Raw genomic sequence first — 72,089 nt, forward strand, 5'->3', positions numbered from 1 at the left:
ATACTTTAGTGTCTGAAATGTTAAGCAAAAATTCAATTTTTTTCAACAGTATGCGTGAGAAAATAGATGAATATATGACCATATACTGTGTGTGTTTCTACTTACTGTAATTTTCTTTTTCCTTGTCATAGGCCATGGCAGCACACCAATGGGTAGCTGCTTCCTATCCCTAATTAGACAGGAACCTAATTAAAACAAAAGGTATAATTAACCCCTCCTATCCCTTCCACCCTCAGTCTTGTTTACAGCAATATCCAAGGGTGGAAACTTTGTGCTGCCATGGCCAATGACCAGAAAAAGAAAATTATGGTAAGTAGGAATACTTTATCCAGGTCATATCCATGGCAGCACAACAATTGGTAACCGGGGGAGGGGAGGGGGTGGGCAGTATGTGTAAGATACACAAGACTTCCAAATTGTAAATGCAAAGTGACACACACAGCATAAGGACATTTGAAATTTAAAAACTGCCTACTATTGCCACATTATCCAATTGGCCAACTCAAATATACCCCCAAAAAAAAAAGTTTTTGAGAAAAGTATTTGAGGACCAAGTAGCCATTTTACCTATAAGTTCTGGGGAAAACTTGACCACTGACGCTCAGGAGGGGGCTAACAGACCTTAAGGTACTGTAACCACTAGGGATGAAGACTAAGACTGTTGTTGTAGAAGTAGTATTATTACTACTGTTGGTTCATTAAGAAACTTAGAGTATTAGAACAAAGCTAGATAGCAGATCTATAGAAATAGGTACTAGGACATGAGGAGAAAGTTTAATTTCTGAGTCTTCATTCTAATCAATAGGTGTATATGGAGCTGGAAGAATTGTTTCTTCATTAATAGGGAGTCACTTTATAACTATATTCAGAAACTGATTTGATGATTATTCTATATTGGTGATTATTACAGAGCCCTTCAAAACAAAACAAAATCAAGGAAGAATTCCATGGGGAGCAATGGTTAATTGAGGGATCATATGAATACAGCTGACAGATATTTACATACCTCAATATCAAAGCCCCTTTACGAAACGAGATCATAGTGTCGAGACATGTACCTCAGAGGTGTTGTGGCTAAGTCTTAGATGAGTCCTGGATTGAAGCACTTTTGAACCTCCTTGAATGATCACCTAATTAGAAACAGACCAGGAAGAGAGGCATCCCAACTCTGTAAAGATAGCTGGAGATATGTTTTACCTGGCCTTCGGAAGGGTATTGATTACTTCAGCTGGAATAAAAACTTCTATTTAAGACCAATATGGAATGGTCAGGATAATTGATATTGGCTCTTACAACCTATGCAGAAGAGAGGTGTTGGATATTAAGGATGTCCCTTTCCTGAACTAATTAGATTTTGGAGAAAAAGTTCCTCAACCACAGTGGATAGTTATCACTGTCCAAGGAATTTCTATTTGAAAATTTAACCTCCTCCCTTGTGCCCATCTTATTAGACCTATGGTGGATGACCTGGATCAAAATTCTCTGCTAAGGTTATATAACAGTCAATATCCTTTACATACTTGATCAGTCTACTGCGTTCTATGAAGAAAGCTGTACCATGCCTTGGACTATGTCGAACCATGTTCCCAGCTACACCCTAAACTGGGAGGGAGCAAGGTGACTTCAGCAGACATTTATCTTTCACTGTGAAGATGTAAAAATTAAAGTGTTTTTCTACTGCAATCTGACAAACCTCTTGTGATGTGGGGCAATGGGTACATGAAAAATGAGCATCCTGCAAATTTATAGACACCCAATGTTCTAGCAATACTGCCTTTATGATGAATGTCCAAGAATCCTGTAACTTAAGTAGATCTAAAATTGATCTCCATCTGCCTGTTACCCTCTTTCTGGTGTGAAATACCTGGGTCCTGGAAGGAAGGGAATGAGAGTCCTTGGTGTGAAAGGGTCTCCTGAACCATAGGTCTTGAAGTAGAGACGCTTTCCTGCCCTCTCATGGTCAATTCATCTAGGACAGGCTTCCCCAAACTCCGGCCCTCCAGATGTTGCTGAACTACAACTCACGTGATTCTATAAATGAAATAGGTTGAGAATCATGGGAGTTGTAGGTCAGCAACATCTGGAGGGCCGGAGTTGGGTGAAGCCTGATCTAGGAGGATGCATCTGCGGACTAGATACTGAGCCAAAGAGCCGACTAGTAGACACAAACAGAGTCATATTTCTGGCTAGAGTATATCACAACCTACGGAGGCATCTGAGCTGAAGACTGTCTTAATGCTTAATGACTTGTAAACTGTCAACATACAAAATGAAGATTACCTCCAATATGCTCCTCCCAAATTATCCATACCAGATCCTTAGAGACCAAGATAAGATCTTACAGTAGGATGAAAGTCTGTGCCAATTGCCACATACAGGTGATACTCCAAAAATTAAAATATCATGCAAAAGTGAATTTATTTCAGTAATGCAACGTAAAAGGGAAACCAATATATGAGGGCCCAAACCAAGTACTAAGTCCATATGCATGCTTATACTTTTCAGAGGGCCGATATTGTTCTATGTACAGAGGGCCGATATTGTTTTATTGATTGCATGTAATATTCTAATTTACTGAGATTGTGGATTTGGGGTTTTCATGAGCTGTAAGCCATAATCATCGCACTTATGACAAATCACGGCTTGAACTATCTTGCTTTGCATGTAATGCGTCTATCTCATATATTAGTTTCCCCTTTTACGTTGCATTACTGAAATAAATGAACTTTTGCACGATATTCTAATTTTTCGAGTATCACCTGTATGCTTTTAGAGAGCATCAAGACCATCTATACTCCATGGAGTCTGAGAGAGATCCCGCATTGTTTACAGGCAGAGTGGATCGTTTTGTCAGTACTACATAGTCCATTTAGGAGTCCCAGGTACTAGTGTCTAAAATCCCAATGGATCAATATTGCAAGATGCTCCCTTGTGTTGAAAACGTATCTCAGTGTAGAACCATTCCTCCATAATACGTATCTTAACCTCCCTGGCGGTATTCCTGAGCGTGACTCGGGGTTAGTTTTCACTGCCAGAAGCGGTAACCCCGAGTCACGCTCGGGGTAGATAAGATGTACTTACCTCCGCCGCGATCCGCTTCGGGACGACTGCCTCACAGCCCAGGCAGCCCTCCCACGGCAAATCAGGCCCCCGGGGGCCATGTGATCGCTCTCAAAGAGCGATCACATGGCCCTCTATAGCTGGCTGTGGATCTGCCAGCAGGGGGACTGTTTGAAATATCAGACAGTCCCCCTGCTGGTGGGAAGTATAAAAAAAATAAATGAAATATATTTTTATATATATATAATATGTATATATATTATATAATAATATATATACATATTATATATATGTAACGTCATACAAAGTGTATTTTAATATTAATATAAGTATATATATTAATATTAATATACACTTAGAATGACGTTACATATATATAATATGTATATATATTATATATATATAATAGATGTACATATATATATTATATATAAATACGTATAATTAAAATAAATAAATAAAATAATAAAATAAATAAAATATTGAAACAAAATGTAATTTAAATTATATATGCATATGTAATTTCATTCTAACTGTATTTTGTTATTAATATATATATATCGGTAACAAAATACACTTAGAATGACATTCTATATATATCTATCTATATATAAAATACAAATAACCGCAAATATATATATAGATAAATACATATAATTACATTAGTATAGACATAGAATTTAAATACCTATAAATGCATATATATTAAAATTCTACATGTATATTTAAATAATCTTTTAACGTAATTATGTGATTTGCTTAATTAAAATTTGATTGACATGCCTGACATGGGGGCGGAACTGGGCGGGTAATTCAAATGCAAAAAAATGGTACCGCTTTTGGTACAAAATTCCTGACATAATCATACCGCCAGGGAGGTTAATAGTACCGGGAACTATAAAAGATGCTCTGTACCTTCTGACATCCAAAAAGAAAGACTAGAGGTAAAAGGCTCGACCTTAGAATATTACAGGTATTAGGACCTGCAGACTATGTATATCAAATGGTCCACTTGAGTTGATTCATCGGGAAGTACAAGATAGCAGAGTTGTACATTAAACCTTTCAATGATGGCATGTTAGTCAGTCTCACAATAACTCTTTCAGGGATGGAATGTTAGTCAACATCATATTAATCCTTGCAATCGATAACCTCTGTATGTGCATGCCCAGCCTGCTACCCCCTGGGTCACTGCTGGAAATAAGGTGACAAGAATGATCTTGCTACTCCTATGGTCACAGCAAGTAAACCCTAGTTACTAAAAGGGTATCTTCAGGGGGACACCTTTCCACAGAGCTGTGTACTGAAAACTTCCCAAAGAAGAGATGCTGAACTCCCTTGAGGCAGAAAATTCTCTAGTCTTACAATGACTGTGTGTGTCTTAGGGATTGGACAGGAACAAAAAGACTGAGGATAGGAGAGGTAACATACTTTTTGTTTTAATTAGGTTCCTGTCTAATTAAGCAGCTATCCATTGTTGTGATGCCATGGATATGGCCAGGTCACTCACTAGCTCCAAATTGTCTTTTAAGCCAAAATTAAACAAAATTTGTAATAACCCCCAAAGGCATCCCAATCAGTACAGCTTACCGAAAATGGTAACAGAATGTAAAATTAATGTCTGCATTGATTAGAATACAATTAAATTAGATATTTGTAAAATAAAGTTATTTAAAACTGCTATAGCAATCAGTGTCAATCTTTGGACAGCTAATATAATGCTGAAAGTGAAGGGGGGTGGCGGAGGGTCCATTCACTCCTCCCCTCAACCTGACTGTAGGAATGATATGCCCTACAGAAACGTCCTGTACTTTGGAAGCAGTTAATGAGCTTACATTTCCACAACCATAATGCAGGCGTTAAATAGTGACAAGTTGCTTCTGGCAGAGAAATTCTTTCCCCCTACATGCTTGTAATCATAACTAGAGTATAAATGAGCATGAGAAAGGCTTTGTGGACTAAATTTCATAATGCAAAATACATGTAAATAACACAGTTTATACTCTATTTGGATATTCAAGGTGTTACAAGTGGTTGTCACTAAATATAAACTTTACTATACTATGCTTCTATATAGCTCCATGTGTCTGTATATACTTTTATTCCTGAGTGCTCAGCTTTTGGTACAATACATGAAGACAGGTAGGGAATAATTGTCCTTATTTTTCGCGGTTAAGTTGACAAAACTTGACTGTGGGCGTGGCTTAGAGCAAGCGCCTGCTTCGGTTGTCAATCTGATTTCCACCTGATCCATCAGAGGGCAAACAGCAGACATCACGGAGCAGAGGAAAATAAAATGGCTGCGGCCAGATATTGAGATCTGGCATAAGAAACAAAAGATCATACATGTAAATAAAAGCCAGTAACAAAGGAAGGTGTCAAATAATCAAGATGCAAGGGTTATAAGAAAATGAAAGGTCCAATTTAACCTTTTCTCCATGAAAGAGGCCTTTTTTGGCATTTTTAGCCTTTGTTCCTGTAATTTAACAGTTTACCTTTAAGTACACCCATACATATATACTGTTTTTTTAAAGGACTGATAGGACTTTTTTTTTTTTAATCAGGCCCTTTATCGCTCTTATGGTTTTACTGCAAACGTTGTTGAATATTTCTGGCAGTGACTCTCCCCATATAATACATATTGAGATATATACATCTTTCTTTATAGTCAGATCAGGCGTCAGGATAATTTTTTTTCCTCAGCAGATGTTTGCGTCCTTCTAGATTGTACTTGGAGAGCAATGTCTCCACTGCCCCCTAGTTCCATCAAGTGCTGGCAGCCCTGCCTGTCAACCTGTAATAAGCTATAGAAAACAAAAACAGAACAAATACTCTGTCATTACAGGAAACTTCAGCACTTTGTCTTCCATTGACAGAAAATGGGAAATCACATTTGTATGAGAAAGGAAGCTTTTTCTACATGTGCCTGAGAGTGGCTTGTGATAAAGTAATTAACGACAAGGGCAGATCGAGTGTAGCTAGATATGTATGTATGGGTGACAATTAGTGGCTGCTAGTTGAGAGTATTGTGTGTGGCTAACTACACATGTGCAAGTGTTATATGGACACTATAGTCACTACAGCTTAATGTCCCTGTGGACATTTTTAATGTAAACACTGCCTTTGCATGGAGATGTATTGCTTTAATGCATCTCTATGAGGAGATGCTGATTGGCCAGGGTGGCATTTGGCTCTGCCCCCATCCCGTCTCCTTGGCTGAGATCATCAGAATTGACGATCTCAGCCAATCCAATGCTTTCTTCAAGCGGGGCCAGGTGTAAGAAACCCTGTGCAGCACAGGAAAAAGCTGTATAAATCACCTCTTTAACCTGAGGTAAGGGGGGTGAGCGACCACCTAAACGGTGGTGTTAAAACTATAGTGTCAGGAATATACGTTTGTGCTCCTGACACTATAGTGGACCTTTAAGTTTGGTATAGTCAATTGTTTTGTGAGCAACAGTGTGGTTTGATAAAACCATGCTAACTTGCGTAGCTGAACTTTAACATCCACAACCATGGTGGGATTCTGTCTCTAATCTCACTGATGTGGTGATAGCTACACTTGTCACCCTAACCCTTAGTCTCAGAACTATACTGCCACTAAAGGCAGGCTTACCTTTTTGGGAGTGTAATTCACAGCTCTGTAGTACTGTAAGCTTGTAATAACTGTCCTGGTTTACATTCAGCGAGTGTATATTAAAGCGGCACTGTCAGAATTTCCAAAGAACCCCGGCAGTGAAAGGTGAATTCTACTTACCTGAAACTGTCCCTCACGGTCGCCACCATCATCCTGCAGCGGTTCCTCTTCAGTGCCAGGAGAGGACATTACTGCTGTAACAGCATTGAGGTCTATGATGATCCTGCGAGAGCGCAGGATCCTCCATAGATAGAGCCAAATCCCTGAAACGGTCACTGGTGATGACCATGAGAGTTGACACTTCTAGACGGCCGTGTGTCTAAAAAAGTACTCCCTACTTTGTCTTGTGTTTTTAGTTAGAAATAGATGGAAAAAAAACAGTGACAAAGAGGAAGCGATTGGGAAAAGGTAAGCACGGCCTTTAACCCCTTAAGGACCAAACTTCTGGAATAAAAGGGAATCATGACATGTCACACACGTCATGTGTCCTTAAGGGGTTAAATTAATTGATCGACACAAGTTACAGTTCATTTTCATTGGTTTATTCAATGCCGTAAATTCTACAGAACTGAAAGTTCGCCTTTATTTTGTCATTCAAAAATGATGCCTAAACGGTGTAACTTTGTTTGGTCTTGCCACTTCATCAAACGAAGTATACAGGGTTACTTACCTAAGTGAGAATTCAAAGTGAATTTCAAATTGAAGGTTAAAATAGCCATATTGGAAAATTTCAACAAGTCAGCTGTGCTTCGAGTTTGGCTACTTTGGTCTAAAATTTGACCTTAAGGGACCACTCTAGGCACCCAGACCACTTCAGCTTAATGAAGTGGTCTGGGTGCCAGGTCCCTCTAGGATTAACCCTTTTTATTATAAACAGTTTATAATAGGGTTAATCCAGCCTCCAAATCCTCTAGTGGCTGTCTCTGACAACCGCTAGAGGCGCTTGCGTGATTTTCACTGTGAAAATCACAGTGAGAGCACGCAATCGTCCATAGGAAAGCATTGTAAATGGTTTCCTATGAGACTGGCTGAATGCGCGTGCAGCTCTTGCCGCATATGCGCATTCAGCCGAAAGGGAGGAACGGAGGAGGATCGGAGGCAGAGAGCTCCCCGCCCAGCGCTGGAAAAAGGTAAGTTTTACCCCTTTTCCCCTTTCCAGAGCCAGGCGGGAGGGGGTCCCTGAGGGTGGGGGCACCCTCAGGGCACTATAGTGCCAAACAAACTAGTATGTTTTCCTGGCACTATAGTGGTCCTTTAATAAATAACCCTAATAGTTTCATTTTTCATGCGCAGGCAAGTTGGGCACACGCAATACAAGTTCCTACCAACTCAAACGGACTCTTTCATAGTTTAGAGCTACAATCTGGTGTGTTTCTTACAGTCCCTCCCACAAAACTAGCAAAATCTACAAAGGTGGTTCAAACATAGATAGCGCTTTGCCCTTAATCGCCTTTTAATAATACAGCCCAGTGTGAACATGCAGAAATAGCACACAAAATGGAGTGAGGTATATTTATATAAAACCTTTGGATTGGGAAGGAGAATCAAATATTACATTTGTAAATAATGTCAATATTAAAGTTTATTGATCTCAAAACATATATATGTATAATTTTTTTTTTTTTTTTATTACAAAAACTATTTGAAATACTCTTAACACGCTCCCTCAACTTAATGAGGACACAGCCCATTGCTTAACATCTGTGGGGCAGTTGGGGTACTTCTGGAGAGCTTCTGTGATCTGGGTGTTATCTAGAAGTAGCTTCATGAGTCTGTATTCCTTTTGTGCGCGGACAGACAGGCCTTCCATAGGTTTAATCAGCTCCAGCTGATGCAGATGTTCAAATGCCTGAATTTAGGCAAAAACACAAGTAAATAACCAGTGATGATGAAAGTAATGCTGTACTCATCAAATACCTGTATCAGAAAGTTATCGAATAAAAGCACACACATACACACAAATGATGTGCAATACTATCCAGCAGAGGGAGCAAATCACATACTTATTGACTATAAGCATTAACTTCCAAACCCCATGAGGAAGATACTGTATATATCTACAGATGGCTAACATACAATTAGATGAAGGGTAGGGCAAAAGTAGACCTTTAGATACTGTTGAACTGCAACTCCCATGATACAATACAGACTGTTCACATCCACATGAAATCTAATGCTTTAAAATCTCAGTATAAATGATAAAGATGTAAAGAAAGATGTCTAAGCCAAAATATAAAAGTAATTTATATTATTATTTTTTTTATTATTTATATAGCACCATCAGACTCCATAGCGCTGTACAATGGGATCTGATGCTAGAACCGGTTTGAAACATTTCTAAGTTATTAGCTAGACTAAAAGGGACACTATAGGCACCCAGACGACTTCAGATCATTGAAGTGGTTTGGGTGCAATGTCCCAGGTCCCTAAACCCCGTAAAGGCAATTATTGCAGTTTTTACCAGACAGCCATTAGAGGGACTCCTGGGCTGTTAGGCAACTTTTTGAAGTGGGAAGTTATGGTGCCGGGAAAAATATAGAAAATTTTCTCCATACTTACCGTGATTTTCTTTTCCTGGCTATAATTCATGGCAGCATCACTAATGGGTTAGCTCCGCCCCTAAGAGGAACAGGACAGGAAACAATTAATCAATTAATCAACTCGACTATAGGTATAAAAGGTCCCTCCTCCTTCCAACCCACAGTCTAGTATAAAGCTAAAAAAAATTATTTGGGAGGGTTGCTGATGCTGCCATGAATTATAGCCAGGAAAAGAAAATTACGGTAAGTATGGAGAAAATTTTCTATATTCCTGGCCATTCACGGCAGCATCACTAATGGGTAATACCCAAGCTCCGTAATCAAGGGAGGGTGAATAAAAACAAGACTCCAATATTATGCTGCAAAGAGATTCACTGAGGACAAAACCCCTCTACCGAAGGATGATGAGGAAGAGACCACATCCAGTTTGTAATGTTTGATGAAGGTTATAGGTGACGACCAGGTGGCTGCCCTGCATATGTCGTCAGAAGGAACCTCTGCCCAATTAGCCCAGGAGGTGGCCAAAGCTCTCGTAGAATGGGTCTTTATCTTTTCCGGAGGAGATAGATTTTTGAGTTTATATGCCATTTTTATGGTATTTGAAACCCAACTCCTTAAAGTAGCTGTAGAGGCCGCCTCCCCTTGTCTGTATCCTGACGGGATAATAAACAATTGCTGCGATTTTCTAAATCTGTTTGAGACGTCTATATATTTCATTATACATTCTCTCACATCCAACTGATGGAGTTTAACTTCTTCCGCAGAAGAGGGGTTTTGGTAAAAAGATGGTAGAACCACTTCTTAAACCAAGTGAAAACTAGAAACCACCTTTGGTAGGAATTCCATTCTAGGTCTTAGGATAATTCTATCATGGAAAACCTGAACGTGATTAGGATCACTGGAGAAGGCTTGAATTTCAGACATTCTTTTTGCTGTAGTGATTGCCACCAAGAACAAGGTCTTGTATGTCAGATTAATAATACCCAACTCATCCAACGGAGCAAAGGGGGTTTCTGACAAAACATCCAGTACCAAAGGAAGATCCCAAGGAGGAGCATAGTTTCTAGATGGAGGTCTTATGTGTATAGCTGCCTTAAAGAACCTCGCAATGATAGGATCTAATGCCCAGGAGGTGTTACACAGGGCCGATAGAGCTGATGACTTAACTTTCAGAGTGCTCAAGCTTAGGCCTTTCTCTAGACCTTCGTTTAGAAATTCCAGAATATCTATATTCGAAGGCTGTAGGAAATTCTTGGATTTCTTTTCTGCCCATAATCAAAACAAATCCCATATCCTGTGGTAACATGCAGAGTTGGAATTTTTCTCTAAAAGTCTCTTGCTCTAAAAGTCTCTGCTTTTCAAGAGCCAAGCCGCCAATTTCCATTGGTTGGGATGCATCGCTGGAACTTGTATTAACAGATCCATTCTTGGAGGAAGAGGCCATGGAGGACCCAAGCACATTTCGTTCAGGAGTGGGAACCACGGTCTTCTCGGCCAACTCGGAAGTATAGCAATCACTGTCTTCCTTTCCTTACGAATTTTCCTCAACAATCTCTGAATCATGGGGAGGGAATGCATACCCCAGATCGTAGTCGCAAGGACGGGAAAAGGCATCTTGTCCTGCTGATTGATATTCTGCCTTTAGAGAAAAAACTTCGGGACTTGAGCATTCCGATACGAAGCCATCAAATCGACCTGGGGTGTGCCCCACCTTGACGCTATCTGCTGAAATACCTCTGGGTTTAATTGCCATTCTCCTGATAGAACTTTTGTTCTGCTCAGATAGTCTGCCAGAACATTTTCTTTCCCTGGAAGATATACTGCTTACAGGCCCTGCTTCTTTCCCTGGAAGATATACTGCTTACAGGAAATATTTCTCGTAATAGAGCCTTGCTTTTGGTTCCGCCTTGTCTGTTTACATATGAGGCCACTGCCCTGTTGTCTGTTTGGATTCTCACCCAATAATTCGTTATTGCTTGTCGAAAGCCTTGCAGGGCATATAATATTGCTCTCAGTTCTCATAGGTTTGAGTGCAACTTGCTTTCTCTCTGTGTCCATGAACCTTGAATCCAATCCGTATCCAAATGCGCACCCCAACCTTGTAGACTTGCTTCTGTAGTAACTGTTATCCATGTTGGATCCTCCAAGGGAAACCCCATGGATAGGTTCTTGGTTTTCTCCCACCAAGTCAGGTTGTCTATTGTTTTTTGAGAAATAGGAATATTTTGATCCCAGTCATCCTCTTGTGTCTTGAATTCTTTTAGAAACTGCAACTGGATGGGACACATCTTCCACTGGGCCCATTTCACCAAGCCTATAGTTGATGTAAGAGAACCTATAAGGCTCATGAATTCCCGTGCTGTAATGCATCTCTTGTAGTGATCTTCCTCTCCATTCTTTCAATTCACTTGACCGATTACCGTATTACTTTTCAGGGCAAAAATAGACCGACCGCACAGCCTGAATCTGTGGAACTGTTTTGGGCAGGGAAATGTGCTTGCGGTCGGTCATAAAGGACTTCCAGCTAACTCTTTAACCCCTGGATGGAATTAGCTAAATTTTGGATATGTTTGTAAGTAAAGTATGCAGATTATTAATATGTGGTTTTTATTAAGATTAAATGCAGAGATTTGGAGTTATAGAAAAGTATGAAAATGTATGTTTTAACTGTATGTTACAATTGGGTTACCTCTCAGGCTAAGGGGAGGTAATCTGTGGGAGGTAACCATTGTGTGATTGGGTAATGTTTAATTGGATGTGGGCGTCTCCCTGTCAGGGGAGAATTGCATAAAAGCAGAGTGTGTGTAATTAAACATCAGACTTCTTCTTGACCCTCAATACGTAGCCTTGTCTCGTTATTGGAGGGAACAGCTATATCGCACTGGGGATTGCTATGCGCTGCATACTCCCTTGAGCTTTAATCACTTGTTCTTGTTCCTGTTACGCTCTCCTTGGAGGAGAGGTCTTTCCCACACGGTCCTGAATGCTGGAGGTTCATTCAGGGTGTAAGGAAGACGGTGCAGCTCCAGTTAAGCTACAGCGGTTGTGGAGTCTGCGGTGGTTGTGGTGTTGTCTGCAGTGCGTGGAGTCCTCAGGAAGTGCTAGGAGCATCTGTCAACGGAAGGTGTCCGTTACACCGACCCCACATCATTTTAAGTTTTTAACAGCCCTGTTATTCCATTAAAGAGGTACATATACTATAATGGACCTTAACTCAGTTAGTCCTGCTCTTGCAGGCTGATCTTTATCTGGAAGGAACCCATGGTACACATGGGAAGGTTGCCTCAAAAAAAAATTATTATATGTATAATTCCTGTTTATCCTGTTAAGGACAGAAAAAAAGACTGTGGGTTGGAAGGAGGAGGGACCTTTTATACCTATAGTCTGGTTGATTAATTGTTTCCTGTCCTGTTCCTGTTAGGGGCGGAGCTAACCCATTAGTGATGCTGCCATGAATGGCCAGGAAAGTTGGTTTTCCTGGCGCTATAGTTTCCCTTTACAAGTTACTCTTTACCAAGTGCACAAAAATATTACAGCGGTCATATTGACACACGGCTAAGCTCTCTGCAGAGAAGACTACTTGCTGTGGCAGCGATGCAGGCAGCCCCTGCACACCTTCAAATACAGCACGGTCACAGGGACATAGTGGTAGGCATGGGCATGGGAAGGAGAATAAAAAGAGGGTTTAAATCTTACTAAATGCATTTTATTTACCTTACTTCCCACGTTGCGATGGTCTCGACGCAGCAGCATCAGTGGCTGAGATCATCAAGTTTGATAACCTCAGCAAATGCAATGCTTCCCCAACAGCAAAACATCATGCTGTGCCAATCAAATGCTCTCTGTGAGCAGCATTTGATTGACAACCGAGTCAGACTCTGTTCTCACAGGGGAAGTGCCTCTAGTGGCCATCAGGAATACAGACACTAGAGGTGTGTTTAACCCTGCAATGGCAACATCGCAGGTTCTATAAAACCTCATATTTTACATTAAAATATTTTAGGTTAAAATTGAAGGGACACAGCACCGAGTTCACTAAAATGTGATGAAATCTTCTGGTGACTTTAGTGGTTCTTTAAGGCACACAGGAGGACAGCAGCCCTCCAATCTCCAAGCTGTGAAAGGGTGTAAAATAGGTTTACTGGTCCTTAGATGTGGCTGTCTCAGTTACTGTGCACCTTCAGATAAGGGACCGCAAAAGAATACTTTGCAATGCACCCCCTGGTGGTTGCAACTAATCTAGCATCATTCAAATAAAACAGAGGGGAAAGAAACAGAAGCCAAACTATCCCCAGGAGAAGGTAGCCCACTGGAAAGATGCAGTTTGCTCAGCCCTGTGCTGGCACCCAGATACTATAGTTATCAGTGCAAGGTTTATATTTCATTACAAATGATATCTAAATCTTAGGATATGTTTGTCCTGCATTCTTTTGCTTTATATCTATATACAGATTTATTAAATGTAGTGTATGAAGTATGTTTTTGGCAACTTAAAGGGATAATTTAGGGCTCGGAATGCAAACTTGCATTTCTAGCACTATAGCTCCCCCAACCCCGCTGCACTGTAAGGATAAATAAACCTTTACTGTACATACCCGATTCCAGTGCCGCTGGACCTTTGTGCTGGGCCAGCACTTCGCCTCCTCTGACGTCACCTGACGCAGAGAGTGAGGATGTCCAGCGTCAGTCGACCAAAAGTCGTTTAATAAGCAGAAAGGGCCTCTAGTGTAGTGATGGCTAACCATAACACCATAAATTGTTTATGGACTACATTTCCCATGATGCTCATCTAGCTTTTAGAGTCTAAAAGTGGTCTGGGTGATGAAGTGGTCTGGGTGCCTATAGTGTCCCTTTAATGCGCATGCATAAAGAAATACAAGCTGGAGATGGCAGCATTACAGAGACAACATATGGGGGGCCAGACTAGTTTATTTGTTCACTCTATACAAAACTATTTTTACTACGGAGGATAATACGCAGGATTATTAACTAAAGGGTCAATTCAATGTGAATTTCACAATTTAGGCTGAATTAGCTGAACTGAAAGCATTGCTGATTTAGATAAGTTTCTAGTGATTCTGGCCTAAAATGTGAAATTTACTTTTAACTTTCTTTCCATCCCTGGCAATTCACATTTTAGTGAATAACCTGGATAATAAAACATGGGACTCACCTTCATTACAATAGGGGTCTCAAAATTATACACAGAATGAGCCTTTCTCTGAACGAACTTCTGAAATTCTGTAAGAACACAGAAAGCAAGAGAAGCAGTTTATTATTGGAGAGATTAGTAATCACTTTGCAATTATCAACAATGGTGATGGCTTTGGGTACTGCTCAGGTTTGTGAACTAAATTTCCCATAATGCTGAGCAATCAGTGGCCTAGACAACGGTTAGTTCAGGTATGTGTTAAATCAGAATTTATTAACAGTTAGTTCATGTTTAAAACTGCAATCACAAGACTACACTTCGGCTAGTTCCCTTACTAAGTTATTTACTAAAATGTGAACTACCAGGAATTCGAAGTGCATTTCACCTTTTAGGCCCAAGTACTTTAATATGAAAACAGATTACGGATTTAATTTTTCCTTCTTAGCTATTATTGCCTACTAATGGAATTTGACATTTTATTCCGGATAATCTCCACAGGGCTTATCCACTAAACTCTGGTAAAATTAAATCGGAATGTCAAAAGGTGGGCAACCACAGTGTATATGCAGAAATTCTACACATTACAGCTTGGCTATTTAAACCAGAATTTTGGAATTTATATTTTAATTTGCTACAATTCATTTACACTTTAATAAAACGTAGATCATTTGACACAGTCCATACTTTGCACCACAATGTTTTGTTTTCTCAATAAATCCACGATTGTTCGCTAGTCGATAAAACACAGGGCTTGATGAATAAAAAAAAAAAAAAGGATATTAATATACTCTCTGGAGGAAGATAAGATGCCTTTACCTTCATGTACAGATTTTTTTAACATTATCTAAAGACTAACATACAGATTCAATGTTTCTAACATGTAACATTATCAATATTACACGTAACACAACTAGCAGGGAAACCTGAACCGATCAATGTATACAATGGTGTTCAGTGTAATTTTTTGTCTCAAGGAAGTAAGTCCGAATGTAAAATTCACACAGTTAAACAACAATGAGAAAATAAATATATTGTACCGTTATGGACCATCTGAAAGTTAAATGGCTCTCCGTCATAAATGTCGTGCAAGTGTTTCATGGCTATAATAAGGCACAGCTCTAGGACAGACAGACCTGGAATGAGAGAGCAATATGTATGTATTTCCCATGGGATCCACATGTAGATCACAATAAACAGTAACCAGCTGTGGTTTTAAATCTCTTACACGGGATGGTTTTATGGTCACATATGTATGCAATATCCTAACATTGAAGTATTTACAATATGCCGGATAGTCCTGTGTCCGTTGAAGCAAAATGCTATCTTATCATGAATTGTGCAGAGTCACAGCCTGTTAAAAAGATGTCCCCCCCAACCGCTATTGCCTGATATCCTATGCCTCTCAAGCTTCTCCAACTACCAACACACTGAGAGAGACACCATCCAGACAATGTTACTTGATACTCACCATGCAAAAGATTTGCTTTGGAATCCATACTTCGGAGCTTAAATGCTTCAAGAAAGTCGCCAGCATTCAACTGAGGATGAGATGCATTTATGCGGCATAAGGTAAGAAGCTGTAAATAAAAGTATTCATTAAAAACTCAGTTAAAACAGAGATTTAAAAAAGGTAACTTGCATTTGCTACCTACAATACTGTCTGCAGTATAAATTTGAAACTGTATACAATATATATTTGGGACTAAGAGATCACTGGTGTTACAATTCAGACTGTAACAGTTTGGATTGAGATCTTCTGCCGCTGGACACACACGGTGGTATCCGCTGCCTTACTGGTTAGAGTTAAAGCCTGGAGCTGTAGTATTTCTCCTGCAGAGGGAATCTGCCTGGAATTTCTGAATAGCTCCTGTAGAGGGACCGGTCTGATAACTTAATGATACAGGTTTTTACTGTAAGACACAAGTGAGCTAAAACATGTTTCAGATTCCCAGTGTGAGACTGCACTGAGGACAAGCTATTAAGCTCTTTTCTATCATTAAGTGTTAAATCAACAAAGCATATAATAAGAATCACAATGCTGAGTTATTCACTAAAAAAATTACAAAATTGAGGCTAAAATCTCAAAGCCAGCACTATCGCTGAACTGGTTCTCCTAATCTACTAGGTTTGCCTAAGTTTAGCAATTTGAATTTCAGTCCTAACAAATCGCATAGTAGTGAATAACACTGAATGATGTTAAACATTGGGGCCTTCTACACACTGTGATCCACAAATTATGTCAGAAGATGCCTTGCGCTAGCTACACTAACTTACTCTAAATCAGTGACTGCTGACCATTGCACATCTGGCATTTCTGAAGTGATGCTGAGTTAGCTGTAAAACCACGACAATTTCAGTGATTTAAAGTGGTCACGGTGCCTGTATGCGCAGTATTTCACTACGAAAGCTGGACATGTCAAGTTTAACGCATTTACTCCCAGAGGAACAAGAGTTACAGGCTGGCTAATATCCATTCTGTGCAAACTGGACGTATGATGTCAGCATGTTAGTAATCGTCTTCTAATGGCAGCATGCCCCACCCTCAATGGCAGCTGGGGAAAGATCCAAGGCACCAACATAGGAAGGGTTACACTAAGCAAGACCGGTCTTTTCTTAAAACCCTGTTTTTGGAGGGAGTAACCCTTTAGAAACACACCTCCAGGATTATTTACTAAAGTGAGATTTGTTTAGAATTCATGGTGAACTCAAAATGTATTTAACATTTAAGACCAAAATATCCAAATTCAAAAATTCTGTCATTCACCTATGGTTTCAGTTCAGATACTATGGCTTTGATTAGAAATTCCTAAAATACATTAGTAAATAACTCTGTATAGGCAACACAATCACTGCAGCTTATTTTACTGGTTAAACAGTGTCATTCCAGGGACAGTTGTATTATAATCTATAGTGGTGATGGTAATTGGGAGTGTTTCTTTAAGGTTGGCTAAATGTCTTAATATGTCTTAATATATGTGTAACTACACACGCAGTCACAGGGGATGTGCACCCATTTTTGTACCTCTGGAAGTTCAGAAACTAGACAAAGGAATTGGCTATTTTATTATTTTAGCATTAGTAACTTCTTCTATTATACACATTTTAGCTGCTATGAGGACGACAAAGTGATGCTTGGCATATCTGTCACCGCTGAGTCCCTTTGAAGTTCACCTCTGATCCGCAAAATATGTGGATGACAAAAAAAAGCTTCAGGCAAGTAAAAAAAAAAAAGACCATGTTATATATTTTGCTAGCAAAATCACAGGGAGTAGCCTGCAGCCACACTTATACAATTTATCTCTGTGCTGCTTGTGAACATACCGATTATGACTGACAGGTAGAGAGAGAGTTTTAGCCATGAGTCTGTGTTTATACACTTACTAGTACTGTACAGATAAAATAACAGGGCTATTACTAAATCGTTGCACAACATGTTAATTTTTAAGACAGCACTCAAAGACCACCAATAGACCATGGTTTAGGGATTACCTAATTCCATTCACAGGGAGAAAATGTGGCCCCAAGGGGCTGGTTTGAAACTGCTGTAAATATATACCTGACCTATTATGTCATCATCAATAATAATAATAATACTAAACTTAAATAAACATCTGTCCCAGATCTGGGGAGACAGTTTCAGTTTGTCCCATCATCCCAACAGGTGACACTCTTCCACCGGATATAGGTCTGCACAAAACACAGTTATATTAAACACATTTATGGCAGTGCGAGTATGACTTCCACCATGATTTCATACCTACCAGAACGGACACATTTACTGGAGGTTTACTATAATGGCCAGGCAAGTTGTTATTAAACAGAAATAATCTCAAAAATCTACTATTTGGTTCAGTTTTGAAACTAAAACATTGACCAAAAGATACATTTTAGTTTTTAATAGTAGATGTTGGTTAAGACTCCCCAGAACACACATGTGACTTCTCCTTGGTCAATCAGGTAAAATTCAGCTTATCATTGGGTGTGAGCACGAGGTTTTGGATGCATTGAACTAAATTGAAATCATTACGAACCAGAAGCATGTGCAAGGACCGCACGTCTTTGGTAGAGTTGAACAGTTTCTGAAGAACTTCTTCCACGGTCTTGTTTCCTCTTAAGCTCTAATAGGTTGAATAGGAGAGAGGACACACAAAGCATTTTTTTTTTTTAATATATATTTTTTTCCCTCATTTACCATAAAAATAACACTGCATTTATTAGTTATATTTATGAGAGAAAACCATTTGTAAAAATATATTGGCTGTGCAATAATCAACCATTACAATTCTGCTTTGAAAATGGTTTTAATCATCTGAATACAGGGTTATTTACTAAATACCAAATCTTAGCAAATTAATCCGAATAGCAAGCTATTTGAGCTGGGACTGTAGCTGAATTGGAGAATGAGACACATCGAGGGATTATGGGAATGAGACACATGGGGGACTAGGGGAATGAGACACATGGAGAGGCAATGAGTCTGTGTTAATACACTTACTAGTACTGTACAGATAAAATAACAGGGATATTACTAAATTGTCAGACAGCACTCAAAGACCACCAATAGACCATGGTGGTGGTAGAATGAGACACAGAAGTGGGGCTGCGGGAACGAGACACAGAAGTGGGGCTGCGGCAACGAGACACAGAAGTGGGGCTGCGGCAACGAGACACAGAAGTGGGGCTGCGGCAACGAGACACAGAAGTGGGGCTGCGGCAACGAGACACAGAAGTGGGGCTGCGGCAACGAGACACAGAAGTGGGGCTGCGGCAACGAGACACAGAAGTGGGGCTGCGGCAACGAGACACAGAAGTGGGGCTGCGGCAACGAGACACAGAAGTGGGGCTGCGGCAACGAGACACAGAAGTGGGGCTGCGGCAACGAGACACAGAAGTGGGGCTGCGGCAACGAGACACAGAAGTGGGGCTGCGGCAACGAGACACAGAAGTGGGGCTGCGGCAACGAGACACAGAAGTGGGGCTGCGGCAACGAGACACAGAAGTGGGGCTGCGGCAACGAGACACAGAAGTGGGGCTGCGGCAACGAGACACAGAAGTGGGGCTGCGGCAACGAGACACAGAAGTGGGGCTGCGGCAACGAGACACAGAAGTGGGGCTGCGGCAACGAGACACAGAAGTGGGGCTGCGGCAACGAGACACAGAAGTGGGGCTGCGGCAACGAGACACAGAAGTGGGGCTGCGGCAACGAGACACAGAAGTGGGGCTGCGGCAACGAGACCCGCCTGGGGCTGCGGCAACGAGACCCGCCTGGGGCTGCGGCAACGAGACCCGCCTGGGGCTGCGGCAACGAGACCCGCCTGGGGCTGCGGCAACGAGACCCAGCTGGGGCTGCGGCAACGAGACCCGCCTGGGGCTGCGGCAACGAGACCCGCCTGGGGCTGCGGCAACGAGACCCGCCTGGGGCTGCGGCAACGAGACCCGCCTGGGGCTGCGGCAACGAGACCCGCCTGGGGCTGCGGCAACGAGACCCGCCTGGGGCTGCGGCAACGAGACCCGCCTGGGGCTGCGGCAACGAGACCCGCCTGGGGCTGCGGCAACGAGACCCGCCTGGGGCTGCGGCAACGAGACCCGCCTGGGTGTCAGGGTACCTGAAGCCTCTACCTCTGAGAGAGGTAGAGACTTAGAAGTTTATCCGTCCGGACGGCATGTCTCCTCGGCCCCTCGCGGTTCACTCGGTCTTGCTAACGCCGGCCGCGAGGGAGTCACTTCCTTTTATAGCAGGAGGACCGGAGGTCGACGTCATGACGCCAACCCGGAACATTCTGTCACTCAAATCTCGGGAGACGAATCAGGACTCGCCGGAGGCGTGTCTTCTCTCCCTAGCCAGGATACTTAACAGTGGCTCTCTCATTTACTCATTGCCCTGTCGTGGTTCTAGTCCGCCTAGTCACACAGTGCTTTGTTATTCTCTTGCCTTTTGGTTCTGATCCGGCTTTGGTATTTACTCTCCTGTCTTTCTGTTATCCTTGACCCGGCTTGTCTCTCGCTTACCTGTCTTCTCGTTCCCTCGACCTCGGCTTGTCTCTGACCATTCTATCGTAGTTATACGTTAAGTCCGGCCATTCTAAGGACCGGTATACGTATCTGCTACTCTTTGTACTCTGCGTGTTGGATCCCTGACCCGATCCTGACATTACGACAGGGCCATGGATCCTGCAGGTACAAATTGTCAGCTTGGTTCTCCTGATCCTAGGTTTGACGCCATGGATCATAGGATGGATCAGATGGCTCTAGCACTACAGGCGCTGCTATCTCGTCCTATTAATCCACCTGAGGAGATGCGTAATATGTCTGCTTCTTCTGTGGGTTCAGGGCTAGAGGTAGCTACTGTAGGTGCTTCTTCCCGAGTTACCCCACCTGTACGTTATGATCAGTATTCATTTCGAGCTACAGCCCCGTTCATACCCTACTGATAGGGCAAAAGTGGGATTTATTATTACCTTACTCATTGAGAAAGCTCTGAGATGGGCTAATCCGTTGTGGGAGAATGATAATCCATTAGTCTATAACTATAATGCCTTTGTAGCTGCTTTTAAAAGAACTTTTGATCCCCCTGGCAGGAGGGTCAATGCAGCCAGGTTACTGTTGCGCCTTAGACAAGACAACCAAACACTTGTGGATTACGCACTAGAGTTCAGGTCTTTGGCGGCAGAGGTAAAATGGAATGAACAGGCCTATATAGACGTATTTTTAAATGGATTATCCGATGTAATACTTGATGAGGTAGCGACAAGAGAGCTTCCCGAGAATCTGGAGGACTTAATTTCCTTTATCTCTCGTATTGACGAACGTCTAAGGGAGAGGCAGAATACTCGAGATAGAACCGACAAATCTTCCTTTAGACTAGCACCATCATTTCAAATTTCTGAAACCAAAACTCCACAGGTTCCAGAACCTATGCAGTTAGGTCTTACTCGTCTCTCAGAGGAGGAGAGACAGTACAGGAGAAGGGAGGGACTGTGTATGTATTGTGGGGCCAGAGGTCATGTACGTTTGAGCTGTCCCAGTCGTCCGGGAAACGCTCGCACCTAAGTTTCTCTAGAGGACAGACCTTGGGTGTTTCGATTTTGTCCTCTGCTCATAACTACAAAGAACATAGACTCCTATTACCGGTCTCTTTAACTTGGGAAAAGGGAACTTTAGAGACTATGGCATTGATAGACTCTGGCGCTGCTGAGAGTTTTATCGACCAAAAGTTTCTCACCAAACACACTATCCCATCCCAGTTAAGGAAGACACCCTTGGCTGTTGAGGCCATTGATGGTAGACCTTTAGTTGAGCCTGTGATTTTCCGGGAGACCACACCTCTTTACTTAACTACTGGTATTCTACACAAGGAGGAAATATCCCTACTACTCATTTCATCTCCTTCTGTTCCCATAGTCCTGGGATACTCCTGGCTTAAGAGACATAACCCCGTTATAGATTGGAGATCAGGGGAAATAGTTTCGTGGGGTCAGGATTGTCAAGAGAATTGTTTAAAGAAAGTGTCACCTCTTTGTAGTGTCAACTCACTTAATAACGCTACCGACTCTACCAAAGTACAGATACCGTCCTTGTATCAAGATTTAAAGGCAGTATTTGACAAAGGAAAGGCTGATACCTTACCACCACATAGGCCTTTTGATTGCAAAATTAATTTACTTTCTGGTACTATGCCCCCCAGGGGTCATGTATACCCTTTGTCTACGAATGAAAACTTAGTTCTAGAGGAGTATATTCGTGAAAACCTAGACAAGGGGTTCATTAGAAGATCCTCCTCTCCTGCTGGGGCTGGATTTTTTTTTGTTAAAAAGAAGGATGGTTCTTTAAGACCCTGCATTGACTACCGGGGTCTTAACAAGATTACCATTAGAAATGTATATCCGATTCCCTTGATCACCGAGCTTTTTGATCGATTAAAAAGTTCTAAGATTTTCACTAAGTTAGACCTTAGAGGTGCTTATAATTTGGTGAGAATTCACGACGGAGACGAGTGGAAAACTGCATTCAATACTTGATATGGGCACTATGAGTATACTGTAATGCCTTTTGGTCTCTGCAATGCCCCGGCGGTATTTCAGGACCTTATTAATGAGGTTCTTAGGGAGTTTCAAGATGACTGTGTGATTGTATACCTTGATCTCCCGTGTCTCCCGGGGGAGAGTACAATATTTGGTTGACTGGAAGGGTTATGGTCCTGAGGAGAGGAGTTGGGTACCACAAGAGGATGTTCATGCTCCTCGCCTTCGCAGGGCATTTCACTCCCGCTTTCCATCTCGCCCCGGCTCCTTCCGCCCGGTGGGCGTATCTGAGAGGGGGGGTACTGTCAGGGTACCTGAAGCCTCTACCTCTGAGAGAGGTAGAGACTTAGAAGTTTATCCGTCCGGACGGCATGTCTCCTCGGCCCCTCGCGGTTCACTCGGTCTTGCTAACGCCGGCCGCGAGGGAGTCACTTCCTTTTATAGCAGGAGGACCGGAGGTCGACGTCATGACGCCAACCCGGAACATTCTGTCACTCAAATCTCGGGAGACGAATCAGGACTCGCCGGAGGCGTGTCTTCTCTCCCTAGCCAGGATACTTAACAGTGGCTCTCTCATTTACTCATTGCCCTGTCGTGGTTCTAGTCCGCCTAGTCACACAGTGCTTTGTTATTCTCTTGCCTTTTGGTTCTGATCCGGCTTTGGTATTTACTCTCCTGTCTTTCTGTTATCCTTGACCCGGCTTGTCTCTCGCTTACCTGTCTTCTCGTTCCCTCGACCTCGGCTTGTCTCTGACCATTCTATCGTAGTTATACGTTAAGTCCGGCCATTCTAAGGACCGGTATACGTATCTGCTACTCTTTGTACTCTGCGTGTTGGATCCCTGACCCGATCCTGACACTGGGGCTGCGGCAACGAGACCCGCCTGGGGCTGCGGCAACGAGACCCGCCTGGGGCTGCGGCAACGAGACCCGCCTGGGGCTGCGGCAACGAGACCCGCCTGGGGCTGCGGCAACGAGACCCGCCTGGGGCTGCGGCAACGAGACCCGCCTGGGGCTGCGGCAACGAGACCCGCCTGGGGCTGCGGCAACGAGACCCGCCTGGGGCTGCGGCAACGAGACCCGCCTGGGGCTGCGGCAACGAGACCCGCCTGGGGCTGCGGCAACGAGACCCGCCTGGGGCTGCGGCAACGAGACCCGCCTGGGGCTGCGGCAACGAGACCCGCCTGGGGCTGCGGCAACGAGACCCGCCTGGGGCTGCGGCAACGAGACCCGCCTGGGGCTGCGGCAACGAGACCCGCCTGGGGCTGCGGCAACGAGACCCGCCTGGGGCTGCGGCAACGAGACCCGCCTGGGGCTGCGGCAACGAGACCCGCCTGGGGCTGCGGCAACGAGACCCGCCTGGGGCTGCGGCAACGAGACCCGCCTGGGGCTGCGGCAACGAGACCCGCCTGGGGCTGCGGCAACGAGACCCGCCTGGGGCTGCGGCAACGAGACCCGCCTGGGGCTGCGGCAACGAGACCCGCCTGGGGCTGCGGCAACGAGACCCGCCTGGGGCTGCGGCAACGAGACCCGCCTGGGGCTGCGGCAACGAGACCCGCCTGGGGCTGCGGCAACGAGACCCGCCTGGGGCTGCGGCAACGAGACCCGCCTGGGGCTGCGGCAACGAGACCCGCCTGGGGCTGCGGCAACGAGACCCGCCTGGGGCTGCGGCAACGAGACCCGCCTGGGGCTGCGGCAACGAGACCCGCCTGGGGCTGCGGGAACGAGACCCGCCTGGGGCTGCGGCAACGAGACCCGCCTGGGGCTGCGGCAACGAGACCCGCCTGGGGCTGCGGCAACGAGACCCGCCTGGGGCTGCGGCAACGAGACCCGCCTGGGGCTGCGGCAACGAGACCCGCCTGGGGCTGCGGCAACGAGACCCGCCTGGGGCTGCGGCAACGAGACCCGCCTGGGGCTGCGGCAACGAGACCCGCCTGGGGCTGCGGCAACGAGACCCGCCTGGGGCTGCGGCAACGAGACCCGCCTGGGGCTGCGGCAACGAGACCCGCCTGGGGCTGCGGCAACGAGACCCGCCTGGGGCTGCGGCAACGAGACCCGCCTGGGGCTGCGGCAACGAGACCCGCCTGGGGCTGCGGCAACGAGACCCGCCTGGGGCTGCGGCAACGAGACCCGCCTGGGGCTGCGGCAACGAGACCCGCCTGGGGCTGCGGCAACGAGACCCGCCTGGGGCTGCGGCAACGAGACCCGCCTGGGGCTGCGGCAACGAGACCCGCCTGGGGCTGCGGCAACGAGACCCGCCTGGGGCTGCGGCAACGAGACCCGCCTGGGGCTGCGGGAACGAGACCCGCCTGGGGCTGCGGGAACGAGACCCGCCTGGGGCTGGGGGAACGAGACCCGCCTGGGGCTGGGGGAACGAGACACGCGTGGGGCTGGGGGAACGAGACACGCGTGGGGCTGGGGGAACGAGACACGCGTGGGGCTGGGGGAACGAGACACGCGTGGGGCTGGGGGAACGAGACACGCGTGGGGCTGGGGGAACGAGACACGCGTGGGGCTGGGGGAACGAGACACGCGTGGGGCTGGGGGAACGAGACACGCGTGGGGCTGGGGGAACGAGACACGCGTGGGGCTGGGGGAACGAGACACGCGTGGGGCTGGGGGAACGAGACACGCGTGGGGCTGGGGGAACGAGACACGCGTGGGGCTGGGGGAACGAGACACGCGTGGGGCTGGGGGAACGAGACACGCGTGGGGCTGGGGGAACGAGACACGCGTGGGGCTGGGGGAACGAGACACGCGTGAGGCTGTGGGAACGAGACACTGGTGGGGCTGGGGGAACGAGACACGTGTGGGGCTGGGGGTATAAGACACATGGAGACACTGGGGAATGAGACACATGATTGGAGCTGCTGGGGGGCTAATGAGACACATGGGGGCTGGGGGAATGAGCCACATTAATGGAGGTGCTGGGGGGCCAATAAGACACATGGGGGCTGGGGGAATGAGACACATGAATGGAGGTGGTGGGGGGCCAATGAGACACTTGGGAGGCTGGGGGAATGAGACACATGAATGGAGGTACTGGAGGGAATAAGACACAATTAATAGTGTTTTGTATCATGCTTAGACATGTTTGCCTAACCTGTATATTATAATTAGGCTGTGTATGCAGTAGTATACCTCAGTACTCAAACTACTGTACTAGTGACATTTATACTTTTGATAGGACTCCTTTTTTTCTCTATTGTTTTCCACTATTATTCAAATAACAGAAATCAAGAGAACAAAATTAGTAGGTGAGAAGCAAAATCAATAAAAAAAAAAGGAGATTTTGTCAAACTTTCTTTTATTGAGGCATAGTGACAATTCCTCGATAAAAAAGATTGATGAATTTTTTTCTCACATATCAATTTTGCTCTCTTGATTTCTGTATTTTGTATAATTAATAAATCATATTAAAGGAACACTATAGTCACCTAAATTACTTTAGCTTATTTAAGCAGTTTTAGTGTATAGATCATTCCCCGCAATTTCACTGCTCAATTCACTGTCATTTAGGTGTTAAATCACTTTGTTTCTGTTTATGCAGCCCTAGCCACACCTCCCCTGGCTATGATTGACAGAGCCTGCATGAAAAAATAAAACTGGTTTCACTTTCAAACAGATGTAATTTACCTTAAATAATTGTATCTCAATCTCTAAATTGAACTTTAATCACATACAGGAGGCTCTTGCAGGGTCTAGCAAGCTATTAACATAGCAGGGGGATAAGAAAATCTTAATTAAACAGAACTTGCAATAAAGAAAGCCTAAATAGGGCTCTATTTACAGGAAGTGTTTATGGAAGGCTGTGCAAGTCACATGCAGGGAGGTGTGACTAGGGTTCATAAACAAAGGGATTTAACTCCTAAATGGCAGAGGATTGAGCAGTGAGGCTGCATGTTCTGTACACCAAAACTGCTTCATTAAGCTAAAAGTTGTTCAGGTGACTATAGTGTCCCTTTAATAAAAATTATAATTCAGATAAATAAAAAGGGAGATATAAGGTTTAAACTTTTATTGCACATTCTGTTTAATTTAGAATTTATTATCTCTTGCTTTGTTAGTAGCCAGTCAGACCTTGGAGGGGCCTTTTCTGTCTGATTAAAGTACAATTTACAGAGCAGGACTCCTAAATTGCAGAGAATTGGCTAGTGAGACTGCAAGGGCATGTAAACTGCTTCATTAGGCTAAAGTTGTTTTGATGCCTATAGTATCCCTTTAATTCGCTAAAATTCTGTGTTTAGTGAATATCCCTGTACGTGGATGAAGATGTAAAGGTTTCCTCTAACCCATTGTTTATTATATTTGCACAATGCTGTATTCAGTGACTGAGGGAATTTATCTAACATGTTACCTCAATGTTTTTATTCCACTCTGCGCCAAACCGTGAATCAGGGAAGTCAGGAGGCAGTGAAAGCTGGTTCTGAAACATCTCCAAGTACTGCGAGAAGCTAAAGGAGTTCAGTAAATGTATTTGCCGGTGCGAAAACCGAGATTTCACTCTCTTTTCAAGAAGCTCCATGACATCCTTTAAAATAAGCAGCACTTGGGTAACACATTTATTTTCACATTTGCCTTTACTTAGAATATATAAACTATACTAGGGAATAAAGGTACTGACACTGCTCATAGTACTTAAGGGGAAATAGCTGTATTTATAGGCCAATCCACCATTGTAACATGAGATAGTTCAATGGGCTACTGCTTTGTCAGAAGAATCTGTTCAACCCCTTAGGGGTCACAGGTTCAATTCACCAGTGACTCAGCCCTTTATCTCTTTGAGGTCAACAAAGTGAGTACCATTAAGTGGGGTAGAAGTAACATCCCCAGGATGCACTTGGAAACCAGAAAGAAACTGAATGTCTTTTTAAGGGAATCAACACAATAAAGGAGGAGACTATATTTAAAAGAAGAAAAACTACCACAACAAGAGGACATAATCTTAAATTAGAGGGGCAAAGGTTTAAAACTAATTTCAGGAAGTATTACTTTACTGAGAGAGTAGTGGATACATGGAATAGCCTTCCAGCTGAAGAGGTAGATGTTAACACAGTAAAGGAGTTTAAGCATGCGTGGGATAGGCATAAGGCTATTCTAGCTATAAGACAAGGTCAGGGACTAATGAAAGTATTTAGAAAATTAGGCAGACTAGATGGGCCGAATGGTTCTTATCTGCCGTCACATTCTATGTTTCTACTACACTCACTCCACCGTCCATAAGTTCTAAACAATTGTTTTGATCTCTCATAGCTTTCAAGTGTGGTTTTATAATAATGTGCAGAGAACTCACTGAAACAAACCAAGTAACCCATAAACCTATACACAGCACAAGTTAATGGGAATGTACAGCTGAAACAGTGGGAGGGTTTTCTATTTGAGATAAACATTGTTTAGCTCATATATTTAAAAATTGAGATGTCTGGAGGTCTGAGTCTCTCTGCATGACTCAGACAATAACTGCACACAGCGAGCTCCGTATGTTGCTTTCAAACAGTATAGATATTTACTGTTACTGGGGCGGCTGTCATACTTTGTATCTACATACTGTGTTACTGGAGTTACTTTTTCCTTAGGGGTTTGTGTCTATTTAATGCTTGTCACACAATGTAAAACTACTACTATTCAATCCATTTTGGACCATGTTTTTGCATTTAAATCCCTTTTGTGTAATTATAGATTTTGAAATGCTTTCAATAATACCGTTAATATAAATCCCCACTGCCTTTAAAAGGGGTAGTCATTATGGGCTGAAAAATCACTTACCAATCGGCATGTCAGACCAATGACAGCTACAGGAGTCTGCGCCGATTGCGCAATATCAAAAAGATTATAAAGCAGGGTCTGGTTTTTGTGATGAGCAAACAGGTCAAACTCATCTAATATAAACATCACCGGACAGCTACTTGTTCGGTCACCTAGAAAGAAAACAGTGCTAAATGTATATGTATAAAAGATGGTGCAACACAGTACGACATGATTCTAATTACTAATTTCTAATGCCCCTAACAAGCACTGCCCAATCTGTTGACTGGTAAGGGAGGGACCAGGGAACTTTAAAGGGCATTAAATGATAATCCATACATCTGCTAGCATTTCAGTAAGCACAAGTAGAGATGAAATGTAATGCGCCCCCCCCCCCCCCCCAAAAAAAATAAAACAAGTATTACAATTCTCAGACTACAGAAACTTTTTTTTCTGTGTTCTATGTACAGACATCGATCTGGGTAAACTTACTGGGTCTTCTGATTGTAGACAAGTATTCTCTAAATACATGACAGTTCAAAGGAGGAGGGAAACATGGAAACTACTTGAATTGCAAGATCTACTGATTAATCTTCTACCAGTGTTTGTGGTAGCTGTGATTAGACTTTTTAAGAAATAAAATTATAGGCGTCTGCAAAATGTTAGTGGGAAATGTGAAGACCAATTGAAGAATGAAAACTGTATTCTGTAAATATATAATACAATAGTTTGAGAATCTTATGTCACATCTCATTTACCTTTTTTTAAAGCTTCCAGTAGGAAAGAAAGGTTTTCTGCAAAGCTTCCCTGTAAAATAAAAGAAAAAGTTCTGCAAATGAATAGGCCTAAACATAAATTAATATTCAGCTCAGGATTCATAGTGGTTTTGGAAAGGACCCAAACGACATGGATGGCATTAGATGTGAAACCAGTTCCTCAATTGTGATTTTATATACTAACATCACTTCTGCAAAGCACTTTCAATGGAGCCTCCTCTGTGCCAAATTGATTCCCCTTATGCTGGGGTGAAAATAATTTTATTACAAACAACTGCCTGAGGTCTGGCTTTCCACCAACAGGAACCCTGAGTTACGAAACACGACCAGATAATTTCTATATATACAAATAAGTCATTTAGATCTATTTAGCATTATGCAAATAGGTTTTATGAAAACGATAAGAGAAACCTGTCCCGCATTTTTTAACAAATGATATATAATGCATTAAAAAGATTATATTGGGATTGCCGCTACCCTGAGAGGACAGAGTAAATTGAGGGATTGCAGCCTAGTCCTACTGGCGAGCTCAGAGGGCAGGAGAGGTGTCCGATCTCCTGGTCTGGTCTTCAAAATTCTGCTTGTGACTCGCCCCTTTTCCCCCCTCAACTTCGGTTTGGTGGGAGTTATGCCGTAGGCTCTTAAACTTACCTACTTTTACACTCTTCTACTAAGGTAATCTGGCTAGATGAGGCTAATTTAACTTGGCCTCCTCCCCAGCTACACTGCCCATGCCAGATTTCCCTGTGGGCTGGAAAGAACCATTCTACTTGGCATTTGACACTGTATGCGAGCGGCTTTGGCAGCATATGTCCAGACGTAGAGCCCAACTCCCCTAAATTGTCAATAAGTCGGATCCAGACAGTGTCTTTGCCCACAAACCCCGTCTGGGCTGGGAACCCAGACGGGGGTTCACCCTGTTCACAGTCCACAACACCTGAATAATCTCTACTATATGAGTCTCACGGAGGACTTTTACCCTGTCACCTGGCATGGAGGGGTCAGTGAGAGTTATGTACCAGCTCCTGTAACGGTGTGGGCCTGGAGGAGTGGAGTATGAGGGCACTATTAGGTCGAAACAAACAGCCCTCTCTGCAGCAGAAGCTTGCGAATTGCAATCCCTGACACCCCTTGGCAATTTGGCTGGCCCACAAAGAGCCTGTGGCAGGCTGTATAACACATAGTGTTGTTTATGTAAACTAATTACTTTTGTCTGATCTAGCCGTTAAACACACTTGTTCTCTCTATACTATTTAAACAATAATGAGGTAGTTGTGTAGCTATTTTGAAACGAAGTCATACTTAGATTTGTCCTGTTATATTTATCTTGAGCAAGGGAGCTTTTCTTATTAACTTCATTTCAAACCTTATTTTATATGTAATCTATTTACCTCAATAAAAAAATAATTTAAAAAAAAAAACACAACAAAAAACAGATACATTAAAAGTTCCATGCAGTTACCCTGTTTATTAATAGGTAGACACTGCTTCAACCAGAAAGAGATGCTCCAATCAGGAGTGACTCATTCTGGTATAAGAAGTCATTTTTTGCCCAAGCAGCCAAGGCTCTTATTGGTTTATAAAAAGCATGGCTCACTGTTTAGTGAACTAGATTACGTGCACTGATTGTCAGAAGTGTGTTCCGAACATGCATGGTTTTACAGCTCAGCTTTCTCTCCTAAAAAGATAACTGCCACATAAAAACAATGACAAATACTGTCAAATATTTGCACTTGACCTTCACCTGATAGGCTGCTCAGGTTCCAAACATCATGATTTGTAACTGGCGCAGAAAACAGAAAGTAGGAGATGCAGGAATAAGCAAAATACGTAAAAAGTCCCTATGCAATATAAAACACCAGTGGTTAAAAAGGGGGTAATTATACAAATAAGTTACAATATAAAATAGTAGAGGTTTAGAAGATTCCTCGGACTTTCTGAATATACATAGAGAAAAAAAAAAAACAACCTACAAAATAAAATCAGAAAGGACCACAAATGGTGCAGACCAAAAAACACCAGATAATAGCTAGTGTAAAAATGCACTCACAAGCATAAATTAAAGCAGGCAGAATATGAAAATATTGATAGAACTTCTTTCTTCCCAACTTCTGTGCTTGGTAGGAGAGAAGAAACAAAACACATAGTGCAGAACTGTATAACATGAAAAAGAACACTTTATTTCATACACTCACAAGATAATTAAAAAGTAAAAGCCCATCACAGTTTCTTTACTCAGGACCCAGAAATCTGTTGTGAAGGCAATCAGTAAAACACAGGGAAAAACGGTGTTCTTTCACCCTACGCGTTTCGTCTTTAAATAGACTTCCTCAGGGGTATTCAACGTGTGTCTGACAATTCCAGAGTTCCAGAAGGATTCACAATGAGGCATGACCCGCAAATGAGGATTATCGACATCAGGTGGACCAGCTCCATCACGATTGGCTGTGAGCAATTTGGAAGGAGCAAACCAGGCTTTTTAAACCCAGGACTTGGTAGGATTGTCAGACACGCGCGAATACCCCTGAGGAAGTCTATTTATAGACGAAACGCGTAGGGTGAAAGAACACCGTTTTTCCTGTGTTTTACTGATTGCCTTAACAACAGATTTCTGTGTCCTGGAGGTTGTATATAGAATTTCTCCTGAGAGTAAAGAAACTGTGATGGGCTTTTACTTTTTAATTATCTTGTGAGTGCATTAAATAAAGTGTTCTTTTTCATGTTATACAGTGTTGCACTATGTGTTTTGTTTCTTCTTTCCTAACAAGCACAGAAGTTGGGAAGTTGAAAAGAAACAAGTTCTACCGATATTTTCATATCCTGCCTGCTTTAATCTATGCTTGTGAGTGCATTTTTACACCAGCTATTATCTGATGGTTTTTGGTCTGCACCATTTGTGGTCCTTTCTGCTTTTATTTTGTGTTTTTCTCTATATAGAAAGTAGGAGATGGTTTAGGTTAGTTCCCTAATTCATATACTATAATGGTATCACTGCGGGTTGAATAAAAACATACTTACAAATACTCTTTCCCCAACCACATTTTCTAAATTGAGTTGCCTGGTAATTTCCTTCAGAGCAATCTTATCATTGGTTTGCAAGAGACCTAAAAAAAAAAAAAAAAAAAAATCACCATGAATATTATTGTACAATTAAAATGGACTATGATGGGCTACTACTGGGGAGAGAAAAAGAAGAATTGGTTACTACTACATGTAATATGGAGGGAAGGGGAAGAATTGATTACTACAACTATTGGCAATAAGGAGGTGAAAATGGGTACTACATCAAATACTGTCATGGGTGGGGAGGGGGAGAATGGCTATTTCTACGATTACTGGCATTGGCGTGAGGGAGAATGGCTACTACTACTGGGAATGGGAAGGAGGAGAAGGGGCCACTACAGTTAATAGCGGCAATGTGGATAGGAGGTCTGCTACTACAACTTGCAAGGAAGGGACAAGGCAGGGTGAATGTCTACTACAAATTGCAATGAAGAGACAAGGCAGGGTGAATGTCTACTACAACTTGCAATTATGAGACAAGGCAGGGTGAATGTGTACTACAATTTGCAATGATGAGACAAGGCGGGGTGAATGTTTTGGACAGACTTTTCCTTCTTTTCTTTATGTGCCCTCCCTCCCCTCCCAGTCCCATGTATATTTTGTGAATTAGTAAATATTTTTTTTCCCACGAGTGTCCATGAGTCCAGGTGTTATCTGCTATTTGAAATGAAGAGAGTGGGGAATTAGTGTCTACACACACAACCACTGAATTATCCAGCATGGTTAGAGGTATTTTCTCCCCTCTCCATTTTTGGGGATATGAGAATATTAATGTTTTAGCTTCTATATCTTTGAAACCGCTTTGTACATTTCAGAAGTATCAGCATTAAAATATAATAAGTAATTTGGATCCCTGACAAAAAAAAGTTCTAGCGGAAGTGTCACGTCTGTGGAACTGACATGTTTGTTCACTCACTTCTGTCAGTGCTATTGCAGTGTTTATCAGGGTAAACAAAGCAGTGGAGTTTAGTAAAAAAAAATGCATTTACCTCCACTGCACCTCCGCTTTGTGGAGAAACATGTGCGCTTGGGCAATCTTTCAGTAGTGCTGTACACGTGCATGTACAATGTATATGGCACTGCAGGGGCTACAATTATTTAGATGCTGTGCCAGGTGCACTTGACAGGGCATGTAAATAAAAACAGAATGATAAAAAACATTTACTAGTGAGATTTGTTATTTAAATAATAGCATAACCAATAACATTAGCAATTTAGCTATGCAAATATCTCACTAGTGACAGATTTGCTTTAAACGCCACTGTGATATGTGGATAAACACTAAAAACACATATAAATGATTACAATTAAATAATGGGGATTTATAACTTAATCAATCATCAACATAATGATGACAGATACAATGATAGAGAGAACTTACAATCTAGAATTATGTTGTTGTTAATATTTGCATAATTGTCTTTTTTTTTAATTCACGTTGGGTCAGACATGTTTAAACATACTTTCAGTTGCAGAGGCAGATCATTTGGGTGGGATCAAGTTTCTTTTTAAGAAGAAATTCTTTAAACCGTGTTATTCAACAAAGTGTGTATTGTTGGGAATTCAAAGTGAATTTAACATTGTAGACAAAAAAAGACAACATAAACATAGAGCGGGCTTGCAAAACTAAAAAAAAATGTCTATCTGGGCCTAAAATATAAAATTCATATTGCATTTGTGACAATTATTATTATTATTGCCATTTATATAGCGCCAACAGATTCCGTAGCGCTTTACAATATTTTGAGAGGGGGGGATGTAACAATAAATAAGACAATTACAAGAAAACTTACAGGAATAATAGGTTGAAGAGGACCCTGCTCAAATGAGCTTACAGTCTATAGGAGGTGGGGTATTAGAAACATTAGGATAGGAAATATCAAGTAGGAGTGAAGCAGAGCTGGAGGAGAGAGCAAAGCACTATCCCATAGGAGAGCAAGAGACAGGTATGTAAGGGAGAGATTACTCTGGGAGGCCATACGCTTTCCTGAAGAGATGGGTTTTAAGGCCCTTCTTAAATGATTGAAGACTAGGGGAGAGTCTGATGGCAGTAGGCAAGTTATTCCATAGGAGAGGAGCCGCCCTTTAGTGAATAGCTCTGGATTGTGTTTAGTCATCTGCAAATAAGTACTTGTACATTAACCTATTTTTGAGCCGACCCTGAACAAAACAACAAACTGTACCCACAAAGTAAACCCTTCAACTATCCAGTTGATTCTTCAATCTAGATCGTTTTGTAAACATACCATTAAGAAGGACTTGCAACGCATTCTCTTTTATTTGATTTATTTCCAGAACTTCTTGTAAGGCATCCTTTAACAGCTGAAAGACATGCCCATACAATGCATGAATTGGTATGTACAAGTCACTACCTGGTGAAGCAAAACAATACAAACGGCAAAAACAGACAAGACATATCACTGCGACAGAACACGTAATCTGATATTTCAAGAAGAATCTAAGACTTAAACCTTGCCTCCTCAAAACTCTCTCTAACTCAGATATTAAACGAACATAACATTTAAAGGGATACTATAGTCAACATATAAAAGCAAGAAAGACAGGTCCCCCAGCCTTCTTTCTTGCTTTTATATGAACTTGCCATAAAAAAAAAAAAAAAAAAAAATCTGAGTAAATTTTAATAATAAAACTTACCTCGGTTCCAGCACCGAGCTTCCCGCTAGGCCACGCCCCCTTTTTAGTCAAAATGACAAACTCGCAGGGCTCAATAGGACGCTTCTCCTTGAGAAGCGTCATCGTGATGTGATGCGCATGCGCAGTTTCGCGCTGCACCAATCACATTCTTCATAGAGTGGCATTGAATGCCGCCCTATGAAGAAACTCAGTGCTCAACCGCACATGTGATATATGATGTGAATGGGCTTCCTTAAGGCCACTCACCAGGACTCTGTTAAGTAATAAAGTAGATCTATCTATGCAACCTCCTGCAGAAGCAATAATAAAACCACACTAATAGAAATAATCTGAATAATAATGTAAAAAGGTTTGGATTGACTATACTGATTTACTGATTAAATAAAGAAAATTAATTACATTTGAATAATGTATGAAAATTTCACTGGTTTAACATTTGTAAAATTGTTCATTGAGTGATAGTATGCAAAAGGTGATACAAACAGCAGGTTGACTTAGTAAAACATAAAGAATTCATACCATGCTTTTTCCTGATCCCCGGGGACCAATAATCAGTGCAGAGTTACTCTCACCATGAATCACTGTTCTTTTCAGAAGCTCTACTAAGTGCCTGAAATTACAATAACAAAAGGATGAGCTTAGCTCGGAGTCTCAAAATAGCACAGAGAGCTGAAAAAAATCATCAATATAAAACAAAACAGTCATCTGAGAACAATCAGATGTTCAGTCTAGAGACAGGTAAAGGCAAATGACAACTGTCTGATGTACCCTTGGAATAAGAGAATATATTTACATAAGTGGGTGCACCTATGCTTGGATTTATAGACCTCTGATTTGAAGCTGTGATGATTTTAAGAGTAGGTTCTCTATAAAACAGATCCAGTCAGGTGTTCCGTCAATTCAATCAATCAGGAAATCCAGAAAAAAAATCTAGATAAACAGTCTGAGTGACATTCTAAGTGACTGCAACTGGAGGTGTCCCACAAATTATACAGAGGTTAAGAGGAACCACCGGCAGGCCTGGATAGTTTATTCAGGAGTGATCAGTATTGCTACCAATCTATATTACTTCCTCGAGTAGGAGAGTGGCTTTAACGTTTTAATCTAGCCATCATACTATGTCTGATTAGCAGCCACTGGAATAAAAAGTACCCGATTCCACCGTTACCCGAGTAAAAGTAATCTACCGTAAGTGGACACAAGGTTCCAACATGTATAAAACCTATCAAAAGAACATCTGCACATCTCTTCTTAGGATAAGAATACACATCATATTCAACTATTATACAGCACTGCAAAATTTGTTGGGGCTTTATAGAGAATAATAATATATTGCTTATCACCAAAACCCATGGATGTTCCATTCTTTTTTGCATGTACAGATAAATATACAAATAATTGCAGAACCTCAAGTTTTTGGGGGGGAAATAAGCAAATGACCTCATTTTCAGGATCTCCCTAACTACATAAAAATTGTTTACTTTGAGGGGGCGTGGCCTGGCAGCTCATGGACACGGACGTGTCCTCCTCTGAGGGTGAGCTTGATAACAGCAAATAGAAGAGAATACTCTGACCTACCTGCGATATAAAAACACCCCAAGCATTCTTAACCCACCATGTCTCAGCGGGCCCCGAAAAAAGGGAAATTGAGGCAATCAGAGCTGCAAATTTCCTCCCTAACACCGCCACGAAACCGCACGCAAGATGGCGCCGACGGCCCCAATTCACCCGTGGCCAATTCCGATCACAGTGATAACACTTCTATTTCAACAGGGAATACTACCCCAGCATCTGAAGACACTATGCAGAGAATGCTGCAAGACTTACAGCATACACTACAAGCTGAATTTGCTAAAATGGCGTGGGACGTCCGCGCAGACATAAAAGCAATAGGCGAACGCACTACTGTACTTGAAGATAAGGCTGAAGAGATCATTGAGGCCCACAATAACCTGACTGAGGTATTTGATGCTCTAGAATCACGCCTAACTCTCTTGGCTGCCAAAGTAGCTGATCATGAGGATCGGGATAGGAGGAATAATATACGCCTAGGGGGAATTGCTGAAAGCATTAGACCCTCAGAATTGCAGGATTACGCCGTAAGCCTGTTTAAAGCCCTATGCCCAGGCCTTACAGATGCTGACCTACGCCTTGACTGCATACACCGCCTACCAAGGCCCAGATTTCTCACGAATTGATAGATTTTTACTACACTCCTCTATGATACCTAAAGTCCAATCCACCTCTATAGGATTGATAACATGGTCCGACCATGCCCCTATCTCTATCACCTTAACTGCCCAATACCCCAATAAAGGGATAGGTTCATGGAGGCTAAATTAATCCTTATTACGCGACCCCACCATCATCGGACAAATCAAGACAGAGCTTACATCATATTTTCAAAGCAACACCACTGATTCTTCATCCATAGACATGATCTAGCAAGCTCATAAAGCAGTGCTTCGGGGCATATTCATTAAACACGCCAGCTATGCGAAAAAGAAGTGGCTACACACCTATAACACTCTGATTCAACAAATAGGAACACTTACACACACGAACAAGTTGAATCCGACAGCGAACCATTATGAACAAATAAAAACGTTGCAAGCCCGACTGCGGGAACTAGAATCGGACAAAACTGACTATATATTACAAAAATATAAACACAAATTTTTTGCCCAAGGGAACAAAGCAGGATCCCTTCTAGCGTCTAAACTAAAATCATGCATGGCAAACTCACGGATAGCATATATTTTATCCCCCACTAAAACTAAACTGATGCACCCACAAGAAATAGTGGAGGAATTTGCAAGGTCTTATAGTTCCCTGTATAACCTCAAGGATGATCCCATAACACCCACACCGTCCAAAGAACACATCGCACAATTTCTAGAAACAGTGACCCTCCCCACTTTGACACAAGAAGAAATGAACTCCATTACACAACCATTCACTGAAGACGAACTGAAACGCACAATAGCCAAACTACCCAATCACAAATCTCCAGGACCAGATGGCTTCACTAATCTTTACTATTAAACATTCTCTGACATATTGTCCCCTCACTTTACAAACCTCCTTAACCAATGTTTCACGAAAGGTATAATGCCTACATTGCAAGCCCACCTTGCCTAAACCTGGTAAACCAGACACGCTCTGCCAGAACTTCAGACCCATTTCCCTGTTAAACTGTGACACGAAAATCTATGCAAAAATTCTAGCAGACAGATTGAAACACATTTTAGCACGCATAGTCCATAATGATCAGTCAGGATTCGTGATAAATAGGCAAGGCTCAGACAACACTAGAAAAGTGTTAAATATACTAGCACACATGAAAACTCAAAATATGGAAGGCCTTCTCCTTGCGTTCGACGCAGAGAAGGCCTTTGATAGGCTAAACTGGTAATATATGGAACAGGTCCTCCTTAAATTCGGCTTCCCTGCAGTGTATCTAAAGGGAATTATGGCCTTGTACTCGAATCCTACTGCTAGGGTTACCAATGCAGGGTTCGTATCAAGCCCCTTCTCTATTACCAATGGCACACGCCAAGGTTGCCCGCTATCACCATTGCTCTTTGTTCTCTCTCTGGAGCCACTTGCATGTAGAATTTGAAACCTCCCAGATATCATGGGAATTAATATTAAATCCTCAGAATACACATTGTCAATGTTTGCCGATGATGTCCTGATCACTATGTCCCAACCTGAACACTTGCTACCACACCTAATCACCACCTTAGAAGAATATGGCACAGTGTCCTATTACAAACTGAACCAATCGAAAACCCAAGCACTACCAATACGCCTACCCTCCTTAATAGTGTCTACTTTGAAAAACAAATTTTCTTTTGACTGGAGGCACACACACCTCACCTATCTAGGTGTGAAAATCGCAGCTACATACCGTGGCATCACCACGCTAAATTTTTTTCCCCTACCACAGCTATGCAAACTCATTCTGCATAAGTGGAAAGATGTTATGTTGTCCTGGTTTGGTAAAATCAATGCTGTCAAAATGATGGTCCTCCCGAAACTGCTATATGTCTTCCGAATGCTGCCAATACCTCTATTACCCTCATTGGGCAAACACATACAAAACTTACTATCATCCTATATATGGGACAAAAATAAACCGAGGCTTCCACTAACTTTATTACAATCCCCAAGTAAGGAAGGAGGACTAGGCTTTCCTAATGTAATGAGATACCACAAAGCTGCAATCTTAGAAACGGCAGTTAAATTACATGCACCGACACTAACCTTACAGTGGGTAGACCTCGAAAGCCAATACGGAAGTGGAAGTTCTGTGGTGGATTATCTGTGGACACCCAAACACTTGAGGGACAGGGACCACGAACTCCTACCTCTAACCCACTACTCTATCCAAATCTGGGATCACCTCCACCACCCGCAGCAGAGGAGCAAAAAATGCTCACAATGGGCACCAATAACAGCGCTCCATTTGATCTCCCCATGGCTATCCCTAAATAGATGAAAAGAACTTGGAGCTAAACGCATCAAAGACATATGCTGTCAGGGGACAATAATACCCTTCCCACAACTACAAACTCTGTATGACCAAACCCCCTCCTTTATATTTCCATATCTCCAGCTAAAAAGCATAATTATAGAAAAGGTGACACGACCCACAAAGGGGACGCACTCTACTGACCTGGACTTGACCAAGCTCTATGAAAGATGCCACTCAACTCCGACCAAAAATAAAACCTTATCATTGGGGTATGCAGTACTAGGGAACCAGGCTACCATCAACGTTCTCCCACAGGGTACAATGGGAAAGAGAACTACCCCTGGCTTTCTCAGACAAACACTGGTTAGCCACCCTCATGGCCCTCAAGGGCATCACCACATGTTATTCACATATAAAAGCCCATAAAAAGCTTGTATATAGATGGTATCTCACTCCCAACAAATTGCACAGAATTTATCCTCTCACCTCAGATAGATGTTGGAGGTGTGGGATAGACAAGGGCACTATGACACACATCTGGTGGGAATGCCGAATAATCGCACCACTATGGGCAGAGACCCAAAATCTATGGACACTCCTGGGATTACCAAAATTACCACGGACACCTATGTTGGGTCTCTTTCTTTTGGTCCCTACCACTATATCACTCCCGGATAAAGACATATTGTTGATGTCAATATTAGCGACACGTAACCCTATACCGACGCATTGGAAAAACAGCACTTGCCCAACTCCCACAATGCTAGATCTTAAAATTAGACAATACCTCAAATATGAAAAGATCTCAGCCACTACGCAGAAACAGATTACTATCGCACATCACAATTGGTGCAGATGGTCCAACCTCAAACCATGACTACTTTCGAAGGAAACTGGTATATAAACAAAACGTGAGGTGAAACAGACAACTTATTTATCCCAATGTTAAGTTTGAGTTTACGATGCATTGTCGGATTGAAGCCCGACTATAAATTGAAACACAGAGGTCTTCATGAGGTAAAGGCGGCTGGCACGCACGCATGAAGAAATCAATCAATGTATGATACACATAACTTACTAATGTAGGCACAGTATGTCTTAATTAAGAGCCAAACACTGGAAATGTAATGCAATTGCTCAGTAAATGACTAGCGTATATACACAAATACAAGTAATCCTCATAGGGGAACACGACTAAGTTAATCCTATATCTGCACTAATATCTCTAGCAATAAGAACGGATACCTGTTGTATAATGTTAAGTAACTGAACTGAAATGTGACATGCCTTGATTGTTGTGAGACCCCCCATCCCTAACCCCTCCCTTCTTGCCTTTTGTATCCCAATCCCAAACAAAACTTTCAATAAAATACGAATTGAAAAAAAAAAATGGTTTACTTTATTTTCTTTGCATGCGTATTCTGTATATTTAAATGTTGATTCAAAATTACCATAACAAAACGGAATCCCTATAATATATGAAATTAAATTATATATTAAATAATTAAATATAGTCAGACTTAATAGATGTTACGAGACTATCTTCATCTTACTTGTGCTGTGATTTTACCCCAAATTTCCTTCCATGGTGACTTTGCTGCAGAAACCTTTGCCGTAGGATGGCATGGACCTATAAGAGTATATATAAGTCGTAGGACAAAGGGAAAACAGAAATAATTAACTCAAAAATCTCACAATATACATTTCTATCATACAGACCAGAGCTGAATACTTATGAAAAATATACTAGACTCCCCTGGGGCAGTCATGCAAATACAATCCCATCACATCAGATCACGGACCTTGTATTTTCCAATATTAAATGTGGAGTTACTGATTATTATATGCTAGCAAGGCGATGGCTCAGCAAAATACAAGAACACTCCAATATAAACAATGCAACAGCTTTATATTTGCAGAGAGAAGATATCAATAATTCATTTTTGCACCTTTTATATTACAGCGCCTAGATATTTTGTTGAACTTTATGCTGAAGAGGAGTCTTATCACTGCTTTCTGTCTAGATCATTATTATTTTCATTCAGTATGCAGAAATATAATTTCAGAGGCTTGCATTTGATGGGAAGCAGTTTCATGGAACAGTGAATATGGCTTATTAATAATGCTTTATGAAAATTAAATTTGTCTTGCTGTAAATTCTTTTTGCCATAAGTTGATGCAACAGTCCGCTCAAGAGTTAAATTCCTTGTTGATAAAAAAAAAAAAAAGGTTATCTTTTCTCGATTTTCACGCTAGGATAACTGAATACACTAACCCACCACAGAGCACCTACTTAGTAAAAACAAACAAAAAAAAAATCACTGCAATTTTCTATATATAAAAAAAACAACAACAAATAGACACATCACATTTAAAGAGGCAGTATAGACACCATAACCACCAGAGCCAGCTGTAGTCAAACTTGTGTTTTTTTAATGGCTTGGTACTTACCTGTGTCCCCCTGGCGTCTCTGGTCCAGCCTCCATTTCTAATATATCTGAAGTGGATGTTCTCATTTTACAATAGATATATCAGTTTGGCCCTATTTGGACAAAGCACCAACCCAATGAATTATGTCCAAAAACATGAATAACTAATGTAAATAAACGCAGAAGCAGTGATCTAAGAAGAGGTAACTGTGGCTTAACATGGTTTACTCTTGGAGGTCGGATGGGCACCATACTATGGTAGTGGTTACGGTGTCTAGAAAGCCCCTTTGGTTACTGCTAAAGACCTATGCAGCAGCCTATTCACCAAGTATTGCCTTTAGCACTTCCCTGACAATGGCTGGATGTAAAAATAACACTGCATTTATTAGTTATATTTATGAGAGAGAACCATTAAATCTTTGGAGATCTCTCTCTTTGAGAAAAGCCTTTACCAGTCATTCATACATCTACACAGCACCGGAGGTGAGTGTGTCCTGTGCATTTCAGGTTTCTCAAAGTGTACGTTAAGATCTTTATCTAACAACATGAAATATATAAACAAAATAAAAGGGAAGACAAATCTTAAAATTAAATATCTCCTGGTTTGTACATCACACCCTGCAAAAATCTCTGTAACTGGAATGGAGTAAGGGATATCATTAAACAAGAACGGATTTGTTTATAAACAATAGACTCTGAGATTCTCTCTAAAGCGGAGGAAAAGGTTTTGGCATGGGTGTGTTTTTGGATAAAGCTAAATATTCAGGGTTGTAATAACTAATATGCTGCATTTAACAATTTGTTGACCAACGGAGTCATTTGATTGCCAGTTTATAGTCTTTTTTTTTTTTTTGGATCAACAGCAGAAACAATAATGTATGAAGGGTTGAACTTGATGTTGACCGTTTCTCAACCTATGAAGTTATGTAACATGTTCAATAATAAAGTTTCTATTTAAAGTTCAATTCACGTACAATTCATTTTTAAGGGAGAACCTGAATTGTCTCAGTGTGCCAGAGTAGGAGCCAAGTTGATCCCATAAACATTAACTTACGCTATTTTAACCTATGATAAGGCTTTCTTGCTTACACTTGTGTGCAGTGCATCATATGACAAAATCCCATCGAACATTACGCACTGTAAGAGATACAAGCTAATGTGTTTCCAGGGTTGAGACACATTTTTTAGAATTTAAAAGCTTATTATAGAAGCCAGTTAGAAAAAAGCACGGACATAGAACTTTCCCAAAAAGACGAAGTATAATTCTTCAAATCCCAGTGTGATGTTTCAGTGAAAAGGCAGAAATAAGAGCAGAGACCTTTTAATATAAAATAGGACGCACTCTCACTGCTCATAGAAAAAAGCGAACAATTCAGGAGGCCCTCATTTTAAAGAGTACTGTAAATGTCTAGTCTGTCCAATATTAGTTGGAGATGGAGTGAGCTCTAGTGAATATGATGCTTGAAGAGTGAGTTTATAAATGTGCCAATTTCAATAGAAATCAGTACTTTTATAAAATGGAGCAGAAATACCTCCCTCACTGTTACCTAGAAAGCTGGGATGGTTTTCTATTAGCGACACAGAGCATGCCTGCCCTCCACCCTTCTCAATGATCTGTACTACAGCTCATTGAGAAGCATTGAAAAACTGCAATCATGTCCTCACATGTGCTCCAACTCCAGCACAGATTTCTCTCAATGAGACGCTTCCGACCGGCCATTTCCTTGGCACAGACTAAAAAAGGCTGTGAAAAAAGGGAAGACTTGCAATGGCTGCAGACAGCGGGTCTGCAGCTTTTGCAAGCTGTGTTATTATAAACCACTAAAGAAAACATGCAGGAAATATACAAACATGCTTAGCTTGGAGGTATATCTATTGAATAGTTAACAAACAATACAATGGAGTGGACTGTGACCCCTACTGATCACAGACACTACAAGACCTATACTCCAATGCTACCCTAACGGTAATCCCTTACATTGTACATTACTCCTACCTCTTAACCCTACACTACAATCTCCAACCATTCCATAAAAAAAATCATGTAATATAAAAGATAAGTGAGATACATTATTTGTAGGGAAAGTAATGCCATCCCTTCTCTCTCTGGGTTTATCGTCTCCGTACTTACTAATCATTGTTACTTTCACATACCTGGGTCTTACCTTTGTGTTTCCTAAACATGATTTATGTCACAAGTGTTACAGTTCTCAAGCATTTTAACACTGTTTGTTGTATTCTCGATGACAGCAGTTTCATTTTACAAAATCTAATTATCAGGCAGAAATGAACTATAGCACAGAAGTCCACATTTAGCCTTTCATTTTAAGGACTGTGTGGAAAAATAATTCTATACATCAACACAGATTGTATTACTAGGAACATTTTGATTTTATTTATTTTTTTCCAACTTTACTTCTCCTTTTTTTTCCAACTTTAGATGATAAAAAAAGCAAAACAAACAACAACCAATGAAGGAAACACACAGTACCTGCCCAATACATTCTCCAATAGGGAGGCTCCTGTCCTTAGTCTTTCTCTTGCTCATTGTATTAATCGTTCATAACCTTACATGAAATAAAACAAAATAATTAACTAACATTAGACGTGATGATTGTTGGTTACATGCATTTTAAAAACACAACAGTGTACAGAATATTTTATAGTGATTTTAATAGCATCTCTCTCAATAAAAGAGGACTTCACAAAATGTGTGACTAGGGGCTTTGGTAAATAAATAATTCATAATTAATTTCCAAATCAAAAGAAAAATAAATTAACATGAGTCACTTGTTGTGATTACTAATCTTTATGCAGGATGCAAGGCCGATCTAATACCTGACTGTAATTCACAAATATCTATGAGGCCAAGGTTGGATATCACCAATGTATTATTATAATGAAATGATTTAAGCCAAAGAGGCAGAATGGCAGCGTGGAGAGGGGTGAAAGGTAAGTAATACTCACCTTTCAAACCCCCTTAGTCAGGACACTACAGCGTTAAGAATACATGTTTGTGTTCCTAAAGCTAAAGTGTTCCATTAAGGTAAAGTAGAATATTAATGTTGTCCAATTTCTGTATGTGCACACGAAACTGACCTCTCTTTCCTCCTCAGTAAGAGGCGAGTCACAGATCATGGTGCACGCAAGGATCTACAGAGAAATAGTGTACTAGAGCAGTGGTTCAAGGTAATATTTCAATATTTTCCAAGGCACCCCAAGTCCAAATTTCTAGGTTGTATATCTGTACAGCGCTGCAGCATTTACTAGCGCTATAGTGTCATGTACAGTGTTGGTGTTTGAAGGGGTGCTTGTATATAGTTTTAGTGTTTTAATATAGGGGTGTGTTTGTATGTAATGTTTGTGTTTGATTGCAGAGGTGTGTTTGAATGTTATGTTCACTTTTAAATGCGGGTGTACGTTTGTGTGAAGTATTTGTGTTTGAGTGAAAGGGTGTGTTTGTATATCCTTTTGGAGTTTGAATGCAGGGTGTGTTTGTATGTAATATTTGTGTTAGATAGCAGGAGCGTGTTTGTATGTTGTGCTGGTGTATGACTGCTTGGATGTATGCACATACATACATACTTACAAAGATATACATACACACACATTCATATAGACACAGACACATACCTTAACACACGCATACACCAACAGACACACACACAAACATTGATACATACGCTGACTTAAAACACACACAATGACACACAGATGCACATACCCAGATGTATATCCTGACACACAGATGGGTGCGCACACACAGACACAGATGCACATCCTGATACACACACACACAAGTTATATTTTTTAGATCTCCAGCCACCCTCTTGCTAGCTTACCTTGTAAGACCAGGAGGGTGGCTTGAAGTCCTGCAGCTGCTGGTGGAAGTGAGGGGTCTGGAGCTCTTCGTGCTCCTCTCCGTCCCGCATGAGTCATAGATCACCCGGTTGAAGAAGCCACGCTGTTAGTGGCGAAACGCGTTCCGGATTTAGCACATTGTTGCACTTTTATTTGTTATTTTTAATTTGTGTCAATAAATCTTTTAAATCTATTCATCGTATCCTGGTTCCCAGCCTTTCACCTTTTAAAGAAGGGAGTGCAGTCCTTAAGCTGCATATTGCTCAAAAATTGAGTCATTACTTTATGACTCTGGATTTGTAAGTACCCACTTGGGATTTCTAGTTTTATTTTTGACATTGTACCCATAATACTGCGCAATTGTGTGTATTTCTACTCTCTACACAGAACGAGATTTATATCACTAATAGGGGTGGGTCGCCTAAAACGGACCCAGAAGTGATTCAAACCAGAGCTGGGTCCATAGCTCTTTGTTTGTGAGTGCATATATATTAAAATTGGGATTTAATATTTTATTTTGTATAATCTATACTATGTTTGATTATTATTTTTTATAGATACCCACGTATATTTCGATACATAAATATGGGAAAACCTCTATCTGAACCTAAACAGGTGATTTATTTATTCCATCTGTATTTGTAAAAGCGCTACATTCTTTCTTTTGTTTTGCATTTTCTGTTATGGTGTTATTGTAAGGAAACACTTGAATGTATAGCAGCTAATTGAAATTGATCATATATTGGTTTACTGAATTTGAAACAAATAAGCGCTGGTTTCTAACCATTCCTCTTTTTAAATAATTTAAAAAGAATACAAAAAAAAAATTAGTGGGCTGTGTTGTGACGCCACATATACGCCGCATTCTCTGCTGAGCGTCGAGAAATGCGGCAGCCATCTTGGACCGGTCGCTGCTCTAATGTAGCTATTGAAGAACACTTGGAAAGCCAATCTCACTAAAGGTAAGTGAAGGACTTGGGGGCACTTACAGCCCTTAATGCCCCTACCCCTACCCCATGTCATTAATGCCCCTACCCCTAATCCTTAATACCCCTACACACAGTGTTAATACCCCTATCCCAGCACACGTAGTCCTTAATACCCCTACCCCAGCACAAGGGTATTAACACTGTAGAGGTAGGGGTATTAACACCATAGGGATAGGGGTATTAACACTGTGTGCGTAGGGGTATTAAGGATTAGGGGTTAGGGCATTAATGACATGGGTAGGGGTACTAAGGAGTAGGGGCATTAAGGGCTGTAAGTGCCCCAAGTCCTTCACTTACCTTTAGTGAGATGGGCTTTCCAAGAGTTCTTCAATAGCTTCAGTAGAGCGGCGACCGGTCCAAGATGGCTGCCGCATTTCTCGACGCTCAGCAGAGAATTCCATAGACGTGCATCATCTAGGTATTCTATATCTATGGTAGCTCCTCTCTGCTCCCTTGCGCTGTCTAATGATGTCGGGAGCCGGAATATGACGTCATTCAGGCGCCGGCATCATTACACAGCGCGAGGGAGCAGAGAGGAGCTACAGGCAGATTACTGCTCCCTCGCACACAAGTAGAGTGCAGCCCCACTGGACCCTAGGAAAGGCCCTCTCAGCTCTCACAAAGGGAGGGAGGGTGAGTGGGTTTCAATGAAATCAAAAATGTGTGTGTGTGAACCTGTCAGTGTGTGTGTGTGAGAACCTGTCAGCGTGTCTGTGTGTGTGGGAGCCTGTCAGTGTCTGTATGTATGTATGTATATGTGTGCGTGCGTGCAAGCCTATCAGTGTGTGTGCATGTGTGTGAACGCCTATATGCGCGTATGTGTGTGTAAAGTCTGTCAGAGTGTGTACGTGCAAGCCTGTTGTCAGCATAGGAGTGTGTGTGAGCCTGTCAAGAGATTGTGTGTGTGCGAGCGAGTCTGTTAAGAGAGTGTGTGTGTGTGTCTGTCAAGAGTTTGTGCGTGCAAGCATGTTGTCAGCGTGAGTGTGTATGTGAGCTTCAGTAGAGCGGTGACCGGTCCAAGATGGCTGCCGCATTTCTCGCCGCTCAGCAGAGAATTCCATAGACGTGCGGCATCTAGGTAGTCTATATCTATGGTAGCTCCTCTCTGCTCCCTCGCGCTGTCTAATGATGTCGGGAGCCGGAAAATGACGTCATTCCGGCACCGGCATCATTACAGAGCGCGAGGGAGCTGAGAGGAGCTACAGGCAGATTACTGCTCCCTCGCACACAGGTAGAGTGCAGCCCCACTAGACCCTAGGAAAGGCCCTCTCAGCTCTCCCAAAGGGAGTGGGTGAGTGGGTTTCAATGAAATCAAAAATGTGTGTGTGTGAGAGAACCTGTCAGTGTGTGTGTGTGTGTGTGTGTGAACCTGTCAGTGTGTGTGTGAGAAAACCTGTCAGTGTGTGTGTGTGTGAGAAAACCTGTCAGTGTGTGTGTGTGTGAGAGAACCTGTCAGTGTGTGTGTGTGTGTGTGAGAGAACCTGTCAGTGTGTGTGTGAGAAAACCTGTCAGTGTGTGTGTGTGTGAGAGAACCTGTCAGTGTGTGTGTGAGAGAGAGAACCTGTCAGTGTGTGTGTGAGTGAGAGAACCTGTCAGTGTGTGTGTGAGAGAGAGAACCTGTCAGTGTGTGTGTGAGTGAGAGAACCTGTCAGTGTGTGTGTGAGAGAGAGAACCTGTCAGTGTGTGTGTGAGAGAGAGAACCTGTCAGTGTGTGTGTGAGAGAGAATCTGTCAGTGTGTGTATCTGAGAGAGAACCTGTCAGTGTGTGTGTGTGTGAGAGAACCTGTCAGTGTGTGTGTGTGTGAGAGAACCTGTCAGTGTGTGTGTGTGTGTGAGAGAACCTGTCAGTGTGTGTGTGTGTGTGAGAGAACCTGTCAGTGTGTGTGTGTGTGTGAGAGAACCTGTCAGTGTGTGTGTGTGAGAGAACCTGTCAGTGTGTGTGTGAGAGAGAGAACCTGTCAGTGTGTGTGTGTGTGTGAGAGAGAACCTGTCAGTGTGTGTGTGTGTGTATGTGTGAGAACATGTCAGTTTGTGTGTGTGTGTGTATGTGTGAGAACCTGTCAGTGTGTGTGTGTGAGAGGGAACCTGTCAGTGTGTGTGTGTGTGTGAGAGAGAACCTGTCAGTGTGTGTATGTGTGAGAACCTGTCAGTGTGTGTATGTGTGAGAACCTGTCAGTGTGTGTGAGAACCTGTCAGTGTGTGTGAGAACCTGTCAGTGTGTGTGTGAGAGAGAACCTGTCAGTGTGTGAGAGCCTGTCAGTGTCTGTATGTATGTATATGTGTGCGTGCGTGCAAGCCTATCAGTGTGTGCGAGTCTGTCAGAGTGTGTGCATGTGTGTGAACGCCTATATACGCGTGTGTGTGTGTAAAATCTGTCAGAGTGTGTGCGTGCAAGCCTGTTGTCAGCATAGGAGTGTGTGTGAACCTGTCAAGAGATTGTGTGTGTGCGAGCGAGTCTGTTAAGAGTGTGTGTGTGTCTGTCAAGAGTTTGTGCGTGCAAGCCTGTTGGCAGCGTGAGTGTGTATGTGAGCCTGTCAGTGTGTGTGTGATTTGGAACCTGCCACCTCCGATCATTTTTACTCTTTTTTTTCCCCCCATTTTCTCGCGCCGTGTCAGATTCCCCCATGGCTGAGATTATCAATCTTTATGATCTCAACTAAGCCAATGCTTTCCCTTAAGAAAACATTGAGAGGATTTTGTGCATGCGCAGCAAATGTACCAATCTGCATCTCCTCATATAGATGCATTAAATTAATGAATCTCTACAAGGAACATTCAGCACCTCCATGCAGAGATTGGAGATACTGAAGCAGCATTGTAAATTCTGCCTTTTCACAGAAAAGGCAGTGTTCACACTAAAATGCCCGCAGGGACAGGCTATAGACACCAGAACAACTACATCAAGCTGTAGTGGTTCTGGTGACTATAGTGTCCCTTTAAAGGAACACTATAGTCACCTAAATTACTTTAGCCAAATAAAGCAGTTTTAGTGTATAGATCATTCCCCTGCAATTTCACTGCTCAATTCACAGTCATTTATAAGTTAAAGGACCACTCTAGGCACCCAGAGCACTTCAGCTTAATGAAGTGGTCTGGGTGCCAGGTCCAGCTAGGGTTAACCCATTTTTTTTTATAAACATGTTTATGTTTACATGTTTATAAATGGGTTAAGCCTTCCCCCAAAGCCTCTAGCGGCTGTCTCATTGACAGCCGCTAGAGGCGCTTGCATGATTCTCACTGTGAAAATCACAGTGAGAGCACGCAAGCGTCCATAGGAAAGCATTGATAATGCTTTCCTATGCGACCGGCTGAATGCGCTCGCAGCTCTTGCCGCGAGTGCGCATTTAGCCGACGGTGGCGGAATGGAGGAGGATCGGAGGCAGAGAGCTCCCCGCCCAGCGCTGGAAAAAGGTAAGTTTTACCCCTTTTCCCCTTTCCAGAGGCGGGTGGGAGGGGGACCCTGAGGGTGGGAGCACCCTCAGGGCACTATAGTGCCAGGAAAATGAGTATGTTTTCCTGGCACTATAGTGGTCCTTTAAATCACTTTGTTTCTGTTTATGCAGCCCTAGCCACACCTCCCCTGGCTATGACTGACAGAACCTGCATGAAAAAATAAAACTGGTTTCACTTTCAAACAGATGTAATTTACCTTAAATAATTGTATCTCAATCTCTAAATTGAACTTTAATCACATACAGGAGGCTCTTGCAGGGTCTAGCAAGCTATTAACATAGCAGGGGATAAGAAAATCTTAATTAAACAGAACTTGCAATAAAGAAAGCCTAAATAGGGCTCTCTTTACAGGAAGTGTTTATGGAAGGCTGTGCAAGTCACATGCAGGGAGGTGTGACTAGGGTTCATAAACAAAGTGATTTAACTCCTAAATGGCAGAGGATTGAGCAGTGAGGCTGCAGGGGCATGTTCTATACACCAAAACTGCTTAATTAAGCTAAAGTTGTTCAGGCGACTATAGTGTCCCTTTAAGAATTGCATTTTCTCGTTGAAAATGACTGGCTCCTAACTTGTTTAGGTGGCTCCTAGATTTCAAACAAATTTGTCAAGCCCTGCTTTACTGAGTTTACTGCCCCTTTTTTGAATTGCTCACCATCTTTAATTCCAAACGAATATAAATTCATATATACATTTTAAATCAAGGTTAGTAGGCCCACATGATCTTCAACACATACCCTCTATCAAATACCATAAATCCATACACTTCTAAAGTAGAGAATTAAAAAAAATATATTCAATGAAACAACATGTTTAACCATAACACCTTCACTTTCGTAATACCACAGGTTTATAATCTCTGCCTGTAATACTTTCCAATGTGTACATGTTAGCAAAATAAATAAATAAAAATAAGAACTTTGTGTAGTATTATTTTAACGCCATTCCATTATACCCAATTATGCACCACCACTGTTCCTCTTTCAACCATCAAGTATACTGCATCCATTTCACTATCCATCAGGAACATTCACCTACAAACTGCTCCTCCACCACCCACTAAGAATAAATCCTCAATGTCCACTGTAATACCAACTGACCCCTCGTTAATGGACCTCTATTGTACCCACACTTTTATCATTCCATTACCCATAACCCCTAAATCACAATTCCCCTTACTACTCCATCACTCACTAGTAATGGCCCTCTACCTACCTATTATCATCCGAAATACTCCTATATCAATACCCCTCCATCACCCACCAGGAATATCTCTCTATTAATACCCCTCCATCACCCACCAGGAATATCCCTCTATTAATACCCCCTCCATCACCCACCAGGAATATCTCTCTATTAATACCCCTCCATCACCCACCAGGAATATCCCTCTATTAATACCCCCTCCATCACCCACCAGGAATATCCCTCTATTAATACCCTCCATCACCCACCAGAAATATCCCTCTATTAATACCCTCCATCACCCACCAGAAATATCCCTCTATTAATACCCCCCTCCATGACCCACCAGGAATATCCCTCTATTAATATCCTCCATCACCCACCAGGAATATCCCTCTATTAATACCCCTCCATCACCCACCAGGAATATCCCTCTATTAATACCCTCCATCACCCACCAGGAATATCCCTCTATTAATATCCTCCATCACCCACCAGGAATATCCCTCTATTAATATCCTCCATCACCCAGCAGGAATATCCCTCTATTACCGCAGCTCCAGGTCCTGCTGCTTCCACTGCCTCCTGGCCCCGCCCCCTCCGGCTGTTTCCCTGGAGACAGAATGTGACCCGGAAGTGAATTCAGGATGGTCATTTCCTGGCTGCTATCACTTCCGGGTGCCGCTGTCGCGGTGCATTGTGGGTCCCCGCCTCCCCCGTCCTGCCTGGGACATGCGCAGTAACCAAACTCCCATCTTTCTCCTAAGCAGTCAGAGAGCCAGGGGCAGCGGGGGGAGAGCCGGAGCGGGCCCGGGGCAGGACTCGCCGTGTCGGGGTACATGTGTCACAGCTTCCCTCCGGCTCCCACCTGGCTGCGGGCCGGACTGACTGGGTGAGGAGCCCGGGGGGGAGGGGAGCTAACCGGGCCTGAGGGAGAGGAACCGCAGCCTGACCGGGAGCACAGACAGGATACCTCTGACCGGCCTGGACCCCCGGGGCTGCCCTGTCCGCCTCCCAGCCGCCCACCCCGGGGGCAGGAGCCAAGGGCCCCTCAGGAGAGGGGGCAGGAGACCCATCTACAGCCAATGGGTGAGTGGGGGACAGGGGAGCCCTGACTGGGCGAGTGGGGGACAGGGGAGCCCTGACTGGGCGAGTGGGGGACAGGGGAGCCCTGACTGGGCGAGTGGGGGACAGGGGAGCCATGACTGGGCGAGTGGGGGACAGGGGAGCCGTGACTGGGCGATTGGGGGACAGGGGAGCCATGACTGGGCGAGTGGGGGACAGGGGAGCCATGACTGGGCGAGTGGGAGACAGGGGAGCCATGACTGGGCGAGTGGGAGACAGGGGAGCCCTGACTGGCCGAGTGGGGGACAGGGGAGCCATGACTGGGCGAGTGGGGTGACAGGGGAGCCCTGACTGGGCTCGTGGGGTGACAGGGGAGCCCTGACTGGGCTCGTGGGGTGACAGGGGAGCCCTGTGACTGGGCTCGTGGGGTGACAGGGGAGCCCTGTGACTGGGCTCGTGGGGTGACAGGGGAGCCCTGTGACTGGGCTCGTGGGGTGACAGGGGAGCCCTGTGACTGGGCTCGTGGGGTGACAGGGGAGCCCTGTGACTGGGCTCGTGGGGTGACAGGGGAGCCCTGTGACTGGGCTCGTGGGGTGACAGGGGAGCCCTGTGACTGGGCTCGTGGGGTGACAGGGGAGCCCTGTGACTGGGCTCGTGGGGTGACAGGGGTGCCCTGTGACTGGGCGAGTGGGGGGACAGGGGTGCCCTGTGACTGGGCGAGTGGGGGGACAGGGGAGCCCTGTGACTGGGCTCGTGGGGGGACAGGGGAGCCCTGTGACTGGGCTCGTGGGGTGACAGGGGAGCCCTGTGACTGGGCTCGTGGGGTGACAGGGGAGCCCTGTGACTGGGCTCGTGGGGTGACAGGGGAGCCCTGTGACTGGGCTCGTGGGGTGACAGGGGAGCCCTGTGACTGGGCGAGTGGGGTGACAGGGGAGCCCTGTGACTGGGCGAGTGGGGTGACAGGGGAGCCCTGTGACTGGGCGAGTGTGGTGACAGGGGAGCCCTGTGACTGGGCGAGTGGGGGGACAGGGGAGCCCTGTGACTGGGCGAGTGGGGGGACAGGGGAGCCCTGTGACTGGGCTCGTGGGGTGACAGGGGAGCCCTGTGACTGGGCTCGTGGGGTGACAGGGGAGCCCTGTGACTGGGCTCGTGGGGTGACAGGGGAGCCCTGTGACTGGGCTCGTGGGGTGACAGGGGAGCCCTGTGACTGGGCTCGTGGGGTGACAGGGGAGCCCTGTGACTGGGCTCGTGGGGTGACAGGGGAGCCCTGTGACTGGGCTCGTGGGGTGACAGGGGAGCCCTGTGACTGGGCGAGTGGGGTGACAGGGGAGCCCTGTGACTGGGCGAGTGGGGGGACAGGGGAGCCCTGTGACTGGGCGAGTGGGGGGACAGGGGAGGCCTGTGACTGGGCGAGTGGGGGGACAGGTAGAACTCACTGTGTTAAAACAGCAGCTCCTAGTAGATGCCATAATCTGTAGCAATCATACAATGAGTGCCAGCTGAATGTTTAGGGTAAGGGAAACACTAGTGTCTACCTGATGACAAAATCGCTTTTTGACAATTTACATAATCAGTCTTCTCACTCACTGAATTGCATTTTGGAATCAGTTGAGTATAAGCATTCAGTTTCTTTCTCCTATTCTGGTTGTCATTAGTTCTTGAAGGAGCATTATTTAATTTAGTGTTATATGTAGGTTATGGTATATAGTGGTTATTGGTACCTTCTTGGCAAAGTCCATTCTTAGATGAGTCGACTTATGTAATTAATTCTCCTCCATCATCAGTGAAATAATTTTCTGTTTAGAAACGCATACATGGTGATGTATCACTACGTTTTCCAGGTTTGACTTTGCTTCTGGTTCTCGGAATAAATGGTAGATTATTCATTTGTGCTTTTAGGTAATACTTACTGAAGTCACTTTCATGCTAAAGTTAGTGGATTGACTTTTTGTTATACATATTATGGGCAATTGTTTGGGTTGTGAAAGTATACTTGCAATTGGTGTTTTTAGAGCAGATTATATAAATGACAAACTTCATGAGATGATTTTAGACTGGCTGCAATAGTTACTTAGAAGAAGGACCTATAGGCATGTTTTAAGATAAACAGGTTATGTTTGGATCTTTGTCGCAGTTTTGCTTGTGACAGAATGTCATATTTGCTTCTGTGTGAGCGATATCTTTTAACCTTTTTTACCCCAAAACATTTATGTAAATAATGCACACAAAAAAATTAAAAGAACATGTCAGTAACTGACTGTGATCGAATGTGGCTGTAATGTCACCTACAGTATACGTGACATTATAACAATACTCTATAAGGTTAACTAACTTTAAAATTACAGTGCTTCATACTGGTAATTGTTTAAGAGTTTTTACATAGAGCTCTTCTACTGAGAACTTTACTACTACAAAAATGTAGCAATTGTTATCAGTATTATAAAGTGGGATATATAATTAGACACAAAGTGAGTGTAGTCTTTGATACACTACACTAATACATACTGTAGTGTGAGTGCAAATCCAGTTCACTTCATTGCTCAACTTGTTCAGGCTCTGAAACTGTCATGGGGCAGGATAATGTATAATATTTCTGCATGGGAACAGGGTTTAGTGGAAAAAGAAGCAACAACATTGGGATAATATTGAAGGCAAGTTTAATTTTATATTTTTTTATTTTCTCTTTTGCTATTATCTCGTAATTCTAGGCTTTCATATTTATGACATTAAGGGAAATTCCAGGCACTAAATGAAATCAAATCATCCACTTTTTGAAAAAGGAAAAAGCAAAAGTATTGTAGTTTCTCCATCTCTTCTTCCCATTCCATAAGGAACTTTGAAGATATGTACAGCTGTTCATTTCCTTAAAGTTTTGCACATGACTTTCCCATTCAGGTGAATGAGAAAATAAAAACTGCACATCTCTATATTATATTTAAGCAAGCCATTTGCGGCTCAGCTGTGCTACTTATTCATTCATTTCAAATATGTAATTCATTTCAACCAGCACCAACGTTATGACCTGTCATTACAACCTAACGTTGTTAATGTCTGTGCCGGATGTAATGATACATAACGTCTATATCAAGTTAATGAAGTGGTTTTGGTGCAAAGTTTGTCACTGCAGTCTCAGTGTTCTATTCTTTGTTATTTAGGAGTTAAATCACTTTTTTTATGCTACCCTAGCCACATATCCTCTGGCTGAAACTTGTTGAGCCTCTTACACATGGTCTGTAAAGAGAGATCTAATATTTAAAATTTCTTAATTGCACACAGTGTATTTAACTGTTACGTTTTTCTAATTGCCTGCAAGAGCCTCCTGTGTTTTCTTAAAGTTCAATTGGCAGAGCAGGAACTAACCTCTAATGGAAACATGTTGTGCTGTAAGATCTGATTGACAGTAAAACCATTTTTCATGTTGGCTGTGGGGGACACTGCCAGGGAGCTGTGGCTAGGGCTGCATAAACAGAAACTAGTGATTTAAAGGGATATTATAAGCACCAAAACAACTTTAGCTTAATGAAGTAGTTCAGGCATATAGATCATGACCCTGCTTTCTCACTGCTCAATTATCTGCCATTCAGGAGTAAAATCTCTGCATGTGACTTCCACAGCCTTATTTAACACTTCCTGTAAAATTAAATCTACTGTTTATACTTCCTGTATTGCACAGTTTGTTTAAATTAGAATATATTATATCCTGTACTGTTAATAGTTTGCTAGACCTTGCAGGTGCCTCCTGCGTGTGATTTAAAGTCAAATTTACAGTGCACCAGATTTAAAAACTTATGACGTAAGTTTAAGATCGGATTAAAACATTTTTTTCAAGGTGGCCGTGTGAGTCACAGCCAAGTAAGGTGTGACTTGGACTGTATAAACGTATAAAAAGATACTGCAGGGGCATGATCTATACACTAAAATGGCTTAATTTAGCTAAAGTTGTTTTGGTGCCTGTAGCATCCCTTTGATTCCTACATGGCAGAGAATTGATTGAGACTCTAGGAACATGATATATACCCCACAACTGCTTAATCAACCTAAAGTTGTTCTGGTCCTTTAGAGTACCCCTTTAACATGTTACTATAATGGGAGTGATAATTCTCCTTTTGAATTCTTTAATTTGTGACATTTAAAATTGTGTGTGTGTCATCTAAAAGGAACACTCCTCTTGAGCCAATGACCAATCCATGTGCTGCATTCACCTCCAAATGCTTCACATAGAAAAACATTTATTTGGTGCTTTTTTCATTAGTTGCCACCTCCCTTGCCAAGTTTTACGTTGTTGTAGAGGAAGCGCCCCCAGTGGCTGCCTGGAAAACAATAAATACAGGTGTGTTTAACCTATTGCAGTTTACATTAACTGAGATTAAGTGGGCTGCGTGACTTGAGTGGTTCTTTAATGTCTGATTCTCCATAGTTTGCAGAGAGTATTTGTGGCAGCTAAATCATCCCCACGACTGTAAGTACTTTTAGCACTGACATGAAGATTCTCATCTACAAAATATGTGGTTGCAAGTTCACCTTACGGTAGACTATTAGACATATAAATATATCTCCAAAGTAAGTAAACCTTGTACTCAAGCTATATTATAAACTCGTTGCTGGGTACCAGATAAGTAGCCTTTAAATATATACAATCAAAAAATGATCTGCACTTTTGCAGACTTTCCAATGAGTTTCTCCCTTTACTACTTCATTGTAAAGTTAAAACCGCATCATCAATGTCTGTGTTGACGTTTCGTTTCTGTATCAGAACCTTATACAACTGTTTGTTTGGGATACTCTCAGCTCCAAAATAGCTGCTCACTGCTACATTCTCTGCCATTTAGGATCTGTTGTTATTATTGGCATTTATATAGGGCCAACTTGTTTAACAGTGTTTTGCAATTATATAAAGGGGGGATTTAACAATAAATGAGACAAACTATTGCAGAATTTGACAGGAACAGGTTGTTGAGGACCCTGCTTGAATGAGCTTTCACTTTGCGTAAACAGTCCTAACCACACCTAACATTAGGACGTTCTGTGTTGGTCTTCACAGAGTGGGCTTTCACACCAGAGTTTTGGTGTAAGAAGGGTTAAATATCTGCTTACACCGGGGAGTACCAGGTATTAATTGACGCCCCCTTATCAGCTGGCACTATATATAATGACCTCAGACTAAAAGATGAACTGCATACAGCGATCAAAATTAGCGCTTCATACAGCCTTTTAAATAGATTGTAACGCTTACACCAGGAAGACCCAGATATCAAATGGTTTGATTTCTTACCTGAGGCATGCCCGGCATCACTCCCCTCCTCCTTTACCATGGAGAAATGGAGGTTCCTTAACATGAACTTCAGTTGACTCATTGTTGAGACCAATCAGCTGACACTCACTCAATGAGCTAAGCTCTCACTGCATAGCTTAGTTCAGGAGAGCTAACAGATGTTCCTACTGAGCAGCTTTCATGTCTTTGGCCATGAATTGGAGGTAGTGACTAATTATAATGGGACAGGGGCACCAGGGCACTCTTGGAGTGTGCGTTTATTTTTGCTGAAAAATATGAGCATTTCAGTGGACATTTGTGTTCTCTACTATTGCATTGCTGGAAGTTTTGGGATTGTGCTTGTTTTTTGTTTTGGTTTTTCCCCCCAGTTGTTGATGCATTATCTAGGGAAGTATGAGTTTGCCTTGTAATTTGTTGGCAATTTTTGATAGCACGCTATAACAATTGCCATACTTTGTAGGTATTGTGGATATTACCACTTGCATGTTAGCTACAAATGTGGGATAGGTAATGTTTAGGTAATGTAGATGTAGAATTTCGCAGCAATTCCAGATTTTTTTTCAAACAAAATTCACATTTTCTGTTGCAACAGTGTTCCCAGATCTGTTGATCGTGCATGTCACATCTCTTATTCTGCTTTCAATAGTACATTTTACTTTTTTTTTTCTGGTTTGTCATATGTTGAGGATGGCAGTGTTTATACAGCAAACTATTTTATGTGGCCATTTTCCTGGGAACTGATGAATATGCTGTACCTGTTAAACCACTGAAAATACCAAGGGAACCCAGTTTAAGGTCCCAATCAATTGTTGTAAACCTGGGCGGAAGCGCTTGTACTTGAACATAGTACCTGCGCCCAATCTCCTTCCTAGCCGTTTGTTGTGGGAGCCTGGAACACTTTAGCCCCAGACCCCAAAGCTTGACTGGGGTCTCTCCAGAACTCTTACATCCGACCAGACTCTTCTTCCAGGCAGATATCGTCCCTTCTGCCTATTTCTCTGCAGATTTCCTTCCAGGTAGGAATGCACCTCTGTCTGCAATGTGATTTGATTGCTTTTGTCTTTATAAAGACACTTGCGGCTCTCAGGCATAGCTCTCTTTGAAATCTCCCAGGGCTAGAGGGATTGTGCAGCCAGCCAACAGGCACAACACCTCTGTGATCGAGATCCATAAAAATACACACAAAACACACAGTTCCTAAAGGAACTAACATGCAAAGCTTTATTTTTACTTGGAGCTAGCCCATATAATAATAACATAAACCTTATGGTGACACACTTAAATACATGAAACCAACTCCTGACAGAAACATACAGGCACGCATAACAACATATTAATAAATGGGTGGGATAGACAATAACCTACATGAAATATCTCTCCTGCCTGCAGGAACCACAATATACAAATCTAACTGACTATGCAAATTAACAAGCCTTGCTATTCAGGTAGTGCATATTGCTGTTGCTACCAACAGGTGACACTTTACAGGATTATAGCCAAATCCAAAGTTGGTAGTAAGCACTAGCAGGACAGGAAAGCCCACAAAACATCTAACAATAAAACAACAATACACACCCTGCACCTATAATGGGCACAGGGTGTCTTAGACATAGAAGTAGTCCAGGGTCCTACTTAGTGTCCGTCTGAAATTCCAGTTGATGGTGCCTACTGTCACAGAACCTCTGCCTTTTGGGCAATTGTAAATCAAGTTGTTTTGACCTATTATTTTTATTGAAAACAAGCTGGTTGGCATACTGAAAGCTACAAGACCTACTTTGGTATTATACAACCACCGTTTTTGTATAATCTGTCCTTTTTTTTATTATTAATTTACGTGTCATAGTAGAAAAAGCACTGGAATTGCACAACTGATGCTGTTTCTTAAAAATGCATTCTTGCAGATTATATAAGACCTAGCATGAAATTATGTCTGAGTCACACATACCCCCTAGAACGTCTATTTTATGTTAAGTTGAATAATACAAATTTTGAGAGCCTCGTACAATTGGTTATCTGTGGATTGTTGAGCACCTGACAGACAGCTTGCCATTTAAATGTTCCTGAACCAGTAATTTGCATGGTTGATTATGTAAATATAATACAATAGAGCACATACTTATTTCAATGTGGCACATTGACAGTTTGCAAGTGCTTGAGTTTAGATTTTATTACCGGGTTCTAAGAGAGCAAGCTTTGCTGATGAGAGCATAAGTCTGTAAGCATCCATTTTTCCAAAATTAAACCTGATGCCCCAGTCTGTTATGGAAGTTTATATATTTTACTGGATAGCAGTAAATATTTTTTTTGGTAACATATTACAAATAAATTCAATATATTTACTTTTTCTCGCCAACAGCAATATATAAAGTACAGAATTTGGCATTTATTGTATTGTTCTAGCTAAATTTGTAGTGTCAACTTTTTAGGAATTTTTTATTTATTTATCTTTTTATCTCTTTGTAACAGAGATAATGTTTTAGTATGCCACTTGTTTTTTCTTCTTATTTTCTTGGTTGAATATATAGTCATCACCTGCTTCGTTACTTGGTAGAACCAGTTTTGAATGCAGTTACAGGTGGGATTCTTTTGAGATAAAATTATAACAACTTTGCACATATATACCATTCTTGTCAAAATTTATCAAAGTCTCTCAGGTTCAACACAGACTGTTGGAGAACTGTATTTTTAAGTTTCCCCACAGAGGTCTGGGGTTTGACCCTGACCATTTATTCTGTTTAGTTATTGTTTACACTCCCCTAGCTTTGCTTATATGTTTTAAGAGCATTTGAGACTTGTGGAGAGATGTAATCTTCATGTAGTACAATAATAGATGGTAGATGAAGGTACATCTCTCCACTTATCTCAGATGTTTTGCAGACCGAAATATGTTTTCCTGTAGAAGTGCCTTTAATCCATGTAGCCCTTACCCCTGGATATTTTCTCATTCCCTGTCAATAGAAATGCGTACGCCATGCTGTGATGGATGGTGTTCTCTTGATGATGAGCAATGTTAGTCACACTGTTTTCCACAATAAGTACACTCTTCATGCAGAAAAACTTTTTCCATACGTTGTCTATTACAGGACTTCTGGCAAACTTAAAACAGAATTTGATGGGGCACTTCTCATCAGAGCTCGGTGGAGCATCCCGTCTATTGTTGTACCATTGGTAGTTTCTCCCATCTCATCTGCAGCTCTCTCTAGCTACATCAAAGTTGTTATTGGCCTCTTCCCTTTATCTTTTATTTTTTTTATTTGTCTCCATAATGCCTTCCTTATTTATATACTGAGTTTTGGTCTTGGACTTTTTTCAATCCATTGTAGTTGTGCCATATTCTTTCAATTTTGATATTTATATTTAATAATGTTGCTTATTTATTTGTAAACAAACTGCTTTAGGAGATGGTTTGTGTGTTTGGTGGTTGTTTTGTTTATTCTAAACTTTAGTTAGTGTTCTAACAGATCTTTATTTTAGATTCGTTTTGTTTTGAGGAAGTTGTTTGTTTAGGAATTTTGCAGCAATAAGGGTAAACATTTCTCAAACCAACAAATGTGTTTTTTAGAGTTTCATGTTACATTTAGTTTTTTTTATGTGTTTTTTGTTTATGATAAACCTATTTTGCACCTTCAAAAAAAAGTTTGATATGCTTATTTAAATCAAATTGTAAACCCCCCTTTATAATCTATTAGTACAAAATGTGGGAATGTCCAATGGCTGTTGAATATTTACAAGGCAATAGATTTTCATTTAAAGTACAACTGTATACAAAATGAAAAATATTAATACAACTGTAAATTTAATGTTATTGAGAATACATTAAGCAAAACTGTGCATAAAAGGCTTTAAACACAGTTTTCTTTTTCTTTTTCTTTTTTATAAATACTCCTTTATTTTGCCAAAAACCCAAGTGGAAATCCAGCACATTAGTGTGATCACTAGTCGGTGCCCTTATCATACTACATAATTATTAATCTGTGTCTCAGCCCATCCAGTAGGCTAACCATAACTCTGCTCATTTCGTCTACCTGTGCTTCCCTATAGTCTTTGTCATTCAACTAGCGGAAAAGAGAAAGAAGAAAAAATAAATTGCAAATGAATTTTTATAGGTTACAGTACGGGTTTTTATTTTAATCTTGAATAAACTGTATATTCCATATTCAAGTGATTTTCTGTTCTTGTATATCTGTAAAGGGCTATTTTGTCACAGTTAAATCTATAGAATGCTATTTGATTTTATATAGCATTTTAAAATAGCCTTATCCTTGCTTGGTTATACAAACAGTCTGTGGAATAACAGATAATAATAAAATGAGCATATATCCACAATATCCTTTTCTCACGTGTGGCAGAGATAGAAGAGTAGATTCTGGAGTTGCCATGGCAAGTGAACAATTTTCTTCTAATTTCTAGTGAATTGCACATTAGGCAAAATGCACAGACTCCTGTTGGACCAGGCCATCTAATCTAGTGAATAAGCCCAGCTTTTTCTTTTTTCTTCTGATGCTTATTCTTAATTTCATATTGAAATAGTTTTTTGCAATATATGTATTTTTTTTAAATTATTTTATATCCCCATTATATGGTTATATAACCACAAAACATAGCAATATTGTGCGCTTACATACATTGTAATTGCATTGCTATTCTTAAAATAAATATTTTCACCATTATGCAATATATCATATGGGTCAAAGTAATAGATGCAATTCTTCAGTTTGGTAGCAAATTAATAAAGAAAATTCATGCTGGGTCCCATATACAGATTTAATGTACAAGATGAAATGTAACTTTAATCTCACCTTTTAATTTTTTTTATTTATGTATTATTTTTTTTAAATTACTCAACAAATATTGGCTAGAAAGTTAAAATCATAATATGGAAAATGTAGAGGTAGTAACTAAAAAATCTCAAATATAAAGAAACAGAGAAGCTGTAGCATGTTCCTTTTACACAAAAGACAGATACCTTGAATAGGACATTGAATGGGAATGTGTATGATTTCTTTTGTAGGTGTCCACCTCTTGGGGTTTAAAAGATACGTTTTATTTACCCCATGTTCTGTGGCATGCTGGTCTCTGTATTGCTGCTCCACCTTCCTGGCTGAGGTCTTTAAGATCCGTGATCTCAACCAAGCCAATGCTTGCCCATTGGAAAGCCGGTGCGCTTGTGTGGCAACATTCCACCTTGCCCCAAACAAATTACCTCTAGGAGAGTTATTTAATCTGTAGCATTGGTTTTATCTGCAAAAGCTCTCTTAGTGGCCTTCTTACTGACAGCCTTTAGAGCCATGTTATTCCTGCAGAACAACAGTGTTTTCAGTTGCAGGGTTAAACAGACTGGGACGTGTCACCCGGACCAATTCATGAGAAGGAGCGGTCTAGGTGCCTATAGAGATCCTTTAACTGGCAGCTTTTACTCTCTATGTTTGTACCTCCACAGAATTTAAAAATGTACTTGGTTTAGTTCTGTGGCATTTGGGAATAATGCTACAGTTGCTGCAATATAAAAAAAATACTGTGATATGGGGGGGGGGGGGAGAAATGGAGCATCAAACATGTCTACCATCTAAACTTGTGTATCTTTTACCTAGAATGCCTTGTACAGTGGTTATTTTTGTGATTCGGAGAATTCTACTGAAAATGGTCAAAAAATGTAATCTTGCATGCAATACTCCAATTCAGTCCATACGGTGGACTGTGTTTTTCCTTGCCAGGTTCTCTACACAAGACTAGTCTTTTCCAAAAAGTTAGAAGAAAGATTTTCAAAGACAATACTTGACATTGTTTTCCTTTTTCTTCTTAGACGTTCATGGATAAATGCGGTCATCCAGTTTGTGACATGAATGTCATTGACACAGATAAAGAACCAAGATAATTAGATTCTACTTTTTTTTGAAAAATAGGTGAGTGAGTTTGCTTGGCAGATGTTTTGTAATAGTCATATGGAGTCACGTGGTAACAGAGATTTCATAATGTTTGACTGACACTTTCTACTAATATCGCTCAGGGTTGACTTGGTTAATTGGAAAGCATTCTGTGGTTGCTTGAAAGGCAATGATACCATATGGAACCTGCCTTCAGCAGTTTTAGTAAGGGGGGACATACTCTTACCACTACAGCTGATTATAGTGGTTATGGGGCTTCTGTAGTTTTCATAAAATACATAAGGTAAAGTTTGGACTATATGTTTTTTCCTTCTGTACAGCAGTCAAGATGGCAAAACTTGACAATGGGTGGAGCTTAAGGCAAAGTTCTGTCAAATTTACCAACAGTCCAAGAATAAAAGGAATCCCACAGTTGGGCAAACATCAGACATCATGGGACAGAGGAGGAAAAATAGCTGCGCCCATATATTAAAATCTGGTACGTGGCAGGGAAGGGAGTCTAATCCTTAAAGGACCACCATACTGCCAGGAAAACAAACTCGTTTTCCTGGTACTATAGTATTAATAGGTTCCCACCCTCATGGCCCCCCCTCCCGCCGGGCTCTAGGGCGAGGAAGGGGTTAAAGGCTTACCATTCTCCAGCGCCTGGGGACTTTCTGCCGAATGCACATGCGTGGCAAGAGCCACGCACGCATTCAGTCAGTCCATAGGAAAGCATTCACAATGCTTTCCTATAGACGCTGGAGTCACAGTGAGAAGCGCCTCTAGCGGCTGTCATTTTTACTAGACAGCCACTAGAGGCTGGATTAACCCTAGTGTAAACATAGCTGTTTCTCTGAAACTGCTATGTTTACAGCAGGCAGGGTTAACCCTAGATGGACCTGGCACCCAGACCACTTCATTAAGCTGACGTGGTCTGGGTGCCTATAGTGGTCCTTTAAGATTCAAGGGCCATAACAAAATAAAAAAAGAATCATGACAGTCCTGCTTTAAGACTCTAGCCCTAGTTTCTGTTTTCTGTATCTAAATGGGTTTATATTTAGAGATGGCCAAATGATGCCTTGGGCAGACAGATTCTTTAGCCAACTGTTGTGTTTTCCGTGATATGAGCAACAATTCTAGTAGTTCTAATAATTGTCCTAGGTACCCATGTAATCAGCTAGAAAACATAGAACGAGCTGTTAGCACTGTTTCGTCATTATTTCCCCATATTCCATGATATTATTGCTCCTATCTACACCGTAGTATCAATTCCACCATGATTACATGAAAACCATAGGGATGTTAGATGTGTCTCATGGCATCCCACATCAAAACATCACTGAATCTTTACAAATTGAGGTGTGCTGAGTAGATTGCCACTTCCTTCATCACTCCAAAGAAAACAGTAGGCTTTCCTTCAAAAATCGTACAACATACCAGTACAAACAGTTCGAAACTTGCATAACAGCATTCCAAATGGGATTAGTGCTGTTTGTTGTAATCAGTCTACTGCCTATAAACATCATTGCTTCTCTCTAGCAGATTGAAACATGACATGGCTTGATATATGCAAGGTTACTCTTTATCTACATATACATGGTGTACCTGCCACCCTGATTAGCTTTAGTGGGTTTAGTTAAAGGAACACTTATGGGTAAGGAATACAAACTTTATTCCTGACCCTATAGTGTTAAAAACATTATTTAGCCCCCTTTCCACCCTCATATGTAGCTCATACCTTACTTCCAGTGCTGTGCTCAAGCTAGGCCCCCTTGGCTGAGCTAACCAGAATTAATGTTTTCAGCCTGTCCAATGCTTTCCCATAGGAAAGCATTGGGAGGCTAATGCACATGTGTGGCAAAATGTCACACTTTGCCTATCAGCATCTTCTCATAGAGATGCATTGACTCAGTGCATCTCTATTGGGAAATTTCAGCGCCTCCATGCAGAGCATGGCGACTCTGAATATCAGTGCTGCACATTGTGCAGCACTGATCCAGGAAGCACCACTACTGTCCGTCTGAGTCACTGCAACTGGAGGTTGTCCCTGAAAAGGCAGTGTTTACAGCAAAAAGCCTGCAGGGGCTGGCTATACTCACCAGAACAACTACATTAAGTTGTAGTTGTGCAGGTGACTTTAGTGTCTTTTTATAACTGAAATGTAGATCAAATCCGCTAACTGAGCACAAAAGTCTCCAGCTAGATTGGAGAGATTTCCTGATTTTGTTACTTTGGTTTTTATGTTGCATATATGCTTTTAGGGACAGTATAGTTACTAAAACAACTTAAGCCTAATGGACTGTTCTTGCTTATAGAAAGAAGAAAGAATCACAGGCACTCCTATTATTATTATTATTATTATTATTATTATTATTATTATCCAATTCTTGGATTGCTGGTCCTGATCCGGAGCACCTGTGGCCGCTGGGAATGAGTGCGGTTCCCACTATCTACTCTGTTCTTGCTTATAGATCATGTCCCAGATTTCTCACTGCTCAATTTTCTGCCATATTGGGCAGTAAATCACTTTTTGTTTATGCAGCCTAGTCACTCCTCCCCTGGCTGTGACCTGTACAGCGTCTCTAAACATTTCTAGTAAAGACAGATCTAAACTTACTTGATTGCACATCCTTTTTAATTTTAGAATTTCTTATCGCCTTCTAAAGTCTGCATGAGCCTCCTGTGCATGATTAAAGTTCAATTAACAGAACAAGAGATACAGTGTCTAAAGTAATCGCATTGTGCTGTCACATCTAACTGAAAATGAAACTATTCTTTCCATGCAGGCTATGTGATTCACAGCCAGTGGAAGTGTATCTAAAGCTGCCTAAAGAGAAATGAATGTGATGTAACTTGTAAATGGCAGTGAATTGAGGAGTGAGACTGCAGGGGTATGGATCTATACAAATGTTTTGATGCCTAGACAGTAGCCCTTTAACCCCTTAACGACGAGTGACGGACGAGGTCCGTCACTCAGGGGATTGCCTTAACGACGAGTGACAGACCTGGTCCGTCACCCGTTAAAATTAACCCCAGATCGCGGCGATCGTGGGGTTAATGGTGCTCCGGTCTGCCTCTGCATTAGAGGCAGACCGGGAGCACCGGATCCGGCTGTCCCAGTACATGTGCCCGCTCTGACAGCATGCCAGAGTGGGCACATGTGCTCTCGATACTCACCTCCGCCTCCCTGCACTTCCGGGTTCAGTGTGAAGTGCAGGGAGACGGATCAGTGTTGATCCTGCCCCCTGGTGACAACAATAAAGTTTAATTAAAATCCCACCCCTCTTTACCCCCCCTTTACCCATTTTAATAAAAAATTAACCCCTTCCCTGCCAATTGATCACTGATTACAGTGATCAATTGGCAGGGATTACATTTTACTATGATCTGATTTATTTTTTTAATTGGGGGATTTAGTATTAGGCTAACTAGGGGTTAAAGTTAAAAAAGTTTAAAAATAAGCTTTAAAAAGTTAAAAAATTAAGTTAAAAAAAGTTTTAATAACGTTTAAGTAAAAAATGTAAAAAAATAAACCCTTTACCCAGTCCAAATAAAAATTAACCCCTTCCCTGCCAGTCGATCACTGCCTACAGTGATCAAAATACAGATCACAGTATTATACTGTGATCTAATTTTTTTTTTAACCCCTGACGATTAACTTTTATTTATTTTTTAACCCTCAGGGGTTAAATTTATTTAATTAACTAATTTAAATATTGTATAATTAAATATTTTGCTAGCTGGGGTGGGTGGGAGTTATGGGAAAATGGGGAATTTACTGTTAGTGCTGCTTACTGCTAGTTAGGGGTTAACGTAAAAAAAAAGCTTAGAAAAATGTTAAATCTGTAAAAAAAGTTTTACGAAAGTTTAGGAAACTTTAAAAAAATTAATAAGCGAAACAAAAGTTTAAAAAAGTTTTCAAAAAGTAAAAAAAGTTTTAAAAAGTAAAAAAATACATTTAATAACGCTCATTACCACTACACCTGGTACAAGCTAGCGGAAAAATGATCCCACGCTAAGGTTCAAAATATGCCTTTTAAAATACCCTGGGATGTCTTCTTTAAGAAATGGTATGGCTTTATGGGGTATTTGGTTTATATAGCCTGGTAAAATACTCTAAAATGGGACATGGGCACAGCGTAAAAATTTAAAGTTGGAAAAAAAATGGAATGGCTGTGTCCCAAATGTGCCCCTCCGATGTCCACATATATCTGGCAAAGGTGCATACGGGGGTATTTTTGTACTCAGCAGACATAGCTGAGCAACATATGAAGTATTATACAGTGGTAGTACACATAAGGTTTGCAAAATATACTGTGCAAACTCACTTTGTGTGTCAAAAAGGCAGAAAAAACGCTTATTACCACTACACCTGGTACAAGCTAGCGGAAAAATGATCCCACGCTAAGGTTCAAAATATGCCTTTTGAAATACCCTGTGGTGTCTACTTTAAGAAATGGTAGGCCTTTGTGGGGTAGTTTGAATTTAAAACCTGCGAAGATGCTTGGAAATTGCACTTAGGCCCGGCGTCAAAATTCAAAGTTCGGTAAAAACGGATATGGCTTGGTCTCCTATATGGCACTGTAGCTTCACGAAATAGTGTCATAGACATACAATGGGGGTGTCCTTTTACTCAGAAGACTTAGCTGAGCATAATTTGGGGGGTTTGAACTTAGTGGCACATATGAAATATACAAAATGCCCAGCAAAAATGCAATCCGTATGTAAAAAATGCACAAAATTATTTTTTACCACATACTTTGGCATGTAATGGTAAAAAATTGGGGGCATGTTAAGGCACAATATGCACCTTATGAGATACCCTGGAGTGTCTACTTTTACAAATGGTAGGCCTTTGTGGGGTCAAACTGTTATAATACCCCAAATGGAAGCACAGGCTCATTAAATCCGTCTCTCAAAATTCTACTGTGAATACTGAAAAGGACAGGTCTCCTATATGGCACTGTAGCTTCACGAAATAGTGCCAAAGACATACAATGGGGGTACCGTTGTACTCAGCAGAAGTAACTGAACACATAATAAAACTTTGTACAGGAATAGCACACACCAACTTTACAAAATACACATGAGAAGTTCTTTGTTATAAGTTTGTGTGCGAAAACCCACAAAAAACACAATTTTACTCCAATATTTAGCAGAGGTTGGCGGTAAAATGGCTACGTAGAAAGTGTCAAAACAACCTTAGGTAAATAGTCTGTGGTGTCTACTTTATATAAATATATACTTTTGTGTGGCAATTTTGTTTTCTTTTATGGCTATAAAGCTTACAAGACAAACATACCAAATTCTAAAATCGCTCCATATTAAAAGTTTATTTTACTCCTTGTGCTTTGTGACCTGTAACTACCAAAAAAAACTGAAAATCCCAGACACATTATATATTCTGTAAATCAGAACAACTAAATGAATTTATTTTTAATTACTTTCCTTAACCTGCACTAGTTAGGCACACATTATTATTGCAAAAACTGTAAAAAAATCTAAATTTTTCTTTTTTTTTTGCATTTTTCTGTATTTTTTTTATAATAAATAAGCATGTGTATATATATATATATATATATATATATATATGTTACATCAAATGAAAGCCCTTTCTGTCCTTTAAAAAACGGTATATAATATGCGTCGGTGCAATAAATTAGTCAAATGCAAATTGCAGTTGAACGCAAACAGCAAAAAATGCAAAAAATGCCGTTGTCACAAAGTGAAAGACAAGCTTCCGAAGCTCTGTCCTTAAGGGGTTAAATGTTCTGTTTACTGAACAAACCTGGATTTGTTTAGGTGTTTGTTTTTGGTTGGAGGGGGAGGCAGTTTAATTTAATTTTATATATATATATATATATATATATATATATTGTTATGTACTTTGTTTTCTCCCTATTGTTGCCATTTAATGTTTGCCCTTTGTAGCTTACAATATATGTGTTTACCATTATCCCATTTTGGTCTCTTTTTGCCTGTAGAACGGGCTGGATATGTCGTTTATGCGTCCTTTGTTCTTTCAATATAACCTCACACATGTTAACCAAGCAGAGTTCCAACAGTGTGTGTGCTTGTTTTGACTATTTATAGTTGCTATAAATGCTGTCATGCCTTTATAGCTTCTTTTTTCTGTAAAGCAAATGTAATTTACTACACAGGAGATGGCCACAAACCATAAACACAGCCCAAATATACATGTGACTTGTGAGATGACATAATGGGGTCTTTTTTGTGTTTTCTCTCTGTAGTGTGCCATAAGCTCAATTTATGTGACCTATTTTATTTTTTTTCCTTTCTCTCCAAGCATAATTTTTGTAGCAATAAGCACTGCAGGATATTTATAGTATCTTGTTTAATAGACAACATTGTGTCTAAATGCTTGTGTACTTTGCACAATTAAGAACAAATGTCTATTTATGGAGATAGGTGCAACTTTGTTCTTGGAAAACGTGCAGTAGCATATATTCATTGACTTTTCATGTCCTTTCATGTTTTGTTGTGATAACATAACATTAATATGCATTTAATGTTATTGTCTGCACAAAGTAGTCCATATTGAAGTGTCATTTTTATTTTATTTTACATAATTACTGGAATATATATATAACTGAAGGGCAGCTGACGCTCCTAATTAAACTCTAGTACAACCTTCTGCCATTGAAAATGTCAAGATAAGTGAAATAGAGTCTGCCTGTTTGGGATATAGTGTTACACAGTCAGTGTTGTATTAAATATACCTTTTCAGAAAGCAAAACCTAATGGAAGGGTGGCAAGAAGAATTCTTTGGTTAAAGGAAAAGAAAATTTATTTCCTTGAATTATCCCTAATTGTGTGATATACTGCAAATGTGAGAAGTTTTGATTTTAATAAATGGAATGTTGGGCATCTCTCACAATGAGTAAGGGTTTTGTACAATGTTGTACAGGCAAGTGCACTGACTGATTCAAAGGATAAAACGATAGTTTAGACCAAAACACAAACACATTTTCCTTGCAAGATTACACTTTGTTACAAATCTGCCGTTCTGAATGAACAAAATATGCACATAGTGTCCGAAACTTTTCTGATAATCCTGATCATCTTATTTTATTGAGATAACCGCAGTAGCACATAAATCCTTTGTTTATTGGAACACGCACGTGTTCTGATCTGCTCGGTAGTTTTCAGTTAACGGGATACTCTTGACATCGAAACAACTGTAGCTTCAAGGGACACTATAGACTCCAAAACTATTTTTTTTATGTATAGATCAGGTCCCTGCAGTCTCACTGATCAATTGTCTACAATTTAGGAGTTAAATCACTTTGTTTATACAGTTCTGGTCACACCTCCCTACTTGCACAGCCTCCCTTAACCCTTCCTGAATAGTGATGTCGCGAACATAGAATTTTCGGTTCGCAAACGGCGGACGTGAACGTCCGCAAATGTTCGCGAACCGTGCGAACCGCCATAGCCTTCAATAGGCAGGCGAATTTTAAAACCCACAATAGTGGTTGAAGGGGGGGAGGAGACCGTGATCTTTCCCACACTGTGTAAAATGACACAGAGCACTGTGATTGGATGGATTTCAATAGGTCCCCCCCTTATTGTTAAGTTTAGGGCCCCCACCCAACGCTCAGGGGTGGGGGCTGGGGGGGGGGGACAATAGGTCCCCCCTAATTGTTATTTGTAGGGCCCCCACCTGCTGCTCAGGGGTGGGGGCCGGGGGGGGACAATAGGTCCCCCCCTAATTGTTATTTGTAGGGCCCCCACCTGCCGCTCAGGGGTGGGGGCCGGGGGGGACAATAGGTCCCCCCCTAATTGTTATTTGTAGGGCCCCCACCCGCCGCTCAGGGGTGGGGGCCGGGGGGGGACAATAGGTCCCCCCTTATTGTTAATTTTAGGGCCCCCACCCGCCGCTCAGGGGTGGGGGCCGGGGGGGACAATAGGTCCCCCCCTAATTATTTGTAGGGCCCCCACCCGCCGCTCAGGGGTGGGGGCCGGGGGGGGACAATAGGTCCCCCCCTAATTGTTATTTGTAGGGCCCCCACCCGCCGCTCAGGGGTGGGGGCCGGGGGGGACAATAGGTCCCCCCCTTATTGTTAATTTTAGGGCCCCCACCCGCCGCTCAGGGGTGGGGGCCGGGGGGGGACAATAGGTCCCCCCCTAATTATTTGTAGGGCCCCCACCCGCCGCTCAGGGGTGGGGGCCGGGGGGGGACAATAGGTCCCCCCCTTATTGTTAATTTTAGGGCCCCCACCCGCCGCTCAGGGGTGGGGGCCGGGGAGGGGACAATAGGTCCCCCCTAATTGTTATTTTTAGGGCCCCCACCCGCCGCTGAGGGGTGGGGGCCAGGGGGGGACAATAGGTCCCCCCTAATTGTTATTTGTAGGGCCCCCACACGCCGCTCAGGGGTGGGGGCCGGGGGGACAATAGGTCCCCCCCTTATTGTTCATTTTAGGGCCCCCACCCGCCGCTCAGGGGTGGGGGCCGGGGGGACAGTAGGTCCCCCTCTTATTGTGATTTTTAGGTCCCCCACCCCGTTTTTTTATTTTTTTTATTGCGGTATTGCGAGTAGGGGCACAATTTACTAATACTAAGTAATTTTTACTTAGTATTAGTAAATTAATAGGGGGCGGACCGAACATCGCATATGTTCGCCCACCGTGGCGAACGCGAACACGCTAAGTTCGCCGGGAACTATTCGCCGGCGAACAGTTCAGTACATCACTATTCCTGAACAGGAACCTGTGTATTCTATGTTCCTGTATTGCACAGTCTGTTTAATTTAGAATTTCTTATCTCCTGCTCTGTTAATTGTCTTGTGGGACCTACAGGAGTGAGATTTAAAGTTCAATTT

General features: G+C 42.0%; 1 protein-coding gene across 2 annotated transcripts; it reads right to left on the reverse strand.

The window, feature by feature from the left end:
• Positions 1-7,957: 7,957 nt before the first annotated feature.
• On the reverse strand, positions 7,958-51,656 carry ORC4 (origin recognition complex subunit 4). Of its 2 annotated transcripts, none has more exons than XM_063429402.1 (14): positions 51,596-51,656; positions 44,050-44,125; positions 40,683-40,759; positions 35,169-35,259; positions 34,241-34,316; positions 31,950-32,035; positions 28,914-28,962; positions 28,177-28,328; positions 26,768-26,941; positions 18,421-18,507; positions 15,858-15,966; positions 15,427-15,522; positions 14,411-14,478; positions 7,958-8,546 (listed from the first exon to the last, which is right to left on the reverse strand). In XM_063429402.1, exons 2-14 carry the CDS (start codon positions 44,104-44,106, stop codon positions 8,364-8,366), a joined length of 1,305 nt encoding a protein of 434 aa, XP_063285472.1. In that variant the 5' UTR covers positions 44,107-44,125; positions 51,596-51,656; the 3' UTR covers positions 7,958-8,363. The 2 variants fall into 2 exon arrangements, with proteins under 2 accessions (XP_063285472.1, XP_063285473.1); XM_063429403.1 differs by lacking the exon at positions 51,596-51,656 and adding an exon at positions 45,401-45,519.
• Positions 51,657-72,089: the final 20,433 nt, after the last annotated feature.

This window comes from Pelobates fuscus, chromosome 8 (assembly GCF_036172605.1).
Source record: "Pelobates fuscus isolate aPelFus1 chromosome 8, aPelFus1.pri, whole genome shotgun sequence".
Classification (NCBI taxonomy): Eukaryota; Metazoa; Chordata; class Amphibia; order Anura; family Pelobatidae; genus Pelobates; species Pelobates fuscus.

Coding starts and splice junctions, on each gene's coding strand:
- ORC4 (XM_063429402.1), bottom strand. CDS start 44,106: ATGAGCAAGAGAAAGACTAAGGACAGGAGCCTCCCTATTGGAGAATGT. Junction 28,963..31,949: donor TGGTTGGGGAAAGAGTATTT/GTAAGTATGTTT, acceptor TTTATTTTACAG/GGAAGCTTTGCAGAAAACCT. Junction 28,329..28,913: donor ACTGGAAGCTTTAAAAAAAG/GTAAATGAGATG, acceptor TTTTCTTTCTAG/GTGACCGAACAAGTAGCTGT.